Source organism: Rhinopithecus roxellana, chromosome 21, assembly GCF_007565055.1.
Source record: "Rhinopithecus roxellana isolate Shanxi Qingling chromosome 21, ASM756505v1, whole genome shotgun sequence".
Taxonomy (NCBI): Eukaryota; Metazoa; Chordata; class Mammalia; order Primates; family Cercopithecidae; genus Rhinopithecus; species Rhinopithecus roxellana.
Genome location: NC_044569.1, coordinates 70196605 through 70268693, shown reverse-complemented (window position 1 = coordinate 70268693; position 72089 = coordinate 70196605).

The window sequence follows — 72089 nt, the reverse complement described above, 5'->3', positions numbered from 1 at the left end:
AACCGCATATCTGCTTTTGGCACCATAGATCGGTTGGCATTTTCTAAAGTTTTATGGAAATCACATAATATATTATGTATTCCTTTTTCTTTGCTGGCTTCTTTCATTCAGCATAATTACTTTGAGATACGTCCAGTTTGTATATATTGATAGTTTGTTTTTATTGCAGGTAAGTATTACACAGCTATACCAAAATGTGTTATTTCATTTACCTCTTGAAAGACAACTGAGTTGTTTCCAGTTGGGGGGCTCTTAGAAATAAAGCTTCTGTGAACGTTCTTTTACAAGTTATTGATGATCATATAATTTTTTTCTTTTCGTTAAACATCTAGAGATACAATGGCTGAATCATATGGTATGTATATGTTGAACTTTTTAAGAAACTGTCAAAGTATTTTCACTGGCAATGTATGAAAATCCCAGTTTCGGCCGGGCGCGGTGGCTCAAGCCTGTAATCCCAGCACTTTGGGAGGCCGAGACGGGCGGATCACGAGGTCAGGAGATCGAGCCCATCCTGGCTAATACGGTGAAACCCTGTCTCTACTTAAAAATACAAAAAACTAGCCGGGCGACGAGGCGGGTGCCTGTAGTCCCAGCTACTCGGGAGGCTGAGGCAGGAGAATGGCGTAAACCCGGGAGGCGGGGCTTGCAGTGAGCTGAGATCCGGCCACTGCACTCCAGCCTGGGTGGCAGAGCAAGACTCCGTCTCAAAAAAAAAAAAAAAAAAAGAAAATCCCAGTTTCTTCACATTCTCACCAAACTGGATATACCTCAGCCTTTAAAATGTTTGCCAATCTCACTATTCACAATAGCAAGGACTTGGAATCAACCCAAATGTCCATCAGTGACAGACTGGATTAAGAAAATGTGGCACATATACACCATGGAATACTATGCAGCCATAAAAAAGAATGAGTTTGTGTCCTTTGTAGGGACATGGATGCAGCTGGAAACCATCATTCTCAGCGAAACTTGGTTTTGCAAGAACAGAAAACCAAACACCGCATGTTCTCACTCATAGGTGGGAATTGAACAATGAAATCACTTGGACTCTGGAAGGGGAACATCACACATCGAGTCCTATTATGGGGAGGGGGCCGGGGGATGGATGACACTGGGAGTTATACCTGATGCAAATGACGAGTTGATGGGTGTTGACGAGTTGATGGATGCAGCACACCAATATGGCACAAGTATACATATGTAACAAACCCGCACACTGTGCATATGTACCCTAGAACTTAAAGTATAAAAAAAAAAAAAAAAAAGTTTGCCAATCTGACAGGTAAGTAGTAGTAAACTTTTATGGTTTCGATTTTGCATTTCTCTAATGACTAATGATGTTAAGAGTCTTTTCCTATGGGTATTTGCTTTTTATACACAGTCTTTAGTGAAATACCTGCTGAAATATTTATTTTTTAAGCTAGGATGTTTGGTTTATTATGGAGTTTCAAGAATTATTAATATAGATGTAAGTCAGACATTGTACATATGTCTTGTAGATATTTTTACTGAGGCCATAGATGGCCTTTTCATTTTCTTAATAGTAGCTTTTGAAAAACAGAAGTTAATTTTTGTGTGTAATATGAGACATGTATTATTATTTTTATTATTATTATGCATATAACTATTCAATTGTTCCAGCATCCTTTATTGACCTTCTTCGGTTTCCAAAAAGATAAAATGCAAGTCTCAATTTCATCAAATAAATTTCCAAGTTGCATTACCATTATATATATATATATATATATATACTTTTATTATATCAAATACTCTTTACAACTGTCTTCTGAAGCACTCAATTGAAATAGAAATGTATTACAGGATTTTGGCATGGTTTTATAAGGCAATATATAACTTATCTTTGAGAGTATTATTCTGAAATTAATAAACATTAAAAACACTATGTGTGTCTTTTTTCTTTCATATTATTATTTTTATTCTTTTTTATTTTTAATTTTTTTAAATCACCTTTTATATTCAGAGGGTACATATGCAAGTTTGTGATCTGGCTGTGTTATGTAATGCGGAGGTTTGTGCTTCTAATGAACTCATCATTGAAACAGTGAACGTTATAATAAAAAGGTAGTTTTTCAACCCTATTTCCTCTCCCAGCCTTCCCTCTTGCGAAGTTTGCAAAGTCCATTTTTAAAATCTTTATATGTATCCATTTTTAGCTCCCATTTATGAGTGAGAACATACAGTATTTGGTTGTCTGCTTCTGAGTTATTTCATTTAAGATAATGGCCTACAGCTCCATCCATGTTGCTGCAAAAGACATGGTTTTATTCCTTTTATGGCGGCATGGTATTCCATGGGTATATGTATATTCATACTATATATATTCATACTTTATATATGATATAGATATATCTATGTCATACTTTCTTTACCCAATACACTGTTGATGGGCACCTAGGTTGATTCCATGACTTTGTTATTGTGAACAGTGCTGCAGTAAACACAAAACTGCAGGTACGGGTGTCTTTTTTGAAACAATTACTTTTCCTTTGGCTGTATACCTAGTAGTAGGATTGTTGGATTGAATAGTAGTTCTATTTTTAGTTCTTTGAAAATCCCCATACTGTTTTCCATTGGAGTTGAACTAATTTACATTCTCACTAACAGTGTATAAGTGTTGCGACCTTGGCAACATCAGGTATTTTCTGAGTTTTTAATGATAGGCACTCTGACTGGTGCAAGATGATATCTCATTGTGGCTTTAATTTGCATTTCTCCGATGAGTAGCGATGTTGAGCATTTTTTCATATTTTTGTTGGCCGCTGTATGTCTTCTTTAGAGAAGTGTCTGTTCATGTTCTTTGCCTGCTTTTTAATGGAGCTATTTGTTTTTTCTGCTATGTATGTTTAGTGTACTAAAAAATCAGTAACATACTGTTATCCACAAGAGTATGCCCACAGTAAATGCTTTTAGACTGTTGAAATGCCATGGTTTTTATGCATGAACTGAGTGTTCTATCTCTTCTTCATGGTCAGAGTGTCAGTCACAATTCTAAAATGCCTCAGTGTTCCTGTGCTTAGCAGAGTTAACTGAATTTTATTTCTTTATTTGGGATTTCAGATCCTCAATAGTTAAATAGTAAACATCATATGTAAAATTTAAGTGAAGTTTTTAAGAAACAATATACAGGTTTAATGCAGAGATTGCATGATAGCCTTAATGGGAACTTTTGTTTTTTTCTACTTTTCTAGTAGAATTTAAGCTGGCTATCTACCCAAATCTTGACTTGATCAAATCTGAGGAAAAGAAGGGGTATTTTCTTACTTGTAGATGGCACTTTGTATTTTACAAAATAATTACACATATTAACCCATTCAATAAACATTACACACAACAAATATTGTCTATATTGTCTTACTTAATTTCCCTACTGCCATACAAGTGGGACATAAACAAATCATATAACTACAATAAATATACACATTATGTATATACTATATACATCTTCATATTCACAAGTCTTGAACTGACATTTGGCATTTCATTTAATTATGAAGGAAGGCAACAAAACACAGTTCTGTTAACAATATCTTGACTTTTTCACCAACAGAAGTCACGTTTATTTTCAAATCACATCTAACTTGTTGCAGACATCCCAAAACATAGCATCTGCTAATCATTTTAATATAATAATTGTGGTTATTAAACTGCCTTCTAGCTTGCATTTTTAAATGTGTTAAATATATATATATATATATAAATATACTGCTATGCCACACATATATTGTTTTAGTTGTAGTTGTTTTTTGTTTTTCTTTTTCTCAACAGAGTCTTGCTCTGTCACCCAGGATGGAGTGCAGTGGTACAATCCCGGCTCACTGCAACCTCCACCTCCCAGCTTCAAGCGATTCCCCTGCCTCAGCCTCCCGAGTAGCTGGGACAACAGGTGCACATCACCACACTCAGCTAATTTTTTGTATTTTAGCAGAGACAGGGTTTCGCCATGTTGGCCAGGCTGGTCTTGAACTCCTAACCTTGTGATCCACCCGCCTCGGTCTCCCAAAGTGCTGGGATTACAGGCGTGAGCCACGGCGCCCGGCCGGTTTAGTATTTCAGTAACTGTATTTCAGTATAATTGGTTTATTTTGAAATCCTATATATTGAGTTATAGCCACTACAAGTTTTAAATGCATTTATTTCATAACATTTAATACAATTTTATACTGAAAAGAAACCCAAACTGCCAAAGGGGTCTACAGAGTAAGAATGCTTAAGAATTCCTAAAATAGAGTTATATACAGGATCAAGTAAAGACATTAAAAACATAGTGTTGAGTGTTGAAAGAACAAACTTGGTTGAAATCTAAAGTGCAATACCATTTAAGTCCATTGAAAAATCAAAGTCACACCACATTAAAAATACATACAAACAAGCAAGCATACATATATTAAAGAGAGGAAAGTGACGAGTAAATGCACATGTGGGAGTGGGCCTTAGGTCAGGTATATAAGATAAAAGTGATGAAATAAAGATCATGTAAAAATCTATGATGCTAGGTATCTGCATAGGAAGGTCAAAAAGGAAAAATAAAATAAAGATATTTATGTTGGTTCGAGACCCATCACCTCTAGTAAGCCACTCAATATCCAAAAAAATCCTTAAGAGAGAGTAGTCCTTTATCTCTGGATTTACAACAGTCAGACTCTACTTATGTAGGATAGGAAGTATTTCTCTCTCTCTCTCTCTTTCTCTCTCTCTCTAAATAGCAAGGGGTCTAACATAGGGATGCTCTTGGAGTTTCCTTTATCTGCTCTTATCAACGGAGCCAAGAATTTTTTTTTTCTTTCCATCACCACTTTTCACTTCATCAACATTTAAAGCAACCCTGCTTTTCTAAAATATGTGGGGCTTGTCTTCTCAGCACAAATGGCCTTTGAATGGCATCTTAAACAAACCAAAACAGTGTTGATCCATGCGTGTGCCTGTACATTGAGGCAAAGTGTAAGTATATACTATTTGTGTACCACAGATCACATTCTGTATTCCATATGTATTCCCCACAGCTCTTCATTTCAATCCTGACCACATAATGCATTGCTTCACAATATTTGTCAACTGAAAATACATTAGAATTGTTTGACAGCAAATAAGACATAATTTTCTTTGTATAAATTATGGATTTACATCTTTGACCATGGGAAAGCCATATAAATACTTCCATACGTGTCAAAATTTATTTTAGTAGATTTGAATTAGTATCCTATATTCTCATTATTTATCAGAAATATGCCCTTTTCTCATGAATTTCATGAATTTGACCCATGGCAGTTTATCTTAGGACATTTTATTGGCATACTAGTTTGTTGGCCACACTTTTCCCTTGACAAAGCTGGTTACTCTGCATTCAAATGTTTGTCTTGGAAGCTGATCAATGAAAACACTTGGAAATATGGTGGGGAACACACACTGGGGCCTGTCTGGGGTGTGGGGAGGGGGAGCATCAGGAAAAATAGCTAATGGATGCCGGGCATAATACCTAGGGGAAGGGGTGATCTGTGCAGCAAACCACCATGGCAGACATTTACCTATGTAACAAAACTGCACATCCTGCACATAAGCCATGGAAATTAAAAACTTGGGGAAAAAAAAGAGTGTTTCATCTTTCTCTATATGAAATTTACTACTTTTAATTCACCAGAATATAAGTGCAATGAGGACAGGGTTTTTATTACTCTTAATTCTCTTACATATCCCCACTGAGTTATTCCTCAATAAATATTTGTCGAAGCAATTATATGAGCAATAAAAGAAAATATAATGTAAATTACATTTATTTTTTAAAATTTCCTTGTAGTTTATATTTCTGTTAAGTTTCCCATAATGTGTAAGGTTTCCCATATAATTTTCTAATAAAATATTTTAAAATATCAGTTCATTTTTTTCAGTGGTTTCCTTGCTTACAGCCTAGCAATTCTTGACAAACTATGGTGATTATTTTTAAAACTTATTTAGGAGCTGATAAAAGCAGAATAACATTACCATCCCTAATTTGTTCTAATTATTTAGAAAAGAAAACTTATCACAATTTACTGGTTTAAATCACATACTGTATGCTGCTCGTTTAAAAAATACATTAATTCCAGTGAGTAAATAAGCAAATTTTCAATATATTCTGTCAATCATTACTTAATATTTAAACTCATGCGGAGATATCTCTATATTGTACTTTTATAATATTTTATTCTAAAAATGTTTTCCTATCTGTTGAAATTAAGAATAGATATTTTATGACTAATTTCCATCATATATTGAATTCCCAATCCAGACCTTTTAATACCTGTATTACTTACACACAAGTCTTCTGTCATATAAACTAATCACATTGCCTACTATTAAAAGTTCTTCCCAAAAAGTGATTTTGGCAGACTATATAGCTAACCAACTATTAAAATCAAAGCTATATGAATTATATACATTCTTTAAAAAATAACGGATTAAGAATATTAAAGGAAACAAATCTACGTGCATTTCAGGGTAACCAATGTATGTGATTTATTAGGATTTTTAAAGAGTGTGGGACAATGTTAAATCCAGTTATTCAAAAAGGATGAGAAAATGAGAATAGAAAACAAAAGTGTATGAGCTCCTAGAGAAAGTGGATAATTTAATTAGAAATGACTGGACAGAAAAGTTCCATTGTGGGAGGGACAAGAACAGTGGCAAGAGATCAGTTTTATCAGGTCAGCTCATTGCTTGCCAATCTTATTTAAACTTCATCACTTTCCAGATTGGAAGGGTGAGTTTCTAATTAGCTCCTTTTTCATCAGTCAAGGCTCAATCTCTCTAAACAATCTTTGGGTAATGATCATATCCCCACTTTGATCAACTTTGGGGAAATTGCAGAGCCAAATATTAAACAGGTGCTTATGAAATTTTGCTCAACCACCTGTTCTCTAGACCCCTGGCTGACCCAGTTAACAAAGATCAGTGTACTTCAATTAGTCCAAGTGATACCAAATATAACCAACCCTTAATTAACAGTGGGCATTTTTCTCTCAACCTTGCAATCTGATTTTCTCAAATTAATCTTGAATACATTTTATATCTCAATGAAAGAATCAAAAAGAACCTGTACCTTGAACCTAAAATAATATATGTATAATCTTGGCTACAATAACAAGGCCTATAATCCTCCCCCACTTAATTTACTATTCATTTAATTTGTTCATATTTTATTTGCCTTGGGGCTAAAACAACTGTTTGTGTAGAACTCTTAAAGCATTTTCCTTATGCTAAAAATAAATGTCTCAAACTTTGCTGTCCATAAGAATCATCTGGGGAATCAGTAAACAAGCAGAATCCCAGATTCTAGGTCTCACTTCAGAATTACAGAATAAACCTAGGTCGGATGTAGCCTAGGGATTGGTAGGTTCAACAAATTTTCTAGGTAACTCAAGTGTAGACCAACACCTGACCTGAGGATCATGACAACAAACTTTGATTTAGAAAAACCAGCTTTGAATGAAGCTTCTCAATTTTTCGTTGAATATTTATTTCATTGTTTAATTGTAAAATAATACTTTAATGTAGGGTAACGGGACTACTTCCAGCAAAGAAAAATCCCGTAAGAGGTAGATGAAAAATGTCTGGGACTTATAAACAAAGAGATAAGAGTAAGTCTTTAATTTTTCTCCATGCTCATCTCCAATTTGTTAATCCTTTTATTAATTGTAAAAAAAAAAAATCAGTTTCTATCATTTTCCATGAATATATATATGCATTTATTTATATACATACATGCATATAAATGTATATATAATGTGTGTGTGTGTATATATGCGTGTGTATATATATATGTATATGTTTTCCTGGAGAGTGTGTGTGTGCGTGTATGTGTGTATATACACACACACATGCTTAGTATATATAAGCACATTTGGAGACAAGATAAATGCCCTCTCTACATGATGGAGTTAAAATGTTGCAGTGGTTAAAGGTTTGTGGTCAGGAGTCTAATAGCCTGCATTTGAAACCTGGCTCTACTGTGTACCAAGCGGGCCAAGTTCTCTATCCTGTCTACACCAGCTGCTGCTTTTTCACCTGGAAAATAGGGTTAATGGTACATATTTATTAAGATTAGTGTAAAAATTGGCCAGGTGCGGTGGCTCACACCTGTAATCCCAGCACTTTGGGAGGCCGAGGCGGGTGGAACACGAGGTCAGGAGTTCGAGACCAGCCTGGCCAATATGGTGAAACCCCGTCTCCACTAAAAATACAAAAATTAGCTGGGCATAGTGGCGCACGGGCAGAGGTTGCAGTGAGCTGGGATTGTGCCACTGCACTCCAGCCTGGGTGACAGAGCACACTCCGCCTGAAAAAAAAAAGATTAGTGTAAAAATTAAATGTTTGGCTCATAGATATTGCTTCACATATGATTGTTTACTGACAGATAAGTGTTCTCTCACTTCTTTTTACTGTTTATGCCACTATGTATTTAAAATTTCTCTATTAAACTTGAAGTTTTATTTTTTATTACCTAGTATTGTAAGGGTATCATATGCATAAAAATTTCCATTTCTTAAAAAGGAATGTTTCTTCTTTAAGGGCAGGCAATATTTATCACTACCTTTACGGTAGCCAGTAGAAAGGCAAATGCTTAATGAAACGTGCTCATTAAATATGCACTGAGGTGAATTACAATACTAACCAAGTAAATTATATATGTGTGTATGATGTGTGTGTGTCTGTATATATTATCTACCATTCTACAACAAATTGTCTACAATTTAGCAGCTTAAAACAGCACACATCTATGACACATATTGATTATCTCAACATTTCTGTGAGGCAGGAATCTTGACACAGATTAACTGGGTTCCCTGTTTCAGGGTCTATAACAAGGTTGCAATCAAGCTTTGGGCCAGGGCTTCAGACTCCTCCAAATGCCTGACTTGGGAAAGATTCACTTCAAAGCTCACTTACATGGTTGTAGGCAGAATTCAGTTGCTCCCAGACTGTTGGACTGAGGACCTACCTCTGTTCCTTGCTGGTAATTGTGCAGAGGCTGCCCACAGTTCCTCACATGTGACTCTCCAGCTTACTTCATCAGAACAAGCAGGAAAGAAATTCCAGGAGGAGACTGCTGAAAGCAAGATGGAAATCAGTCTTTTGTACCCTAATTATGACTATACTTTATTCTAGGCAAGTCTCTAGGTCCAGTCTATGCTCAAGGGGAGAGAATTACTCAAAGGCATGAATACAGAAAGCAATGATAATTGGAAGCCTTGTGAGCTTATGTTAAAAATACCACTATAGGCCGGGCGCGGTGGCTCAAGCCTGTAATCCCAGCACTTTGGGAGGCCGAGACCGGCGGATCACGAGGTCAGGAGATCGAGACCATCCTGGCTAACACGGTGAAACCCCGTCTCTACTAAAAAAAATACAAAAAAAAACTAGCCGGGCGAGGTGGCGGGCGCCTGTAGTCCCAGCTACTCGGGAGGCTGAGGCAGGAGAATGGCGTAAACCCGGGAGGCGGAGCTTGCAGTGAGCTGAGATCCGGCCACTGCACTCCAGCCTGGGCGACAGAGCGAGACTCTGTCTCAAAAAAAAAAAAAAAAAAAAATACCACTATACATGTATGTGTGTATGGTAAGGCATACTTAACACTTTAAGTAGCCAGGAGGTGATTAATAGGAACTTTTTTTTTTTTTTAAAGTTCCAGGATACATGTGCAGAATGTACAGGTTCTTTTACATAGGTATACATGTGCCATGGCGGTTTGCTGCATCTATTGATCCATCCTCTAAATTCCCTCCCCTAGCCTCCCACCCACCAGCAGGCCCTGGTGTGTGTCATTTCTCTCCCTATGTCCATGTGTTCTCATTGTTCAACTCCCACTTAGGAGTGAGAACATGCAGTGTTTGGTTTTCTGTTCCTGTGTTAGTTTGCTGAGGATGATGGCTTTCAAGCTTCATCCATTTCCCTGCAAAAACATGATCTCATTCCTTTTTGGGTATGTACCACATTTTCTATCACTGATGGGCATTTGGGTTGGTTCCATGACTTTGCTATTGTTGCAATAAACATATGTGTGCATGTGTCTTTATAGTAGAATGATGTATATTCCTTTGGGTATATACCCAGTAATGGGATTGCTGGGTCAAATAGTATTTCTGGTTCTAGATCACTGAGTAATTATCATACTGTCTTCCACAATGGTTGAACTAATTTTCATTCCCACCAACAGTGTAAAAACATTCCTAATTCTCCAGCACCTCACCAGCATCTATTGTTTCTTGACTTTTCAATAATCGCCATTCTGACTGGCATGAGATGGTATCTCATTGTGGTTTTGATTTGCATTTCTCTAATGATTAGTGATGTTGAGCTTTTTTCATGTTTGTTGGCCATTTAAATGTCTTCTTTTGAAAAGTGTCTGTTCATATCCTTTGCCTACTTTTCGATTTTTTTTTCTTGTAAATTTAAGTTCCTAGTAAATTCTGGATATTACACCTTTGTCACACGGGTCGATTGCAAAAATTTTCTCCAATTCTGTAGGTTGTCTATTCAATCTGATGACAGTTTATTTTGCTCTGCAGAAGCTCTTTAATTACATCCCATTTGTCAATGTTGGCTTTTGTTGCAACTGTTTTTGGCATTTTTGTCATGAAGTCTTTGCCCCTGCCTATGTTCTGAATGGTATTGCCTAAGTTTTCTTCTAGAGTTTTTATGATTTTGGGCTTTATATTTAAGTCTTTAATCCATCTTGAGTTAATTTTTGTATAAAGTGTAAGGAAGGGGTCCAGCTTCAGTTTTCTGCATATGGCTACACAGTTTTCCCAGTATTTATTAAATAAGGGATCCTTTCCCCATTGCTTATTTTTGTCAGGTTTGTCAAAGATCAGATGGTTGTCGATGTGTGGTGTTATTTAAGAGGCCTCTGTTCTGTTCCATTAGTCTATATATATCTGTTTTGGTACCAGTACCATGCTGTTCTGCTTACTGTAGACTTACAGTATAGTTTGAAGTCAGGTAGCATGATACCTTCAGCTTTGTTCTTTTTGCTTAGGATTGTCTTGGCTATATGGGTTCTTTGATTCTATATGAAATTTAAAGTAGTCTTTTCTAATTCTGTGAAGAATGTCAATGATAGTTTGCTGGGAATAACACTGAATCTAGAAGTTACTTTGTGCAGTATGGCCATTTTCATGGTATTGACTCTTCCTATTCATAAGGATGGAATGTTTTTCCATTTGTTTGTGTCCTCTTTAATTTCCTTGAGCAGTGACTTGTAGTTCTCTTTGAAGAGGTCCCTCACTTCCCTTGTCAGCTGTATTCCTTAGTATTTTATTCTCTTTATAGCAATTGTGATATGGAGTTCACTCATGATTTGGCTCTCTGCTTGTCTATTTTTGGTGTAAAGGAATGCTTGTGATTTTTGCACATTGATTTTGTATCCTGAGACTTTGCTGAGGTTGCTTATCAGCTTTAGGCGTTTTTGGGCCGAGATGACAGGGTTTGCTAAATATAACATCATGTCATTTGAAAACAGAAACAATTTGATTTTCTCTCTTGCTATTTGAATACCCTTTATTTCTTTCTCTTGCCTGATTATCCTGGCCAGATCATCCAATACTATGTTGAATAGGGGTAGTGAGAAAGGGTATCCTTGTTCCTTACTGGTTTTCAAAGGGAATGCTTCCAGCTTTTGCCCATTCAGTATGATATTTGCTATGGGTTTGTCTTAAATAGCTCTTATTATTTTGATATATATTCTATCAATACCTAATTTATTGAGAGTTTTTAACATGAATGGATGAATTTTATTGAAGGCCTTTCTGCATCTGTTGAGGTAATCACGTAGTTTTTGTCTTTGGTTCTGTTTATGTGATGGATTACATTTTTTGATTTGCATATGTTGAATCAGCCTTGCATCCCAGGGATGAAGCTGACTTGACCATGGTGGATGAGTTTTTTGACGTGCTCCTGGATTCAGTTTGCCAGTGTTTCATTGAGGATATTCACGTAGATGTTCATCAGGGATATTGGCCTGAAGTTTTCCGTTTTTGTTGTGTCTCTGCCAGGTCTTGGTATCAGGAAAATGCTCGCTTCATAAAATGTGTTAGGGAGGAGTCCCTTGTTTTCAATTGTTTGGAATAGTTTTAGAAGGTACCAGCTCCTCTTCGTATCTCTGGTAGAATTTGGCTGTGAATCAGACTTGGTCCTGGGATTTTTTGGTTGGTGGGCTATAAATTACTGCCTTAATTTCAAAACTTGTTGATATATTCAGGGATTTGACTTCATCCTGGTTTAGTCTTGGGAGTATGTGTCCAGAAATTTATCCATTTTTTCTGGATATTCTAGTTTATTTGCATAGATGTGTTTATAGCATTCTCTGATGGTAGTTTGTATTTCTGTGGAGTCAGTGGTGATATCCCGTCTGTCATTTTTGTTGTATCTATTCAACTCTTCTCTCTTTTCTCATTTATTAGTATTGCTAGTGGTCTATTTTATAATTCTTTTCAAAAAACCAGCTCCTGAAGTCACTGATTTTTTTGAAAGGTTTTTCGTGTCTCTATCTCCTTCATTTCTGCTTTAATCTTAGTTATTTCTTGTCTTCTACTATCTTTTGGATTAGTTTCCTCTTGCCTCTCTAGCTCTTTTAAATATGATGTTAGGGTATTGATTTGAGATCTCTCTAGCTTTCTGATGTGGGCATTTAGGGCTATAAATTTCCCTGTTAACACTGCTTTAGCTGTGTCCCAGAGACTATGATACATGTCGATTTGTTCTCATTGGTTTCAAATAACTTCTTGATTTCTGCCTTAATTTCATTATTTACCCAGGAGTCATTCAGGAGCAGGTTGTTCAATTTTGATGTAATTGTGTGATTTTGAGGGAGTTTCTTAATCCTGAGTTCTAATTTGATTGCACTGTGATCTGAGAGACTGTTATGATTTCCATTCTTTTGCATTTGCTGACGAGTGTTTTACTTCCAATTATGTGGTCGATTTTAGAATAAGTGCTATGCGGTGCTGAGAAGAATGTTTATTCTGTTGATTTGGGGTGGAGAGGTCTGTAGATAACTATTAGGTCGACTTGGTCCAGAGTTGAGTTCAAGTCCTAAATATCCTTGTTAATTTTCCATCTTGTTGATCTGTCTGATATTGACAGTGGGGTGTTAAAGTCTCCCACTATTATTCTGTGGGAGCCTAACCCTCTTTGTAGGTCTCTAAGAACTTGTTTTATAAGTTTGAGTGCTCCTGTATTGGGTGCATATATATTTAGGATAATTAGCTCTTCCTGTTTAATTGATCCCTTTACCATTACGTAATGCCCTTCTTCATCTTTTTTGATCTTTATAAGTTTAAAGTCTGTTTTGTCAGAGACTAGGTGTGTAACCCCTGCTTTTTTTTTTATTTTTATTATTATTATTATTATTTTTTTGCTTTCATTTGCTTGGTAAATTTTTCTCAATCCCTCTATTTTGAGCCTACGTGTGTCTTGGAATGTGAGATGGGTCTCCTGAATATGGCACACCTATGGGTCTTGACTCTTCATCCAATTTGCCAGTCTGTGTCTTTTAAATGGAGCATTTAGCCCATTTATATTCAAAGTTAGCATTGTTAGGTGTAAATCTGTTCCTGTCATCATGATGCTATATGTTTTTTTGTTTGTTTGTTTGTTTGTTTTCACACTCGTTGATGGAGTTTCTTCATAGTGTCATTGGTCTTTATATTCTGGTGCATTTTTGTAGTGGCTGGTACCAGCTTTTCCTTTGCATATTTAGCATTTCTTCCAGGAGCTCTTTCAAGGCAGGCCTGGTAGTAATGAAATCCCTCAGCATTTGCTTGTCTGGAAAGGATTTTATTTCTCCTTTGCTTATGAAGCTTAGTTTGGCTGGATGTGAAATTCTAGGATGAAAATTCTTTCCTTTAAGAACATTGAATATTGGCCCCCAATCTCTTCTGCTTGCAGATGTTCACTGTTAGTCTGTTGGGCTTCTCTTTATAGGTGAAGCCCATTTTTCTCTCTGGTTGCCCCCAACATGTTTTTTTCCTTCATTTTGATCTTAGAGAATCTGACGATTATGTGTCTCAGGGTTGATCTTCTTGTGGAGTATCTTAGCAGTGTTCTCTGTATTTCCTGAATTTGTATGTTGGCCTGTCTTGCTAGGTTGGGTAACTTCTCCTGGATGATATCCCGAAGTATGTTTTTCACTTTGTTTCCATTCTCCCCGTCTCCTCCAGGTACTCCAATCAATCGTCAGTTTGGTATTTTTACTAAGTTCCATATTTCTTGGAGGCTTTGTTCATTCCTTTTCATTCTTTTTTCTCTAATCTTGTCTGCATGCCTTATTTCAGCAAGGTGATCTTCAAACTCTGATATTCTTTCTTCTGCTTGGTTGATTCAGCTATTGATATTTGTGTATGTTTCACAAAATTCTCCTGCTGTGTTTTTCAGCTTCTTCAGGTTATTTATGTTCCTCTCTAAACTGGTTGTTCTAGTTAGCAGCTCCTCTAACATTTTATCAAGGTTCTTAGCTTCTTTGCATTGGATTAGAACATGCTCCTTTATCTCAGCATAGTTTTTAATTACCCATCTTCTGAAGCCTACTTCTGTCAATTCATCCATCTCATCCTCCACCCACTTCTGAGCCCTTGCTGGACAGATGTTGCGATCATCTGGAAAAGCAGCACTCTGGCCTCTTGGATGTTCAGTGTTTCTTCATTTATTCCTTCTTATCTTCGTGAGTTTGTCTAGTTTCGATCTTTGAGGCTGCTGACCCTTGGATGGGGTTGTTGTGGGGACTTTTTGTTGTTGTCAATGCTGTTGTTGTTGCTTTCTGTTTGTTTGTTTTTCTTTCAATAGTCATGTCCCTCTTCTGTAAGACTATTGCAGTTTGCTAGGAATTCACTTCAGGCCCTATTCATCTGGTTAGCTTCCATGCCTGGAGATGTCACTCAAGGAGGATGGAGAAAATCAAAGATCTGTGCCTGTTCCTCCTTCTGGGATCTCTGACCTCGAGTGGCACAAACCTGATGCCAGTAGGATCGCTCCTGTATAGGGTGTCTGACAACTACTGTGAGATAGTCTCACCCAGTTGAATAGCACAGGGAAGAGGACCCGTTTAATGAAGCACTTTGTCCTTTGGAGGTGTGGTTCACTGGCGGGAAACCCACTTGTCTGGGCTGCCTAGATTCCTCAGAATTACCAGGAAGAAAGGCTAAGGCTGCTGGTTCACAGATATCTGGTACACAGATAAGGAGAGATACTGTGGCCTCTCCTCCCTCTAGGGGCTTAGGCCCAGGGAGATCTGGGTTCTGTCCCTGAGCCTCTGGCTGGAGTTGTTGCAGTTCCTGCAGGGAAGTCCCTCCAGTGAGGAAGGATGAGTCAGGGTCAGGCCTGAAGAGGCGCTCTGGCTGCAGTCTGCCACAGCCAGTGTGTTGAGTTGTGAGGGACACTTTTTGGTACCAAGCCATCCTGCCTCCCCAGCTCCAGCAGGGGAAAAGTGTGGCCTGGAGCTATAAAGATGGATGCCACCCTTCCCCTGCCCAGTGAGCTTAGCGTGTTAGGCAGTTGTGAGTCCCAGTGCTGGCTGCTGCCCCTCCCCCAAGGATCTCAACTGACTTAGACAGCAGGCAGTCACAGCTGTGTTGCTGATCGCCCTCCCCTTGGGAGCTCTGCAGGCTTAAGCAGATTCCAGCTGAGAGGCTGATGAGAATGTGCACAGCTCCGAGGTGGGAGCCCTAGGCCCCAGTGATGTGGGATTACCAGTGGGATCTCCTGCTCTGTGGGTTGCACAGTTCCATGAAAAAGCATGATTTCCCTGGCTGGGTAGCATGCTCAGTCTCCACCTCTCCTGCCCCATATCGCTCTCAGGTGAGTCGCTGCACCACTCTGCTCTTTCTTCCTCTCCGTGGATCACACCAGCCGCCTAGTCAGTTCCAATGAAAGAACCTGGATAGCTTGGTTGCTGGTGAAGAATTCACACCCTAATGATGGTTCTTTGATCGCTGCTGTTTCTAGTCAGCTATCTTGACCCCAACCCAATAGGTCGTCCATTCTTCTAAAGCATTTATTCTCAAATTCTAGTCTATCTTCAGAATCACCTAGAACCATCTACAGAGTTTCTGATTCAGTAGATCTGGTGTGGGGACTGATAATTTTACGTGTATAACAAGTTTTCAGGTGATGCTCTTGCTGCTGGTTTGTGACAAAACTTCGAGTAACCCATGTTTGGAGCATATACCAGGTCTTACTGTACAAAGATAACCAGGACTCACCTCCTATCTGTAGTGTGAGCTCATTTTTCAGTCAATCTGGCAGACTTCCTTCTGTCTGCTGAAAGAACTACCTATATATGCCAACTAGGTCTATTTCTGAAAGAGACATTAAGGCTTCATTGGGTAGAGGGGTTTTCTTTATTAGCCATATTCCTGATGAGTAAATTAATGGAGTGTAGAAAAAGTATAAGTAACCTAACCCTTGCCCGAGTTTTAAAAAAATAGTTAAATTTAGGATGAACACTAAAGAATAGAAGAATTCTGAGAGACAGAAATGAAGATAAAGTGAGTGACCTAGTAAGATCACTCTTTTGTTGTCTATTGCAGAACATTCTTGACCTCCAGATTAAAAAGGAGAAAGAGAAGGAGAACAAGGAGGAGCAGGAGGAGGAGGAGGAAGAGGAGGAGAAGGAGAAGGATAGGAGGAGGAGGAGGAGGAGGAGGAGGAGGAGGAGGAGGAGAAACCTAAAAGACCAATTAACACCATGGAAAGCACTTTGGAATTGCTTTCTAAACTTGCTATAATGAAAACAAATGAACATTTTGATTAAATAGATATCATTAGGATGGCATGTTATGATCTCAACCCCTGGTTTAATGATCTTATTAAGACCAAGAAAAATTCATTATGGACTCTCAGTTAAAATAATTCACTTTACAGAGCTAAGGAAAAAAGACTACCTGTTTGCTCAGGAGAGAAAGACTGTCTTGAATGTAAGAAAAAAAAAAAAAAAAAGAAATTCAGCACTGAATAGTGTATATAACTATATTTCGAAGTGGGGAAAAGTGTAGTCAAAGACAACAACAGTGAAAAGCACAGACCGGGGTGGAAAAAATGTAGGTCATGGAGGAGCCTTTGCTTTCAATCATTATTTGCCATATTTTGCCTCAGCCCATCCACCCCAAAAGGAGGAACTGTGTGATGATGTGATAGGGTAGATAAACTGGGATAATTACAACCTCATCACTTTTACTTGGATTAAGGAAGAGGATTAAGACAAAATTGTCAAGGAGTGTAACGAAGGCACATTACAGACAGGAAATCAGGAGAAGCAGTGATGAGTGACTGGAAGAGAATAGCCTGAGAACCAAAATAGGAGAAGGAAGTGGAAATGGAATGGATCAAAATTAAATCAGGGAGCATCCATGAGATTCATAAAGAATGCTACATGTCAGCAGGAGACAGTGTTTGCCCCCAAAATGCTATCATTGAGACCTGTACTATAAGGACTAGTTACATTGAGAAAGATGATGGAATGTCTTTTGGCTGAAGTCTTCACCTAAATATTTGAAGGAAAAAAAATAACCTATTAGACTACTGAGGAACTCCCACTTGAAAGTGTTTAAGATCAATTCACTTAAAACCTTAAGGACAAAAATTTAACAACACTGCCTGTGGCCTTGCCAATGGCAATCTATTTTCTGTGTCTTGTCAGGGGACACTGAAGGGAGGTTATAGCTAACTGCTGGCAGTCTTCTTTCATGTCTCTCTCGAACACAATACTTCAACCCAAACCATTTTGACATTGCTTTATCTGTTCAGACTTGACTACATACAACATTAAGACCTCAGCCACATGAACAGAGAAGGGAAAAGATAGAGGTTGAATCAGGCAAGATGGATAGAAAAATTAGACTAACTGTAAAGCAGCCCCTTTAGAGTAGTCAACTACTGTGCCAACTTTGTAAATTCTGCTTGATTAAAGAATTAACATCTGAGAATGTTCAATGTAGAGTGAGGTCCAACCAGGAAATTATGCTCAAACTCAAACCAATGGGATGCTACACGTTTTTATTATGAGTGGAAACAATGGCTTAGGTTAGAAAGCAGAGGATGATAAAATACAACTAGAGGATATAAAATGAGCACAATGTCAAAACTCTACCCTTTGAATAGAGCAATAAATGAGGATAATAGCTCAATCAAAATAACTGGGCCACATGACAGAAGAGTATATAAAGTTTGTGACCTTACATACTGACAGATGCTAAGGTTTTCCCCTCTGGCACAATGGAATGGTGATAGGTTTGCTGTCTAGAAAACTGAGCCTGTTGATATATTTTTGCCCATTTCCCACCTAGTTGAGATGGAAAAAGCATTCATGGGTAAAACCAGCCGGATGGGAAAGGCAGTAGTTGACAGAACACACTACCACATTTGATATAGGTCATTGCCTCTGCTTCTTTCTGCTGATGGGACTTCTCCTCTGCTAAACTAGACAGTCCCATGTGTTGTGTAATTATTTCTTCCAGTCACTTGTAGATTACCTTGTTACCATTTCCTTCACAGCCAGGTTGCAGAGGGATCTTCTGTCTTTCCTGAAGACTGAATTTCATAACAATCTTCCCAGGAGACCTTGTGGTACAGTAGAGAAAGCACAAGTTTTAGAGTCCAGCAGAAATTGTATTTAAATTACATAAATGCTATTTGGGTTCTGTGTTTAACCTAAGGCTCAGCTCCCCATCTGTGAATGGATATAGTATTGTCTATCTTAGCGTGTTATTGAGATAATTAAATGAGAAATAAAACATTTAAAATCTCTAGCTCACTGGCTGACACTCAACAAGTGTGAATTTCCTCCACTCCACCCTATATCATCTTTACCCTTCTCTTACATAGGGTTTCATGGGACTAACCTTCTGCCGGTTAATGTACTCCATCTTTGTGGTCCTCCATGGCATCTTACCTTCAAGCACAACACGTGCCATTGGGCACTGTTTTACTCAAGGATGGCCAGGTGTGTGCCTCTAATGGCTCATGGGGAAAAACAATCTCTCTGTTTAATCAAGGGTGTCATTACCAACCAGATGGTTGAATATCTAGAATTAATCAGTTATTGGGTACCTGTAGAATTTAAAAAACACAAGGCTGCTAAGTTAAGACAGCCTTGACAACTTGTATATACCTTGAAATTTTGTATACACATTGGCAGACGTAATATAAACTTTACATCATTTTCATCTTATTATAGAGTTGATACTAATTGGATCTCACTAAGCCTTGACTCTTGCTAAATGATGCAAATATAACCTATTTTCTTTCCCTTGCCAAGGTTTTTTTCTTTTTTTTTTTCTGTTGTTGTTTGTTTTGAGGTGTTTTATATTATTTTGTATTATTTGATTTTGCCATATGACGGTTACAAAGAGAAGAGGCTAAAATATTCTTGAAAATGAATCAATAAATAATTTCTGTTGTCTCTTAATCAAATAACATGAGTCAGGATGTTTGCATTTAGAATGTTACTGTGGCATTGTTAAAAATAATATAAATTTGCTGACTGGTAGCTGTGTCTCAGGGAATATGCCAAGTCTGAGAAGAAGTAACTTTTAAACATTTAGGACTATGTAAAAACCTGAGTAATGCTTGAGAAGTAGTCACAGAGCTGGGCTAGTCAATTTAAATCAAAATATATAAAGGAGGTCCCAGAACTTCTTTTGATAGGAGAGATAAAAAGTTTACCTACAGAAGTAGGCGTGTTCAGTTTCAATGGAAATATGGTAAGAAGCATTCAGAGACTCTAAATCCCTACTAGAAGAAAAACTAGAAAATAATTATATTATGAGATAATAGTAAGACATATGGGCATCTAATGAGGAAGCCTATTGAACTGCATACCAAAGAAACCAGCCTCTCCTGGTGATAGGGCCCTCAGAATAAAATGAAGAGGAAGCTCCTAGGTAGGAATATCATCAAGTTGGAGAAATCAGCATGGAGCCCTAGTTGTCTTATAAGCAGGGCTTGAGCTTTCAGAGAGTATTATTTTGTTGTTTTTCCCGTTGAAAGTTTAATGCAGTATCTCCGGAGTTTCATATTGACTCAGAGAACCCGCAAAACCTCCTGGACTCCTGGGTGGGGCCAGGATAAGACTTTTCAGCAGGAGTGAGCCCCTGAAATTGAAAGGGTATCAGGGGACTATGTAGGAGTTTAGGTGTAAAGCTACTGGGATAATTTCAGGGTTCCTCTTTCTCTAGAAGCTTTAGGAGAAATGCAAGCGAAAAAATATTTCTTGAGTTATTGACATAACACCTAAGGACAAACAGTGTCACAGTACCCTCTGAACATAATATTTATGAAATTCCCCTTCACATTGTATAGTGATCCATTGATAAGGAGGAAAATTATTATATGTCTCTTCATAAAGTGGCCTGAGTGGTAAAGAATAAAAACATGAGTATCTTATTTCTACAAAATATATGGGCTATTTCTGGATGTAAAAAATCTAATTTTTTTAAGGTAGCACTATCTCATAGAAATGTAACACATGGCCCATATGAAATTTTAAATTTTCTAGTAGTAACATCAAAAATGAAAAAAGAAACAGGTACAAATTTTAGTTAATATTTGACTTAGAGATAATAGCAAATTCATATGCAGTTGTAAGAAATAATATATTAAGATCCCTGTACCCTATATCCAGTTTCCCCCACAGATATCTTAGTACAATATCACAACCAGGATATTAATATTGATACAATCCATGAATTTTATTCTCATTTCCTCAGTTTTACTTGTACTCATTTATGTGTGTGTGTGTGTGAATTAGTTTTATGCAGTTTTATCACATTGGTTCATGAGTCCACCACTGCAGTCAATACACAACAGTTCCTTCACCAGAAGCATCCTTCCTGCTATACTATTGTAACCACAACCACATCTCACTACCTCTCCTGTCTCATATTTCTAACCTCTGGCAATTACTAGCCAGTACTTCATGCCTATAACTTTGCCTGGTACAGTTAATTAATTTTAATAACACAATTAATTTAACCTAGTATATCCAAACTATTACCATTTTAACATGTATCAGTATAGAAATATTAAGATATTTTATAACCTTTATATAATACCAAGTCTTTAAAACTGAGCTGTATTTTTATAGTACATATCAATTTAGATTAGTGATAATTTGAGTGCTCAATGGCTACATGTGTCTTATGGCTACTGTATTTAGCTCAGATCTAGGAGATGGATTTTTGCCCTAAATCTACCATGTCATCCAATTTAGAGGTGTAAAATCTAGGGAAATGTAGAAACCAGGGAATGTTGGAGAGCTGAAAACAATCTTAATGTTTAGCATTAGGAATCTTATGTAAAAGGTGGTACAATACCCTAAAAACATTAAAATTATGTTTACAAAGAAGACAAAATAACCTGATATAGGGTGACTACATATTTCAGTTTGCCTGGGACTAAGGAGTTCCTTGAGACATGAGCTTTTCACCGCTATATAACACCATGGGAACCCTAACGCTAACTTGATGGGAAAATCCTTGTAATGGTTAATATACATATGTACATATGTAATACATATCAATATATGCATATAGATATGAATGATTTGTATATGTTCCATACACAAGAGATCAGCAAAAATATTCATAGAAAAGTATTTTAGAAACCAATGTAGTAAATAGGGAATCATTTTTAAAAGTAAAGCTGAGGTATCACATTAAAATAATTGGCCTATGCAAAGCAGGCATAGAACAATAGGGACTTGGGAGGGCTCTCAATTTTTTCATTGTAGAATGACAAATGGGACTAGAAAATCTTAACATCTCCTCCACTTCTAAAATTCTGCAATAATAATTCCAAATAAGCCTTTGTACAGCCCATAATTACTACCAAAATCAGGAAGCAATTTCAATATTCATGAAAATGTTCATAGACTATCTGTGAAGCAAATATGACTTTGAAAGACAGGTGAATTTGGTCTATGCAAATGGAAGAAGGGAGGTAATTCCCAGAAAATGAACAATAAGGAACTCAGAAATGAAACAACTGAGCTAAAGTCTTTCTAGGAAACACTTCAAGCATGAAAAAAATTATTCTAAAAGAATTTTATTGATCACCCTTAAATAATTTCTCTCTGTATTAATAACTGAAGTTTACATTTGCCAAATATTTTATAAACACAAGTTATGAGTTTAAGGGAAATGGTCACTTGTTTTAAAACTTATTTTGGTTTAGATCACATATCATTCAAAGTCTTTATCTATGCAGATAATAAATAATAAATAGCTTTTGATGCTGGTGGGAGATGTGGGAAAGGGAAACTTGCCTTTCATTATTACGTCAGTTCCAAAAAGTTAATTCTTCTAGTACACTATTGTTCAAGTTAATGTTTTTATCTAAAAAGACTTTGATAACAGTCATAACAAAAGTTTCACTGGTACCCGGACAAGTCATTCCTTCACTGTTTCTGTGAAATAATGGTACCCAGTTACTTTTTCAAAACATATAAAGATATTGAATCTTCCTATCCATGATCACGGAATGTTTTTCCACTTACACGTGTCCTCTCTTATTTCTCTGAGCAGTGGTTTGTAGTTCTCCTTGAAGAGGTCCTTCAGAAGCAATGTGGAAAGGATTCTCTATTTAATAAATTGTGTTGAGAAAACTAGCCATATGCAGAAAACTGAAACTGGACCCCTTCCTTATGCCTTATTTAAAAATAAACTCAAGGTGGATTAAAGACTTAAACATAAGACCTAAAACCATAAAAACCCTAGAAGAAAACATAGGCAATACCACTCAAGACATAGGCATGGGCAAAGACTTCATGACTAAAACACGAAAACCAATGGCAACAAAAGCCAAAATTGACAAATGGAATCTAATTAAACTGAAGAGCTTCTGCACAGCAAAAGAGACTATCATCATAGTGAACAGGCAACCTAGAGAATGGGAGAAAATTTTTGCAATCTATCTGTTTGACAAAGGGCTAATAATCAGAATCTCCAAGGAACTTAAACAAATTTACAAAAAAAAAAAAAAAAAAAAACCCTATCAAAAAGTAGCTAGAGGATATGAGCAGACACTTCTCTAAAGAAGACATTTATGGAGCCAACAAACATATGAAAAAAACGCTCATCATCACTGGTCATTAGAGAAATGTAAATCAAAACCACAATGAGATACCATCTCATGCTAGTTAGAATGGCGATCATTAAAAAGTCAGGAAACAACAGATGCTGGAGAGGATACGGAGAAACAGGAACGCTTTTACACTGTTTTGGGGAGTGTAAATAAGTTCAACCATTGTGAAAGACAGTGTGGCAATTCCTCAAGGATCTAGAACCAGAAATACCATCTGACCCAGCAATCCCATTACTGGGTATATATCCAAAGGATTATAAATCATTTTACTATAAAGACACATGCACACGTATGTGTATTGTGATACTGTTCACAATAGCAAAGACTTGGAGCCAACCCAAATGCCCATCAATGAAAGACTGGATAAAGAAAATGTGTTACATATACACCATGGAATACTATGCAGCTATAACAAAGGATGAGTTCATGTCCTTTGCAGGACACAGATGAAGCTGGAAACCATCATTCTCAGCAAACTAACACAAGAAGAGAAAACCAAACAGTGCATATTCTCACTCATAAGTGGGAGCTGAACAATGAAAACATATGAGCAGAGGGAGGGGAACATCACACACTGTGACCTGTCCGGGGGTGGGGGGCTAGGGGAGGGATAGCAATAAGAGGAATACCTAATGTAGATGATGGGTGCAGCAAACCACCATGACACGTATACACCTATGTAACAAACCTGCACGTTCTACACACGTACTCCAGAACTTAGAGTATAATAAAAAAAGAGGAACAAAAAAAAAGTATAAAGAGAAACAGACAGAGACAGAGACCTAAACAGAGACAGAGATAGGAAGGGCAAACCTTGAAATGAAGCAATTTAGTTAGGTTCTAAATCGTGAGCAAGAGAGGAAAAGAAAGATGAGGAGTGATGATCAAGGTCCTAAATTTGGAATGAGATTCATATGTGGGAAGTGAAAAGACTGGCTTCTCTAAGTAAAAGATTCTTTACAAAGTTGGAATGACAGAATAGGACCAGATTGAGGAAGGTCACATCAATCTGAATGGTTTGGAATTTATCTTCTAGGTAGTAAGAAAGTACATGAATTGTACATGAAGTGACATCATGGGAGTGGCATTTACTCTCAGGCTGGTTTAATGCACTGCTTATTTCTCAAATCAGAAAAATTCTTCTCATTGACATTCTTTAAAATTATTTAAGAAGAGCCAATGCTGATAAAACAAATTCCTTTGGCCATCATTTTATCCTTGGATGAGAGTTTTTTACTCAATACATGCCTCAGTTTTAGAAAAATGGCTCCATTCATGGTAAGACATTTTCACTTCATTAATTTTGTTGCAATATTTTGGCAAATTTGAACACCTTAAATCATTAGAGTATATTTTGGTATATCACAGGAAACAATGTATTCTTAACGTTGGATAGTATAATACATAGCAGACACCACAGAGCCAAGTCATAATCCTTTACAGAACAAGCACGTTCAAACACGTTTGAAATTTCAATTAAATACCCCCACTGAAGCCCAGATCACCAGTTACCATTAGAAGGCAACAAGTCAAGCTTGAACTTTAGAAACGATTATAGTAGTAAAAATAACAGAACTCAAATAAAATTACATCTCCACCTATTCAACATGTGAATGAAAATTTAAGGTAAAAATCTGTAATTCTATTTATCCAGATGTGTGGATGATGCTTCTTTTAACATCCCAAATTCAAAAAGTAAAAATAACACATACTTTCTTATAAAATAAAAGTAAATTGTGATTAAGAGGAGACAAAGTAAAAAATACATGATTATTGCTTGACAAAATAACAGCAACAAAAAATTGTCTCCAATGAACTCTTTGGAAGAGAATTTCTTCCAGTTTTCTAGAATATTATGGCTCAACGCCTATATAAACACATTCGAGAATGTGTGCAAAATTCATTCAAAAACTTCATTAATTCCTTTATTCAAATATTCATTAAACATTCATTACATGTCAGGCATTGTACAAAGTGTGGGGATACAAGGATATAATACCATTTATCTGAACTTTGACAAGTGTGAAAACTCTGAATAATTAAATCCTATAGGAAGAAGTGTCTAGATTTTGAAATTAATGAAATGAAGTATGAATATACTGGATACATGAATAATACTGACACTTTTGTCATTAATTTAGAGAAATAAGCATTTGCAATATTATTTTCTGCTTATCTTCTGCTTACTGATCTAGCTTGAGAAGGGAGTAGCTGACAATGACATCTTACCCAATCCTCCCATTTTTTTCTTTGTAAATTACTCATTTCAACCCATGAAATAGGCTCCTATAGCCGTATTGTAAATACGACTCTACCCTTTCTTGACCACTCTTATTGGAGTGAAGGAGGTCACCTGATGTAGGAAAAGCAACTCCATTACATAGTCTTAGCCAATTAGATTTTCTCTTCTGGAAATTTCTATTGGGCCCCAAAACATAGCTCAGTAGCTATAGACAATAAACTTGAAAGAACATGTAATGTTGGAGATAGAGTGGTTGTGTTTGGGTTATGCTGAAATATAAGAGTAAGTAATCTGCAGGAACAGAGAACCCTGACATGGAAGAGATTGGGGAGGCATGTTTCCAGAAGTCATACCTCTGCTAGTCAAAATGGAAAATGGTCCATGGCCACTAAGGCATTGGTCGGCTGAGGCATGTAACGAGATAGTGAAATCTGCAGTCAGTAGGAAAAACAAACAAACTAGCAATTGGAAGTTTTATTATAGTGTCGCTATCATCCATGATCTTTAAATGGACTAAAGTGGACTATGGAAATATGCTCTCTGGGTTTTTTTCACTAAGTCAAGAATTGCCAACAATATCTCTTTAGAACTGAATCTCTTCATTCACAAGGTCACTTCTTCTAGGTGACATGGTTGTCTTTGACAGGCAGAATGACAGAGGTCAAGCATATGGTGTGTGTCAAACAGGTTTTGTAGGATGCAGAGGGAATAAAAACTTACTCATAAGTCAGTGTTACCTCTAGATGTGGAATACTTCTAGAAAGAAAAATTGGGTCTTCATTTTCTGTAGAAGAAATTTGCTCTTAAGCAACTCTGATATTAAAAAATCCAGGTGTGTTGGGTTTCCTTTACAAGAAGACGTGTTGCAGCATCTGCCTCAGGGCCAAATAATTTCATCTCAAGCAATTTATTTTCCAACTAAGAATGAATGAATATGTGGTGGTAAAAGTATGCTGGGTAATATGACAATAGGCTGGGCATTGAATTCAGTTCTTTCTGTGCCTGTATGCAAGAGGTTGGTGTTCATGAGCTTGCCAAAGGACATAGACACTCCTCCTCTTCTAAACATCTGTGGGTGATCCATTCCCCCCAAATGACAGTAACTGTCTTCCTGCTAGCTGGTTGGAGAGCTAGTGTGCCAGACTCTCACAGCTGTGGGGGCACAGCTGACTATCCATCTTCAAAATGCACCACATGCCAGTGGTTTGAAATAGCTTGGAAAAGTCACTTCATACAAAGAAAAGTTTATCTGAGAGCTGATCTTCTCATAGGACTATGTTTCACTTTCCCTTCCACTTCGGCTCAACAAGAGGGCAGCCCAGGTAGGAAGTACCTTTTATCAGATAATGACCTTGCCTCTGGGGACTCTTTCCATCAGATTTCAACAGCATGACTGAGTCACCTGGGCTGCATGCTTTGAGAAACATTCACCACCCAGAACAAAAGTCATCCTCATTTTCCAAACATGATGGCAGCTAGACATTTTAAAAATTACAGTTATGTCCCATAAAAACTTCCCCTATTTTTGCTCACAGGAAGAATATGAATTTATAGCAATTCGCATTTTGATATGAATGAATCGATTCTAGGTATTCATTTGTTTAACTTATTTGCTGCTATTTCAAATTCTATGTTATATTTTGAGGAGAACTCCTTATATTTATGTTTTAAATATTAATGTACATAGAATCTAATCATTTAGCAAAATGTGCCCCAAGGCATCCAAACAAGTAATAGGAGATATATATACACACACACACACATATATGTATATGTGTGTGTATATATACATATATATGTGTGTGTATATATATATAGGGGAAAAATAGGGGAAGGTTTTATGGGACATAACTGTAATTTTAAAAACGTCTAGCTGCGAGGGGTGGAGCAAGATGGCTGAATAGGAACAGCTCCAGTCTCCAACTCCCAGCGCGAGCCACACAGAAGACCGGTGATTTCTGCATTTTCAACTGAGGTACTGGGGTCATCTCACTAGGGAGTGCCGGACAATCGGTGCTGGTCAGCTGCTGCGGCCCGACCAGCGAGAGTTGAAGCAGGGCGAGGCATCGCCTCACCTGGGAAGCGCAAGGGGGAAGGGAATCCCTTTTCCTGGACAGGGGAACTGAGACACACAACACCTGGAAAGTCGGGTAACTCCCACCCCAATACGGAGCGTTAAGCAGGCGGGCACACCAGGAGATTGTATCCCGCACCTGGCCGGGAGGGTCCCACGGCCATGAGCCTCCCTCATTGCTAGCACAGCAGTCTGCGATCTAGCCGCAAGGCAGTAGCGAGGCTGAGGGAGGGGCGCCCACCATTGCTGAGGCTTAAGTAGGTAAACAAAGCCGCTGGGAAGCTCGAACTGGGTGGAGCTCACAGCAGCTCAAGGAAACCTGCCTGTCTCTGTAGACTCCACCTCTGGGGACAGGGCACAGTTAAACAACAACAACAAAAAAAAAAGCAGCAGAAACTTCTGCAGACCCAAACGACTCTGTCTGACAGCTTTGAAGAGAGCAGTGGATCTCACAACACGGAGGTTGAGATCTGAGAAGGGACAGACTACCTGCTCAAGTGGGTCCCTGACCTCTGAGTAGCCTAATGGGAAGACATCACTCACTAAGGGCAGTCTGACACCCCACACCTCACAGGGTGGAGTACACCCCTGAGAGGAAGCTTCCAAAGTAAGAATCAGACAGGTACACTCGCTGTTCAGCAATATTCTATCTTCTGCAACCTCTGCTGCTGATACCCAGGCAAACAGGGTCTGGAGAGGACCTCAAGCAATCTCTAACAGACCTACAGCTGAGGGTCCTGACTAGTTAGAAGGAAAACTATCAAACAGGAAGGACACCTATACCAAAACCACATCAGTACGTCACCATCATCAAAGACCAGAGGCAGATAAAACCACAAAGATGGGGAAAAAGCAGGGCAGAAAAGCTGGAAATTCAAAAAATAAGAGCGCATCTCCCCCTGCAAAGAATCACAGCTCATTGCCAGCAACGGATCAAAGCTGGTCAGAGAATGACTTTGACGAGATGAGAGAAGAAGGCTTCAGTCCATCAAACTTCTCAGAGCTAAAGGAAGAATTAGGTACCCAGCACAAAGAAACTAAAAATCTTGAAAAAAGAGTGGAAGAATTGACAGCTAGAATAATTAATGCAGAGAAGGTCATAAACGAAATGACAGAGATGAAAACCATGACACGAGAAATACGTGACAAATGCACAAGCTTCAGTAACCAACTCGATCAACTGGAAGAAAGAGTATCAGCGATTGAGGATCAAATGAATGAAATGAAGCGAGAAGAGAAACCAAAAGAAAAAAGAAGAAAAAGAAATGAACAAAGCCTGCAAGAAGTATGGGTATATGTAAAAAGACCAAATCTATGTCTGATTGGGGTGCCTGAAAGTGAGGGGGAAAATGGAACCAAGTTGGAAAACACTCTTCAGGATATCATCCAGGAGAATTTCCCCAACCTAGTAGGGCAGGCCAACATTCAAATTCAGGAAATACAGAGAACGCCACAAAGATACTCCTCCAGAAGAGCAACTCCAAGACACATAATTGCCAGATTCACCAAAGTTGAAATGAAGGAAAAAATCTTAAGGGCAGCCAGAGAGAAAGGTCGGGATACCCACAAAGGGAAGACCATCAGACTAACAGCAGATCTCTCGGCAGAAACTCTACAAGCCAGAAGAGAGTGGGGGCCAATATTCAACATTCTTAAAGAAAAGAATTTTCAACCCAGAATTTCATATACAACCAAACTAAGTTTCATAAGTGAAGGAGAAATAAAATCCTTTATAGATAAGCAAATGCTTAGAGATTTTGTCACCACCAGGCCTGCCTTACAAGAGACCCTGAAGGAAGCCCTAAACATGGAAAGGAACAACCAGTACCAACCATTGCAAAAACATGCCAAAATGTAAAGACCATCGAGGCTAGGAAGAAACTGCATCAAATAACGAGCAAAATAACCAGTTAATATCATCATGACAGGATCAAGTTCACACATAACAATATTAACCTTAAATGTTAATGGACTAAATGCTCCAACTAAAAGACATAGACTGGCAAACTAGATAAAGAGTCAAGATCCATCAGTCTGCTGTATTCAGGAGACCCATCTCACATGCAGAGAGACACACATAAGCTCAAAATAAAGGGATGGAGGAAGATCTACCAAGCAAATGGAGAACAAAAAAAAAAAGCAGGGGTTGCAATCCTAGTCTCTGATAAAACAGATTTTAAACTATCAAAGATCAAAAGAGACAAAGAAGGCCATTACATAATGGTAAAGGAATCAATTCAACAGGAAGAGCTAACTATCCTAAATATATATGCACCCAATACAGGAGCACCTAGATTCATAAAGCAAGTCCTTGGAAACTTACAAAGAGACTTAGACTCCCATACAATAATAATGGGAGACTTCAACACTCCACTGTCAACATTAGACAGATCAACGAGACAGAAAGTTAACAAGGATATCCAGGAATTGAACTCATCTCTGCACCAAGTGGACCTAATAGACATCTATAGAACTCTCCACCCCAAATCAACAGAATATACATTCTTCTCAGCACCACATCGCACTTATTCCAAAATTGACCACATAATTGGAAGTAAAGCACTCCTCAGCAAATGTACAAGAACAGAAATTATAACAAACTGTCTCTCAGACCACAGTGCAATCAAACTAGAACCCAGGACTAAGAAACTCAATCAAAACCACTCAAATACATGGAAACTGAACAACCTGCTCCTGAATGACTACTGGGTACATAACGAAATGAAGGCAGAAATAAAGATGTTCTTTGAAACCAATGAGAACAAAGATACAACATACCAGAATCTCTGGGACACATTTAAAGCAGTGTGTGGAGGGAAATTTATAGCAATAAATGCCCACAAGAGAAAGCTGGAAAGATCTAAAATTGACACTCTAACATCACAATTAAAAGAACTAGAGAGGCAAGAGCAAACACATTCAAAAGCTAGCAGAAGGCAAGAAATAACTAAGATCAGAGCAGAACTGAAGGAGATAGAGACACAAAAAACCCTCCAAAAAAATCAATGAATCCAGGAGTTTGTTTTTTGAAAAGATTAACCAAATTGACAGACCACTAGCAAGACTAATAAAGAAGAAAAGAGAGAAGAATCAAATAGATGCAATAAAAAATGATAACAGGGATATCACCACCGACCCCACAGAAATACAAACTACCATCAGAGAATACTATAAACTCCTCTACGCAAATCAACTAGAAAATCTAGAAGAAATAGATAATTTGCTGGACACTTACACTCTTCCAAAACTAAACCAGGAAGAAGTTGAATCCCTAAATAGACCAATAGCAGGCTCTGAAATTGAGGCAATAATTAATAGCCTACCCACCAAAAAAAGTCCAGGACCAGATGGATTCATAGCTGAATTCCATGAGAGGTACAAGGAGGAGCTGCTACCATCCCTTCTGAAACAATTCCAATCAATAGAAAAAGAGGGAATCCTCCCTAACTCATTTTATGAGGCCAACATCATCCTGATACCAAAGCCTGGCAGAGACACAACAAAAAAAGAGAATTTCAGACCAATATCCCTGATGAACATCGATGCAAAAATCCTCAATAAAATACTGGCAAACCGGATTCAGCAGCACATCAAAAAGCTTATCCACCATGATCAAGTGGGCTTCATCCCTGGGATGTAAGGCTGGTTCAACATTCGCAAATCAATAAGCGTAATCCAGCATATCAACAGAACCAAAGACAAGAACCACATGATTATCTCAATAGATGCAGAAAAGGCTTTTGACAAAATTCAACAGCCCTTCATGCTAAAAACGCTCAATAAATTCGGTATTGATGGAATGTACCTCAAAATAATAAGAGCTATTTATGACAAACCCACAGCCAATATCATACTGAATGGGCAAAAACTGGAAAAATTCCCTTTGAAAACTGGCACAAGACAGGCATGCTCTCTCTCACCGCTCCTATTCAACATAGTGTTGGAAGTTCTGGCTAGGGCAATCAGGCAAGAGAAAGAAATCAAGGGTATTCAGTTAGGAAAAGAAGAAGTCAAATTGTCCCTGTTTGCAGATGACATGATTGTATATTTAGAAAACCCCATTGTCTCAGCCCAAAATCTCCTTAAGCTGATAAGCAACTTCAGCAAAGTCTCAGGATACAAAATTAATGTGCAAAAATCACAAGCATTCTTATACACCAGTAACAGACAGAGAGCCAAATCAGGAATGAACTTCCATTCACCATTGCTTCAAAGAGAATAAAATACCTAGGAATCCAACTTACAAGGGATGTAAGGGACCTCTTCAAGGAGAACTACAAACCACTGCTCAGTGAAATCAAAGAGGACACAAACAAATGGAAGAACATACCATGCTCATGGATAGGAAGAATCAATATCGTGAAAATGGCCATACTGCCCAAGGTTATTTATAGATTCAATGCCATCTCCATCAAGCTACCAATGAGTTTCTTCACAGAATTGGAAAAAACTGCTTTAAAGTTCATATGGAACCAAAAAAGACCCCGCATTGCCAAGACAATCCTAAGTCAAAAGAACAAAGCTGGAGGCATCATGCTACCTGACTTCAAACTATACTGCAAGGCTACAGTAACCAAAACAGCATGGTACTGGTACCAAAACAGAGATATAGACCAATGGAACAGAACAGAGTCCTCAGAAATAATACCACACATCTACAGCCATCTGATCTTTGACAAACCTGAGAGAAACAAGAAATGGGGAAAGGATTCCCTATTTAATAAATGGTGCTGGGAAAATTGGCTAGCCATAAGTACAAAGCTGAAACTGGATCCTTTCCTTACTCCTTATACGAAAATTAATTCAAGATGGATTAGAGACTTAAATGTTAGACCTAATACCATAAAAACCCTAGAAGAAAACCTAGGTAGTACCATTCAGGATATAGGCATGGGCAAGGACTTCATGTCTAAAACAGCAAAAGCAACGGCAGCAAAAGCCAAAATTGACAAATGGGATCTAATTAAACTAAAGAGCTTCTGCACAGCAAAAGAAACTACCATCAAAGTGAACAGGCAACCTACAGAATGGGAGAAAATTTTTGCAATCTACTCATCTGACAAAGGGCTAATATCTGGAATCTACAAAGAACTCAAACAAATATACAAGAAAAAAACAACCCCATCAAAAAGTGGGCAAAGGATATGAACAGACATTTCTCAAAAGAAGACATTCATACAGCCAACAGACACATGAAAAAATGCTCATCATCACTGGCCATCAGAGAAATGCAAATCAAAACCACAATGAGATACCATCTCACACCAGTTAGAATGGCAATCATTAAAAAGTCAGGAAACAACAGGTGTTGGAGAGGATGTGGAGAAATAGGAACACTTTTACACTGTTGGTGGGACTGTAAACTAGTTCAACCATTGTGGAAAACAGTATGGCAATTCCTCAAGGATCTAGAACTAGATGTACCATATGACCCAGCCATCCCACTACTGGGTATATACCCAAAGGATTATAAATCATGCTGCTATAAAGACACATGCACACGTATGTTTATTGCGGCACTATTCACAATAGCAAAGACTTGGAATCAACCCAAATGTCCATCTGTGACAGACTGGATTAAGAAAATGTGGCACATATACACCATGGAATACTATGCAGCCATAAAAAATGATGAGTTTGCATCCTTTGTAGGGACATGGATGTAGCAGGGAACCATCATTCTTAGCAAACTATCACAAGAACAGAAAACCAAACACTGCATGTTCTCACTCATAGGTGGGAACTGAACAATGAGATCACTTGGACTCGGGAAGGGGAACATCACATACCGGGGCCTATCATGGGGAGGGGGGAGAGGGGAGGGATTGCCTTGGGAGTTATACCTGATATAAATGATGAATTGATGGGTGCTGACGAGTTGATGGGTGCAGCACACCAACATGGCACAAGTATACACATGTAACAAACCTGCACGTTATGCACATGTACCCTAGAACTTAAAGTATAATAATAAAAAAAAGAAAAAAAAGAAAAAGAAATCAAAAAAAAAAATGTCTAGCTGCCATCATGTTTGGAAAATGAGGATGACCTTTATTCACACACATGTATTTATATATTTACGTATGTATATATACATATATATGTAAAAACACACATGTATTCATATAGTGTGTGTATTCAGGCATATAAAGATACATATGTACTCTGTAACCTATACAAAAATACTGTTTTATTAAGTAGTATGACATTTAATGCCCTAATTATATGATTCATCTGGAGGTTTTACATAGATCTCCATGGCAATATCTCCCTACCTTTTTTTAAAGTGCAAATTAATCAATGCAAAGTGTGCAAATAACAAGGAATCGATGTAATTTCTAGTACCTTAAATTATGGCTAGGTTCATAAGATTGACAAATGCATTGATTGACAGTTCCCTAAGTTAACTGGTTCTTTGAAAAAATTGATGAATCTTGCCCAATAACAGATAGCTACTTCTTCACCCAACAAATGGCTCTTCTTATAGGCAAGAATGTTTTTTGATTTACCTAGTGAATATGATTTCTCAGTTCATATCTCAGATTATTTACAAATGCATCTTAATGTCTAGGGCTCATTTATTAATAGAATAGGAAAAGCAAAAAGGTTTATAATAAATAAGCATTTATATTTTGATTCAGATTTTTTTTTTTGGTAAAATTAAAAGTTCCATTATATGTAAATTATTTGGCATAGTGGCATAGTTTGTTTTGTTTTGTTTTGTTGAGACAGAGTCTCGCTCTTGTTGCCCAGGCTGGAGTGCAATGGTGTGATCTCAGCTCACTGCAACTCCACCTCCTGGGCTCAAGTGATTCTCCTGCCTTAGACTTCCTAGTAGCTGGGATTACAGGCTCACATCACCATGCCCAGCTAATTTTTGTATTTTTAGTAGGGACAGAGTTTCATCATGTTGACTAGGATGGTCTTGAACTCCTGACCTCACGTGATCCGCCTGCCTCCGCCTCCCAAAATGCTGGAATAACAGGCGTGAGCCACCGTGCCCAATTAGCATAGTGTTTTGCACAGAGAAAGCGCCAGTGAATGTTTGTTATTTTGTTTCATTAAAATGATGAGGTACCATGATAGCCATGTCAGAAAGGCCAAATGTCATGTTCTGCTTTCTCTGCGTTAGGGGAAATGATGAGCAGAGGGACTGAGAAAGAACTGAATATGCTTCACATATGGATCCATCAAATGGGTCCATGTATATCCCAAAAGACTCATGCTGGAGTGCAACAGAGGTAAAAGATCAACTTCCGGAGAGCAGAGAATCAGGCAAATAAATTGTTGATTTTAGGTAGATATGTCTGGAAATTATTTAAGAGATGGGATAAAAAACATGAACTGATTTAAAACTCTTGTAGTTGTTATCCCCATCTAAGTAATATTGTCTCTTCAGTGGTTGAATCTTTAAAGAAAAATGCCATGTTTTAATACATAAAATCTATTTTTGGTAATGAGATTACCGTTTTATTTACGTGTCTTACTTTTTGAAGTTTTACATTAGATATTTGAAAAATTAAAAGAAAAACATTTGTTTCAGTTAAAATATTAAAAAACCAGTTTTTCATACCAGTATATATAATATACTAGTCTAGTCTAAACACTAGTAATTATCTTATTTTATTCATAATAATTACTGTACTAAAAGTAAATGCACAGAGTATGTAACATTAAAAAAAGGCAAGACAGAGAGTTTTGCATAGTTTAAATAAAAAATTAGAGAATATCTACCTCTCTTTTTACACACATCAGGTTGACCAAATGTGAATTGAGAGAGATTATCAAAAGTATTTTATATATGAAAAATACGCTATTTATAAGTATCTTGTTTTAAAAACAATTGGAAGTGTGGGGCTGCTTAGGATAGTACTTTGGTGTCTAGTTCTATTAATTTCCTAAGGACAATAATTGCTTATATTTGTGTATTCATAATATTTCAAAATACTTGCACATATCTTATATTTTTCTGTTTCTCAAAAGAGTCATACAATATGGAGAATATTTATAATTAAACTAATTTTGAATGAGTAAGTGGAACCATAGGAAATGGACATAGTTTACAAGAGCTTACAGAGCAAATTACTTTCTAGAGATGTCCTAGGGACCTGGAAAGGGACAGACACCCCCAGGGGCATCTTCCCATCAGAAATGGAAAATTCTGCTTTGCCCCAACCTGCATCTGAAATACTGATTAATGTACTAGTTTTCTCTCTCCAGACACTTTTTCAGATAGCATCTGTCAAAAGCTGCCTTGGACAAAGCTCAGAAGGAAACTTGTGTATGCAAATCCTTTTCTTTGGAGAAGAGAGAGAGGGAGGGGATCTGTAGGACATGGGTGTCTCTTCTTTCTCAGACTGATATCTCTATCTCCATTTGAGTTCTCCTCTGAACAATGACGGATACTATCTCAAAACCAGCTTTTCCCTCCTCAGCTGACCTACAGAAACAATAACCACAACAAACTCCCAGTGAAAGGAGTGTGTCCTTTTCCTTTTGACTGATAAGGAGAGTTCACAGCATTTTCAGAATAAGCGGCAATTTTGTATTGTCTGTGTTAGGTGTATGCTGAATGTGTATGGGGCAATAAAGACGGGGATAAACAGAGGAGATGGGCCAAGGGACTTGCTTAGGAGAGAATTGGGCTGTCGTTTGAGGAAGAGGATAAAACAGATGGTAACAAAGGGTCTTCTCTTCTGAAAATCATCCTTCTTTAGTATGTTGAAAAACTTCAAAATAAGAAGAGCAGCTTTGCCTCTTTAGCACTTTAATTTTCTGTAATTATCTTTGATGGAACAGCTGATCCACATAGTCACCTCAGGTATTATCTAAGTGGAGACTGAATTACTTTTATACTACCACCAAATGTAAAAAAAAAAAAAAAAGAATTAAAAAATAAAAATTCATAAACTTTATTTTCACCACCATTTTTTTCCTTATGCTTGTTTGGAATAGTAACTACTTATTCTAATCCTGTTGAAACTGCCTTTCCACAAATATACTAAATATAAAATTTAAACACTTAGACAGAATTAGAAGATGCCATTGAGCAAAGCTGTGTTCATTATCTAACAAAAGAAAAGAAGTTGAGAAGAAAAAAAAAAGCCACAAATGGCAAGACTTTGAAGATTCTACTTGTTATCTTTTCCACTCCGGTGATTTTAGACTTTCCCAACAAATTGAAACACTGTTTTCTAAACAATAATGTAATGTCTTTTTGACATCACAAAAGAATGCTTTTAAGGCATAAAAAGTGCATTTCCCTTATGTAATCAAAAACAAAAACCCTATAAATTATAATGCAATGAACAGTTCAATTCCTCTATTGAATATATTTAAAGGTTATGTGCTGATTAAGCTCTTTGTCATTTGTGTTAACTGTCTAGTGAAAGCTTTCTGAATCTGGTTTAACCCATATTAAAATGCCCTAGTGGTAGCCCTGAAATAAAAACGTGGAAAAGTAATCTTAGCTTTTGTTCCCTTATATATTTTAATAAATGTTGTTGCATGTTTCTAATAACATTTACGTCTTACACAGAATGCCAAATGGTTGAGTCTTTCAAGTGAAATCCCAAGAACAAATTTACACATTAAAACGTAAAGCAAGTTGACAATGAGAGCAATGTTTTCCAGAGGAAGATGATGTGATTTTTCTGTTTCATAATAACTCTTCATAGTCATTTCAGTTTTACCTATAGGTAGGCTTTGCTAAGAGTTTGCAGAGTATCTTTATTTTCTCTTTGTTATCCTCTGCATGACTGAGAGTCTTAAAACTATCTTGTGCTTTCACAGATGAATAGATTCCACTTCTTTAACATAATCATTTGCAAGTTGATAGAAACATTTGCTAGATAAAACAGATGGAATGTGATTCAATCACCTTTGCATGAAACTTCTGCACAGAGAGAAAAACCCATCAATCAATCAATTAATAAAAATAAAGAGAAGACCCCGAAGTATTATTAGTGGGGATGCATTTACATAACATAAGATACCAGAGCACATTGCTGCAGTTTGTGAGGTGGCCGTATTTGAGACATCGTTAAATGAGGATAAAATAAAGGCATCTGACAACCAAAGGATGCCCGTTGACAGTACAACATCCAGCTTTCTAGTTGCCAACACTTTGATTTCAGGAAAAGGAACAGGGGACAACCATAATGTAGATTTAGTTTTCATACTTAAAAATGTAACTGTCTTTGGGAAACAAAAATGCAGCAAGCTCAGTTGATTATAGTTTAATAAGTCTAAAATAGAAAATTAAGCAAGAGGCTCCTTTCCATGATAAATGTCTGCTGCCCAGTTAAGTGGTAAAAGTGGAAACAAAAGAACATCCAATAAACATGGATATGTATAGAGAAGGATGAGTACATGGGGACAACTATCAATCAAGTTCATGGACTCTGTAAATTCGGACAGGTTCTTTAAATGATCTAGGTCTCACACTGTAGGTGTTTTGAAATACAATGAACCTGAAGATCTCTTCCAGCACTAAGATTTTTATTTCTGAGACTATCCCACCTGTTGTTGGGATGTCAAGTAAAATCTGAAGGTCTTCCTTGAACTGTGCCTCAGTCCCACAGCAGGGACAGAATTTTGGGCTGGAGAACCAGAGTTCCAACCATATGAAATATTTTTTTTTTTTTTTTTTTTTTTTTTGAGACGGAGTCTCGCTCTGTCGCCCAGGCTGGAGTGCAGTGGCCGGATCTCTGCTCACTGCAAGCTCCGCCTCCCGGGTTCACGCCATTCTCCTGCCTCAGCCTCCCGAGTAGCTGGGACTACAGGCGCCCGCCAGGTCGCCCGGCTAGTTTTTTGTATTTTTAGTAGAGACGGGGTTTCACCATGTTAGCCAGGATGGTCTTGATCTCCTGACCTCGTGATCCGCCCGTCTCGGCCTCCCAAAGTGCTGGGATTACAGGCTTGAGCCACCGCGCCCGGCCTCCAACCATATGAAATATTAAGGATGTTTTCCAACCCGGAAACTGTGCTACAGCCCTTCTTTCTCCACCCTAGAAATAACTTGCCATCTATGGTGTCTTCAGGCTAGGGATCTGTCTGGTTTTTAGACTGGATAAGTGAAATAAGCCTACCTATTTCAACAATGTAGATGACTCTGGAGCAAGTAAAACTTTCTTATTCCCCCTGAATACTCATTCTTTTGTGCTTATAACTTTTCTTCTACATTGTTTCTTTTTCCAGTTCCTCAATTCTTTCCATTCTTAATATCCAAATTTATAGAATATGTATGGTAGGTATTTCAGAGAAAATATCATATCAAGTAAGTCATCAACTCCTGTTTTTGTGTGAAAACAGATCTGATTTTAGTAGTAGTATAAGAAAGCTGACTGTTCTTCTGAGAAGACTAATAAAAATAAAATGAGCATTTAAAAAAATAAGAACTAGAGAAGTAAAAGAAATCAATTGATATTTAGCACATGGAAATGTTTTCTATGCTATTTCTCCTTTAAATTAATGCCTTGCTGATATGATAATGCACAAAGCACCATTGACTCTCATTTACTGAACATTTACTGTATGTTAAGGGCATGAGCTCTGAAGCCAGAGCACTTTTTTGGAATCCTCACTCTGCCACGTAGTGGCCTTCAGTTATTCATCTTCTCTGTGTCTTACATTCCATTTACAGTGTGGAAAGAAAGGAGTAAAAATAATATAGACCTCACAGGATTACTGAGAATGTCAACTAAAGTGATATTTATGAAACAGTTAGCATTGTTCCTGAAACAAAGGTAATATGAAAATATAATTAACAATTATCAATACTATTACTGTTATAATTATTTGCACACAGTATGTATTACTGACTTTAGTATTATCCTAGTTAATTCTCCTCTGAACTCTATGAGTTAAATACCATTAAAACCTTCATTTTAGATATGAGAAAAATAAAGCATAAAGGAAATAAGTATATTGTGGAAGGTTGGAAAATAAATGGTAAATCTCAGACCTGCTCAGAAATTCTCCTCTGTCCTGTCCCTCTTTGAGTTCTCTCTGGTTGGCCTACTCTTCACAATCCACACCTCTCATTTGGTCTCTGCCTAGGACTGTGGATTATACCAGTGAACCTGTCTGATTTTCAGAACTGTGTCTCTTTACATATGACCTGTTTAGTTTTGAGGACCATCAATCTAAAAGCGTAAGAAAAGAATTGCTAGTATTTCCTAGACTTCTTGAAAACATTTAAGTAACTCTTAAATATAATATCCTAGAATTCTTGAAAACATTTAAGTAACTCTTAAATATAATATCCTAGAATTCTTGAAAACATTTAAGTAATTCTTTTTCACTCTCAGAAATTTAATGTTTATCACTTGCCATTGTCCATAAATAATCAGATTATAGTTTGTCATTTTAGAAGATAATTCTACATGCATGTGCATGCACACACTCACACACACATTAAATTCTAATGGTGGATTTTTAGTTTGTGTATTAGGGTAGAAATTTGTGGTTAATTTTTATTTCTGAAATATCATTTGTTTCATTCCTGAAAATACTAGATAGGCTTCAATGCATATCAGAAATACTGAAATTATGTAATGTAACCATGAAACCCCTTGAAACACAGAAAGCTTTAAAATAGTTTCTTTTACCTGTTCTTGTTCAATATCCGAATGAAAATAAACAGTGATAATTCCCCTGCTCTTCCCAATTTTATGATTTGTCTCCTAGGGGTTGGTTGACAACTGCAGATCTGACCACCTCTTCCCCTACTGCTGTTTTGCAAAATGAGGGAGTGCTGGTATGTCTGAAGCATGATCACCCAGGCCTCCTCCATGGGCTAATAACCACTATGCTGTAGTAAAGAATTTGCACTACTTGTAGTCAAAGTCTACTCTGTCTTTTGATCTCTCTTTTTATTCACCAAGCCTCCTGCAATACAGTTCTTCAAAGTGTTTATAATTCAACCCTGTCTCTACTAAAAAAAATACAAAAAACTAGCTGGGCGTGGTGGCGGGTGCCTCTAGTCCCAGCTACTCGGGAGACTGAGGCAGGAGAATGGCGTGAACCTGGGAGGCGGAGCTTGCAGTGAGCTGAGATCCGGTCATGGCACTCCAGCCTGGGCGACAGAGCGAGATTCTGTCTCAAAAAAAAAAAGTGTTTACAATTCAATGCAACTCCCTTTCTTTTACTTTTTGTTCAATTTTTTAATGTTAGTAAAATACACTTACCATAAAATTTACCATTTAGACATCTTTAAGTTTACCATTCAGTGGCCTTAAGTACATTCATATTGTTACATAACCATCACCACCCTCTATCTCCACAACTTTTTAAACTTCCCGAACTCAGACTCCACAATAATTAGACAACTCCTTATTGCCTCCTCCTCCTAGCCATGTGAAACTGGCATTCTACTTACTGTCTATGAACTGGACTACTTCAAGTTATGTCCTACACATGGAATCATAGTTTGCCCTTTTGTCACTGGCTTATTTCACTTAGCACAATGTCCTCAGGTTTCACCCGTGTTGTTGCACGTTCTAAGGCTGAATATCATTTTATGTAGACAGTCATGTGCCTTATAACAACTTTTCAGTCAATGTCAGACTACATATACAAAGGTGGTCCCGTAAAATTATAATGGAGCTGAAGAATTCCTATCACCTAGTGACAAGGTAGCTGTCATAATATGGTAACACAATGTGTTACTCATGTGTTTGTGGTGATGCTGATGTTAACACATCTATCACGTTGCCGGTTGTATAAAAGCCTAGGACATACAATCATGTAAAATACAGAATACCTGATAAAGATTGTAAGTGACTATGTCATTGGTTTATGTTTTTACTACACTATATTTTTAATCATTATTTTGAAGTATAATCCTTCTATGTATGTGCGTGTGTGTGTGTGTGTGTGTGTGTGTATGTATATATATATATATATACATATTTAAAAAGTTAACTGTAAAACAGCCTTAGACAGGTCCTTTAGGAGGTATTCTAGAAGAAAGAATTGCTGTCATAGGAGATGACAGCTCCATGCATGCTAATTGTCCCTGAAGACCTTCCAAGTGGGACAAGATATGGAGGTGGAAGACAGTCATATTGATGATCCTGACCCTGTATAGGCCGTGGCCAAATGTTCGTTTGCATGCTAGTTTTTAACTAAATAGTCCAAAAATTTTGAAAAAATTAGAAGCTTTTTGAATAACTATTTAAAGAAAGAAAATATTTTTGTACAACTTCACAAGGTATTTGTATTTTAAGCTAAGTGTTATTATAAAAGAGTCAAAAAGTTTTAAAAGTTTTTAAAGTAAAAAAAAAAATGTAATAAGCCAAGCTTAATTGCCTATTGAGGAAACATAAATATTTAAAATTAATGTAGCCTAAGCGTACAATGTACTGTGTTTATAAAGTCTACTGTGTAGAGTATGCCATATTTTACTATTTTAATATCAAATGTTAATATATAATATATTTTAATATTTCCTCAGCTATTTCATGCTTATATTAACTATATTTTCATTGCTTATACAAGATTCTTATGGTGCCTCAAGAAGACCTCATGAAAAGTAATCAAGATGGAATTTAATGATCTGACTCATGATTTTTAATAGCACCTTCATCCTGGATAATTTAATAGTTTAACTGTAGACTTTCTGTGTATTTCTTCAATTGCTACATTAAAAATGTAGGGCACTCAAGTTAAAGATATAAGCAATTGCAAATATGTATACCAGTATTTGAGGTATGCTTTCTCTTTTCTCTAGTTACAACACAGGTGACCCTCAAAGGTGTTCTGGCTCCCTGAGAATTCATCTTCTCCATCTTAGAAATCTATTCCATGTCTGAAATCCAATCAAGAAGAAAAAGCCATACCTTTGAAGAGTACCCCATGTGAGTCAGCTGTAGTGAGAATATGACACAACTCAGAAAATAAGGAAGTTGGAGCTATACATGTGTGTTAATTACTCATTAGAACCATGGACTCATCTGGAATTTCCAGTGTGAATCATATTGACCGAAGAATAGGCCATCCACCAAAAGCTATTTGTTTGCTTGCTTTTTATTTTGTATGCAGTTTACAAGAATCAGGGGGGAAAATGAAATAAATATTAATGACAATAAAAATCAAGATTCTGCCAGACCGTTTACGGGGAAAAGCAACTGTAAATATGTAAATTGGAAAGGGCCACCAAAGAACTTCAGTGTGTCTGTTCCTCTCTGTCTCTGTCTTTCTCTCTCTCTCTCTGCTTTTAAGAATGCTCCTCCCAACTTCAGCAATCAAGGCAAAAGTAATCCCTCAGGGAATTCATAACTCTCTATCAAACAAGGTAGTTTTCACTTTAAAAGGGAACATTGGTTTTTCAAATTGGTAGACAGACAGACATATAATGAAAGTAAAATGGTCCATACAGTTACAGCCCCATCTCACCACTCACTCACACACTTGTGATTCACCCTGGGTAAATAGGATGTTTCCTCAGTGGTAATTTAAACATTTGCTGCTCCCACTTCCGAACTTGCTATATGTCTTCAATCACATTTTGACTATGAATGGTTTGGAGCATCTGAACTTACTGGTTTCCATTGTTAGCTTTAAAAGTTGTTGTATAAATCTCATATATGTAACAGCATTCAAATGATGGCAAAAAAATAGTAACACAAAATCGCTTATTAATATACCAGAATTTTGGATTAGGAAAAAATAAACATAATGCTACCTTCAGTGCCTCATCTGGAAGAGTTTCTACTTCTGGAAAAAGATGTTAGGGAAAGTACTTCAGTTGACTGCCAATCTAAACAGTCAAGTTAGATAGCAAGGACCCTACATAGTGGCATTTCACTCTGTCTCTGTCACTCAGAGGCAATCACTGCATCATAAGCTAATAGTTCTGACAGTTTCTTCTTTAAAAAAAAAATAGTAATAATGGCTACCAACCTTCAACTGTTCACTATTTTTCTGAGAAAGACAATGCAGCTTAATAATCTCTGAAGTCTTCTTGAATGATACAATATTGAGAATAATCACCATTGAAATGTGGACATTACCAATAGTAATATTATAATAGTAATATTAAAGCAGCATAGATACTACCTGAGGAGATGTAACACAATTAAAAACCAATGTATATTTTTTCTTTTTTCTTTTTTTTTTTTTTTTGAGATAGAGTCTCGCTCTACCGCCCGGGCTGGAGTGCAGTGGCCGGATCTCAGCTCACTTCAGCTCACTGCAAGCTCCACCTCCCGGGTTCGCGCCATTCTCCTGCCTCAGCCTCCCGAGTAGCTGGGACTACAGGCGCCCGCCACCACGCCCGGCTAGTTTTTTGTATTTTTTAGTAGAGACGGGGTTTCACCGTGTTAGCCAGGATAGTCTCGATCTCCTGACCTGGTGATCCACCCGTCTCGGCCTCCCAAAGTGCTGGGATTACAGGCTTGAGCCACCGCGCCCGGCCTATTTTTTATTTCTAAGTCTATATCCATCCATATGAATTCTACATCTTGTGTTCATTTTGTTAAACTAATCCAACAAACATTATTTATCCCTAATAATGCTTCTTTCATATGTGCATGTCTACTCATAAAATGCTACAAATAAGTATTTAAGCATCAGATTTAAGAGTATGATTAAGGAGCTGGAAATATGTTTAAAAATTCCTCAATATTCTAGAAGTTTACATCTATATCACTTAAAATCCTGTCAAAACTTTGAAAACAAAATGTAAAAATTTCTTGAACCTATCCTTAATGTTCTTATTTTACTTGTTCATGTAAATTTTGTTTAACATTTTAATTGAAAAGTAATATATGCCTTCTCTGGATAAAAAGGAATATATTATTTATTGTAGAAAATGTAGACCATCAAAAAGGCAGAGAAAAACAAATCAGTACTGTGTTAGTCAGTATTCTCTAGAAAACAGAGCCAATATGTAAGAAGAGATTTACTATGAAAAATTGGCTCGTATGATTATGGAAACTGAAACATTCTGTGATTTTCCTGCAAGCTGAAAACTCAGGAAAGCCAGTGGTACCATTCAGTCCGAGTTTAAAGGCCTGATTTGGGTGATGCCCACTCAGAACCACATCTGGAAGGGTAATCTACTAAGTCTATGCAAGATTTAAATGCTAATCTCATGTGGAAACAACCTCACAAATACACCCAGATATAACTTTGAACTCATTTTGACATCTCTAGTGGCTGTTAGGCTGTTGATTTTTACCATAATTGCAGGCTGATTTTCAAGACTACCATCAGTTCAATGCGGGTGGGTGGTGTGGAAACAGGGATCATAAGATGCTATTAATCTCACTGTCCTTTTTCATTATTATTATACTTTAAGTTCTGGGATACATGTGCACATCGTGCAGTTTTGTTATATAGGTATACAAGTGCCTTGGTGGTCGCTTTTACACTGTTGGTGGGGGGTGTAAATTAGTTCAACCATTGTGGGGGTATAAATTAGTTCAATCATTGTGGAAGACAGTGTGGCGAATCTCACTGTTCGTAAAATAATCAACTGTTTTTCTTGAATTACTGCTTCTTCAATTGTTGTAAGCCTCTTGTTCATTTCCAGAGTTCTGAAAAAGTTGATTTGTATAATCTTGCCAGTTTTCTTGTTTTAATGGATAAGAAAATTTTGGGGGGTCTTTAATTGATCATTCTTGCTGACCACACATTTTGCTTTATTATTTTTATTTAATTTTTCCTAGTTTTAAGTATGTGACAAACATTTTATGTATTCACATCATACAATGTGATGATTTATTTGTACATGTTGAAATGATTACTATAATCAAATCATTTAACACATCTATCACCACACATAATTAGCTGTGTGTGTGTGTATGTGTCTATGATGAGGAAACTTGAGATCTCTTAGCAAGTTTCAAGAAAGCAATAGACCATCATTAACTATAGTCACTAAGCTGTGGATTAGATCCCTAGAATTTATTCATCTTGTAACTGGAAGTTTTCACCCCTTGACCAACATCTCCCCAATTTCACCCACTCCTGGGCCCTAGCAACCACCACTTTATTCTCTGCTTCTATGAGTTTGAGTTTTTTACATTCCACATGTAAATGAGACCATTTGTTTTTCTGTTTGACTTATTTCATTTAGCATAATGTCCATGGTTATCCATGTTGTTGCAAATGGCAAGATTATTTTCTTTTTTATGGCTGAATAATATTCGTGTGTGTGTGTGTGTATGTATGTATGTATCACTGTTTCTTTATCTATTTATCCACAGACAAACACTTAGATTGTTTCCATATCTTGACTATTATAAATAATGTGGCAATGAACATGGGAGCAAAGATGTATCTACAATATATCCTTTAGATATACAAGAGATATATACCCAAAGGAAAGGAGATCAGGACTTTCTTTCCTTTGGATATATATCCAGAAGCAAGATTGTCGAATTATATGTCAGTTCCATTTTTAACGTTTGAGGAATCTCCATAGTGTTTTCATAATGGCTCTATCAATTTATATTACTACCAGCACCGTGCAAGTGTTCTCTTTTCTCCATACCCCAGTCAACATTTGTTGTCTCTTGTCTTATTGATAATAGTCATCTTAACAGATGTAAAGGATTATTTCATAGTGGTTTTGATTTGCACCTCCCTGAAGATTACTGACACTGAGGGCCTTTTCCTAAAGCTATTAACCATTTTTTATGTATTCTTTGGAAAAAATGTCTATTCAAGTCCTTTGCCCGTTTTATAACCAAATTATTACTTTTTGTATTATTTAGTTGTATTTTTAAATATAATTTAGATATATTAAAACCTTTTATCAGATATATGGTTTGCAGATATTTTCTTCTATTCCGTAGATTGAATTTTCATTTTGTTGATTGTTTGCTGTTCAGAAGCTTTTTCGTTTGATGTAGTCCCACTGCTAAATTTTTCTTTTGTTGCCAGAGATTTGGTATCATATCCAAAAAAATGACTGCTGAGACCTCTTGCTGTATTTTTAATAAACACTCATTTTAACTTCAATATTAATTGATGACTGTTTTGTATGTAAAAATTGGCATTATAAAAACATTTCTTTTCAAAATGTATCTGGGAAAGGTTGTTGATTTTATTTCTGTAATTAAAAATCAAAAACATAAACTTTCCAAAATGTAATTTTTTAGATATCTTTAATGCATGGTCCTCCTTGTTGGTTAAATTGTCTTAGTTTCTGTTGTTTTTTTGGTGGTAATTATTAGATGGCAATAACCACCCACTGATATTCTCACAGACTTTCTCAGAGCCAAAGAGATGTCCCCCTTCTCAAACAAGATATAAGCAAATTACTTGTATAAAAAGCCATAGCACAGAATGAGCAACCTGCTTTAACTAAGGAAGGGGCAAGGCTGATAACCAGTGGAAACCACAAATCAAACCTGCATTCACAGACAGAACCTCATAGAATCACCGAAGTAGAGAGTAACCAGACTCCAAGAAAGAAATCGTATGTGCACATAGGATTAGGTAAGTTTTATTGTTTTTCTTTTTAATAAATAAAGAAAAGGAAATAACTGTATTCTTTGGTGGGCACTTTATAGCTCCACTTTGGTTAGGGGTTGCTTCCCCTTTTCATCTTTTTTGTTCAAAAATATGAACTTAGGAAAAGCCAATTTCATGTGCTGTTAATGTAATTCTCAACAATAAAACCTTACTTCTACTCATGCAAAATGAAATTACCCTTTCTACACCCTTCTTATCTGTCAAATAAACAATTTTTACCCCAAAATAAACTCTGAAGATTTTTCCTATATCCTCATTTTGCAGCAAAATTAAAAATAGACAAGAAGTAATATATTGTGATGAATCTAGCCAGTCCTGCCACTTAAAGATGTTAGTACAATGACCCTGAAAGCCACCTTCTCAAGATTCACACCTCCAGTGAGATGATAGCTTTTTATGGGGATATGTGGTGTTAACTCTGCATTTAATGGAGTATGTAGAAGCATGGTAATTTTGGGGGGCAATTATGTAAAGTAAAATTACCTACAATGTTTTAATCCGGCTTTGAGAGGTTTTATGTACCTCTGTCTCATTTTCTTCAGCGTTCTTGACAGAAAAAAGTCAGGAAGATGAGTTTATGAAATATGAAAATTTGTCAGATATTCGCTTCTATATAGTATTTTACATAAAATACTGTATATATTGATTAATATTAAATATATTTAACATATAAATATACAGTATTTTATATAAATATATTATATAATACATGTTATATTTAATTATATAATACATATTATATTAATATATAATATAATATTTAATATTAATATTTAACATATAAATATACAGTATTTTATATAAATATATTATATAATGCATATATTTAATTATATAATACATATTATATTTACTATATAAATATACAGTATTTTATATAGAAATACTATATACTTGTACATATTAAATATTATATATTACATAATATATAAAATACTATATAGTTATAATACTATATATAATACTATACCACATAGTTATAATACTATATATAATATATACTATATAGAAACTATAAACTATTATATAATTATATATTATATTAATAGTATATAATATACTATATATTATATATGCAGTATACATTATAGTATAGTATATTTCTATATATTATATACGATATACTATAATATTATACTATATAGAAACGGATTCTTTCCCATTCAATTAAATGTTGTCCACATGCTTTCAAAGTATTTTAACTAAGAATGCACACCAAATATGTACAAACAAGTAAACATTAATATGAAATATTCAAACTTCTAAAGGTCCAAAGTTCTTGTTCTCCCTATAGCCTTCAGATGTGGGGACAGTAGAGAAATCTATACCTACAAGTGTGTATATGTGAGTGTGTGCATACATTTTAAATACAGGGCTTTGAAAAGAGCTGTTCAATAGATACTCCTTTGCTAACCTATATTGGGGCAAAAAGAGGGAAAAATACTCAAAGTATAATTTTAATTAAATGTAAAAGAACATAAAAACACAGATATAAAATAAGATACATAAAATTATATGGCAATAATTCTGAAAATTTAGAAAAGGTCAATAATTTTCTGAAAACATCATAATTAGCAAAATTAAGTTCAGAAAAACAGGTAACTTGTATAAACCAGTTGCCTTATGGAGACTGGAATGGCAATTAAAGTCTGCCAATTACACGCCCACCAACAGTGTAAAAGCGTTCCTATTTCTCCACATCCTCTCCAGCATCTGCTATTTCCTGACTTTTTAATGATCACCATTCTAACTGGAGTGAGATGGTATCTCATTGTGGTTTTGATTTGCATTTCTCTAATGACCAGTGATGATGAGATTTTTTTTCATATGTTTGTTGGCCGCATAAATGTCTTCTTTTGAGAAGTGTCTGTTCATATACTTCGCCCACTTTTTGATGGGGTTGTTTGTTTTTTTCTTGTAAATTTGTTTTAAGTTCCTTGTAGATTCTGGATATTAGACCTTTGTCAGATGGATAGAGAGCAAAAATTTTCTCCCATTCTGTAGGTTGCCTGTTCACTCTGATGATAGTTTCTTTGGCTGTGCAGAAGCTCTTTAGTTTATTAGATCCTATTTGTCAATTTTGGCTTTTGTTGTCATTGCTTTTGGTGTTTTAGTCACGAAATATTTTCTCATGCCTATGTCCTGAATGGTAATGCTTAGGTTTTATTCTAGGGTTTTTATGGTTTTAGGTCTTAAGTTTAAGTCTTTAATTTATCTTGAGTTAATTTTTGTATAAGGTGTAAGGAAGCAGTCCAGTTTCAGTTTTCTGCATATGGTTAGCCAGTTTTCCCAACACCATTTACTAAATAGTGAACCCTGTACCCATTGCTTGCTTTTCTCAGGGTTGTCAAAGATCAGATGGCTGTAAACGTGTAGTGTTATTTCTGAGGACTCTGTTCTGTTCCATTGGTCTATATATCTGTTTTGGTACCAGTACCATGCTGTTTTGGTTACTGTAGCCTTGCAGTATAGTTTGAAGTCATGTAGTGTGATGCCTCCAGCTTTGTTCTTTTTGCTTACGATTGTCTTGTCTATATGGACTCTTTTTTGGTGCTATATGAAACTTAAAGTAGATTTTTCTAATTCTGTGAAGAAAGTCAATGGTAGCTTGATGGGGATAGCATTGAATCTGTAAATTACTTTGGGCAGCATGTCCATTTTCATGATATTGATTCTTCCTATCCATGAGCAAGGATTGTTTTTCCATATTTGTGTCCTCTCTTATTTCCTTGAGCAGTGGTTTGTAGTTCTCCTTGAGGAGGTCCTTCACATCCCTTGATATTCCTAGGTATTTTATTCTCTTTGTAGCAGTTGTGAATGGGAGTTTACTCATGATTTGGCTATTTGTCTATTATTGATGTATAGGAACGCTTGTGAATTTTGCACATTGATTTTGTATGCTGAGACTTTGCTGAAGTTGCTTATAAGCTTAAGGAGATTTGGGGCTAAGATGTTGGGATTTTCTAAATATACAATCATGTCACCTGCAAACAGAGACAATTTGACTTCCTCTCTTCCTATTTGAATATCCTTTATTTCTTTCTATTGCCTGATTGCCCAGCCTGAAATTCCAATACGATGTTGAATAGGAGTGGTGAGAGAGGGCATCCTTGTCTTGTGCCAGTTTTCAAAGGGAATGCTTCCAGCTTTTGTCCATTCAGTATGATATTGGCTCGACCACTGTGGAAGGCAGTGTGGTGATTCCTTAAGGTTCTAGAACCAGAAATACCATTTGACTCAGCAATCCCATTAGTGGGTATATACCCAAAGGATTATAAATCATTCTACTATAAAGACACATGCACATGTGTGTTTATTTCAGCACTATTCACAAGAGCAAAGACTTGGAACCAACCCAAATGTCCATCAATGACAGACTGGATGAAGAAAATGTGGCACATATACACCATGGAATACTATGCAGCCATAAAAAAGGACAGGTTCATGTCCTTTGAAGGGACACCGATGAAGTTGGAAACCATCATTCTCAGCAAACTAACACAAGAACAGAAGGGATAGCATTAGGAGAAATACCTAATGTAGATGACAGGTTGATGAGTGCAGCAAACCACCATGTCAGTGTATACCTATGTAACAAACTCATATGTTCTGCACATGTATCCCGAAACTTAAAGTATAATTGAAAAAAAACTCTGCCAGCTAAAACAGCCAAAGAACGGGTGGTTTTACTATGAATTTTAAGTTTTAATGATTATACAATTTTAACAACACTTTAACGGTCACAGGTGTTATAACACAATAGATATTTTGTGAAGTCATTTTCTGAAGGCAGTGTAATTTCAATTAAAAAAACTAACAAAAATAAAACTAAAAAACAAAAATAATCTTTTAGCAACACAATCTTAATTATAATTTTATATGGAATTATTTGTCATGTAATATTAACAGATATAATGTAATGGTATATAAAAATGCTATGCCAAAATATTTATTCCAGAAACACAAGAATGATTGATTCAATATTAAGAAATCAAACACGGTGAGATGGCTGATGCCTATAATCCCAAAACTTTGGGATACTGAGGCCAAGAGGATTGCTTGAGACCAGGAGTTGGAAACTGGCCTGGTCAAACTAGTGAGACAACCATCTCTACAATAAATAAAGGCCAGGTGCGGTGGCTCACACCTGTAATCCCAGCACTTTGGGAGGCCAAGGCGGGCAGATCACGAGGTCAGGACATCAAGACTATCCTGGCTAACACGGTGAAACCTTGTCTTTACTAAAAATACAAAAAAATTAGCCGGGCGTGGTGGTGGGCGCCTGTGGTCCCAGCTACTCAGGAGGCTGAGGCAGGAGAATGTTGTGAACCTAGGAGACGGAGCTTGCAGTGAGCCGAGATCAGGCCACTGTACTCCAGCCTGGGCGACAGCACGAGACTTGTTCTCAAAAAGTAATAAATAAATAAATAAATAAATAAATAAAATTAGCCAGGTGTGGTAGTGTAAGCATGTAGTCCCTGCTGTTGTGCTATTTGGGAGGCTGAGGCAGGAAAGTCACTTGAACCCAAGAGTTACAAGCACACTGAGCTATGATCACATCATTTAACTGCAGTGTAGGAGACAGAGTAAGACCCCGTCCCAAGGAAAAGGAAAAAGGAAAAAGGAAAGTAAAGGAAGAAAGAAGGAAGGAAGAAAGAAAGGAAGAAGGGAAGAAAGGAAGCCAAACACTGCATGTCTTCACTCATAAGTGGGAGTTGAACAATGAGAACACATGGACACAGAGACGGGAACATCACATGCCGGGGCCTGTCGGGGGTCAGGGGCCAGGGGACTGATAGGAGAAATACCTAATGTAGATGACGGGTTGATGGGTGTAGCAAACCACCATGGCATGTGTATACCTATGTAACAAATCTGTCGTTCTGCACATGTACCCCAGAACTTAAAGTCTAATTAAGACAGACAGACAGACAGAAAGAAAGAAAAAGAAGGAAGGAAGGAAGGAAGGAAGGAAGGAAGGAAGGAAGGAAGGAAGGAAGGAAGGAAGGAAGGAAGGAAGGAAGGAAGGAGGGAAGGAAATACATAAGGAAATTGGAGGTGAAAAAGATAATTAAATAGCAAATACTGAAAAGCAATTATTCATGGCATCTATCACTGAACAAAAGCCCACAAAATAAAACACATGCACACACACACACAGGCACACAAAACAAAGCAAAAGTCTCCAGGTAAACAGAAATGTAAGTGCGGCATGTTAATTTTTATAAATACTTTTTGTTGTATGATTAAATATTCTTTTTCATGGAGGAATGATGCAATTTTCATTAAATCAGCAATAAAAAGGAGAAGCTTTCCATTAACTATGATATTTAATCATCATGGTTTTAGCAATTCTAAACCAATCATTTATTCATTCAACAAATACCAATTGCAGACTTGGTATGTACCAGACACTGAGAATACTGCAGTGAGTAAATGATCCTATCTTGAGTTCTTATAAAACTATTTCTTCTAGTGAGAAAAACAGAAAATAAAGAAAGAACAGAAGATATAAGACAAGTGCTATGGTGAAAACCAAAACAAGAAAACCAATCTTGCAAATGTTTCTTAAAATTAATATATAGATATTCTTCAACCTATTAATAGATATCCACTCCTGGAAATCTATTTCCCACAAACAAAAAGTTCCATTAATGACAAAATAGCAAACACAATTAATGTCTACACAAAAAATATAAAGACTGAAGAAATTGTGGCAAGTTTTTTCCAAGGAGTATTATTCAATCATTTAAGTGAATGAATTGGATTTCTACCTTTTGACTTGAAAAAAAAAAATTCACCTTTTCTAATTAAGAAAAGGAATAAAGACACAGATAGAATATTCTATTCTTTTGATGGAACAAATAGTCAAGGCAGGCAGATAACTTGAGGTTAGAAGTTCGAGAACAGCCTGTCCAACATGGTGAAAATCCGTTTCTACTAAAAATATAAAACTTAGCTGAGGGTGGGGTCTCACTCCTGTAATCCTAGCTACTCATTCAGGAGGCAGACGCAGGATAATTGCTTAAACCTGTGGGCAGAGGTTGCAGTGAGCCGCCACGACTGCACCACTGCACTCAAGCCTAGGCAATGGAGAGAGGTCCTGTCTTAAAAAAAAAAAAAAAAAAAAAGCAATAACAAATAAACAACTATGTTGTCAATGTGTGTGGTTTATAGATGTATCTATATACATAGATAGATGCCTATTTAAGATTATATGAGGGTTAGGAGAACATCTAATAGATAGTAAACAATGGTAACCTGGTGGATGAAGTTAATGATTGTGAAAGTAAGCAAAACAACAAAGCCAAAAAATCCAGATAATAGCAGTATGGTTTAGTATTTGTCCTTTTACGGAGTTTATGAGGATGTGTGAGAAGATTGTTATGAAATGTTCATAGTGGTAGTCTCGGGATGGTATGATTTTAAGTTGTTTTCCCATGTATCTTGTTTGCTATATTATTAAATAATAATAATTGAAATTAAATACAATCCCACTAATTTGCTGATGTGGTACAAATGAGTTTCTGATTTTAGTGCAATATTTCCTGTAATGTAACGTGTTACTTAAGAAGTTCTTGCTCTGAAGAGTGAATAAAAATAAAAATCTATGCTGCCTGTATTAGTCCATTTTCACACTGCTGATAAAGATGTACCCGTGACTGGGCAATTTACAAAAGAAAGAGGTTTAATGGACTTATAGTTCCACGTGGCTGGGGAGGGAGACTTCACAATCATGGCGGAAGGGAAGGCAGAGCAAGTTACATTTTACATGGATAGCAGCAGGCAAACAGAGAGAGTTTGTGTAGGGAAACTGACATTTTTAAAACCAACAGATCTTCTGAGATGTATTTACTATCATGAGAAAAGTATGGAGAAGATCCACCCCATGATTCAATTACCTCCCACTGGGTTCCTCTCAGAACACATGGAAATTGTGGGAGTTAAAATTCAAGATGAGATTTGTGTGGAAACACAGTCAAACCATATCACTACCCAAGAGAATACTTCAAGAAATATGTATTTTTCACATACCTTTAACCTACAATGAGATTCCAATCTGGAAGCTCAAACAGAGAGAGGAGATATTTTGTCCACCCTTGATGTCCCACCTTCCCTTCAGCCTTAACAAGACCAAATTAAGCAGAATAGCTTTATAAGTTGAAAAATCAACTTGCCTTTGCATCCCTTTAAGACATTCCAAGCATGAATTTCAGTTACAGAATCTGTTACTCCAGAAATGGCTAGAGTAAATCATGCTGTTTAAGGTGAAAAATATAGCCTGCACACCACCATTGCTCTCTTGCTGCAACCTCAGTTCAGGTTTTTTTCTTCCTCATCAAAATGCAAAATACTGTTTGAAAAATTAAGCTAGGCTCTGAGTGTTTATCACGAAGTATATTTGTATTGTCAGCTCTCAGATGCATTAGGCAGTTGGCCTAGTCTGAGCAGATTCCTCAGTGTTTACAGATCACCCACCACCTTGAGAGTTAACAAGAGTGTGCCAGCAGTCTACCCACAGGGGAAGCTCCATGAATACACATCACTCTCTCCCACTCATGACTAATACTTTAGTTGGTTTCAAATCGTAAGTATAATAACAACCCCACATTAAAAGTCTGCACATCAGACAAGCTGGTGGTTATTTCAGGCTCCCAATTCACCTACCATGTTTCAGAGAAGAGAGACCACGAAGCAGATAAGTCCCATGTCAGACACAGTCCTGGGATATGTATTCATCTGTAACTTTAATGAGAACCTCTCATGATAAAATCCAATATGGTACCATGCAATGTAATACAATACAAAGCAGCACAATACAATACAATACATTTTCCCTTGGTTGTGAAAAAAAGTGTTTAATAAGAAATCTATTTCTTTAAATCTTACATTTCTATAATGTAAATGTTTCTTAGGGTAGTGAACTGTGAGTAAAGTATCTAAGTAGTGTAAGTAAACAATAGTCATATCCTGAGAATAGTCAAAATCAAACAGTTTTTTCTGAGCAGGGATTTTTCAATCTCCACATGGGTTCTGCACACAACTCTGAAGCAGGCTGCATTTGTTTCTAGCTTCCATTTCATCCAGTTCCCTTGTGATGTTAGTTTAGGTGTTTTCAGTGTCCTCATAATAATAATAGTAGTGTAGAAGTCCTGTCACTATGTGATTGTTTGTCAGCTAATTATAAAAGACAATTATAGCTCGAAATCTATTTTAAATATACACAATCATGTATTTATAACTTTTTAAAGATTTTAGGGATGTTGCTACCAATTCCACATTTTTTTATTCTCTAAATTTGATCGAATTCTTCTAAAGATCCTGCTCAGAGATTATTTTCAAAGACATATTACATCACATTTAATTAAATTAATGCTGACATAAACACTTTTGGGATCCAGCCCAATTTAATCTTGGTAAGTATAGAATTTACCTGGTAGAAGCAGAGAAGCACATGGTTTAGAGAGAAACCCACCGGTCTCAGCCATTGTGTGAGCATTAGTCCACAGGTTGATGGGGAATGAGAAACATCAGTTAATTTAGAAGGTAGAAGTCACTTCTGAAAGAGCCTAGTACAGTAAAAGGGTAAAAATCATAATAATAATAAAGAGCATATATTATGTATTAAGTGCTGTGCTAAACCTTTTACACATCCAAAGCCTTTTTATATTAATGGAGCTAACTCTTCGCAGTTTGATATCCACATTGCATTCCCAATAACTGCTCTTGGTCTAGACACCATTCACTAAAACCCACATAAACTTATTCACATCCACTTGCAAACATTTTTTTTCTGGTTAATAGTGAAAAATCTTATTTTTGTTTGCTTTACATTTCTTTTATAATTTCAGTGGACAAGACACTGAAGAATTCGAAATTGCATCTCACTTCCCAATCAACACATTGAAGAACAATCTACATCAGAAAGCTTGTGCTGGCATTTGGAATAAGAAAAGATAGAACACATTTCTGAAATCTGTTGGATGAAGAAGAACCAGGCAAAGACTCAAGTCAAGGGCAAGGGATTTTTTCAGTGGGGTTAAATTAACTGTAAACCTCATTCTCTTCAAATAGGATCTCGCACATATTCTTTATTTTTCTTATATAAACGTAAAATGCAAAAATATAATTGTTCTATTTTGTGTAGAGCTCACCAAGAAAAATGAGCTTCTAGAAAAGAAAAAGCAATTTTGGCAGAGGGCAGAGAAGGTCCCCTCCCTCCGGTGGAAAGAAAGGCCATCCTTGGAATCGTCCTACAAATGAACTATGTGTCTTAGATGGCACCAACATCCTTCCCAGTATAGCATCCATATACAGAGCTTTCACTCAAGAATATTTTGAGTGGCATCTACAATGTCACTGCAAGTAATGGTATGATTAAAAGAATTAAAACCAACTCAAGATAAATCAGACATTGTAACGATATCCCCTATGACTCATCACTGCAAAGTTAAGAAGGCTGGACAGGATTCAGGGAAGAGAAGGGAGAAAATTCTTGATGTCTCAGGGAAGAGAAGGGAGAAAATTCTTGAGGTAAAGGATGATTAGGACCCTAGGAAGTGTATCAGGGCTTTGAGGCACAACTGATAGAGGAGGAGGCCAAGATTGTGGTGATTAACCCCATTTATCTGCTGCTTTTAGGAGAGCCATTCCAGTTTTCTTATATTTTAAGTATAGATAAGAATTTCTTTTATGTCTACATTAAAAAAGAAAGAAAAATGAAACCACTATTACTTAAATAAAAAATCAACACTCTTATCCTCACCTCTCATCTAAGAATTACTTTAGAAACTTGTTAAAAATGCAAAGACCACACTTCTAGAGATTCTAGTTCACAGATCTGAAGTGGGCGTCCAAAAACTTGTTTTGTTGTTTTCTTTGGTTCTTTAGTTTAAATAAATCCTTTGGTTGATATTGATAAAGGTGGTCCCAGACCACACTCGGAGAAATACCTCTCATGAAGCTCTATGTTTTCAAATTAAGACTAATACTCATCTCCCAACACTTCCAACACATGTTACATCCTGAAGCTCCCCTTTATCTGATGCAGATCTTTTTGCCTTCTCTGGACATAAAAGAAACCTTATTTATTGGCTACAAACAAAATCAACTCCCACCATTTTACCAATAAGAGAAATCTATCTTCATGAAGATTTGTTATTTGTTTGTGTATCTTTTATATAATAGAGGCTTTGCTTATGAATACTTATATAATTCTGTATCTCTGTAATTGAGATTGTGCCTACGTCATTTCCAAATAAATTCTAATATATTTTATACTGTTTCTGTCTACATATCCATATTGCTATGATGATATTGAGAAAAATCAATGTTTTTTGTTTAGGTTTCTGGTTACCTATTTATCTAACACACATTAGCGGTTTTAAAACCTTTGTATAGCATGATAATTTTCATATAAAATTGCAATAGGGATCTCAATATTGGAAAAAACACATAAATTCCCTAGAGATATTAATTTTCAGTTGTTGAAAAGGCCCATCTCCATGGGCATGCTCAAACATCCCCATGGAACCGTAAGTTTCTTCATAGAACAATTGGAAATTATTGCCTACGATTTTACAGCTTCTGTATTTCTATCTGAAAAATGGGCTTTGCCAGCATGCTGCTTCTACACAGGCTTTTCCAAGGACATTCAGTTAAGCTGTACATAATGCCAAGGATTTCCAGTGAGTCTGGAAATAGCAACACATGAGAATTTCTTTTTTAGTCAATGTAAATCATAAACTTAAATTCTCTCTTGCTCGTCCTCTGCCCACCCTCTTTTGCTTTACGTCCACATGTGTGAGTTGGGAGAAACACATAAAGTGGACTGTTCATTAGGAAAAGAAAACTACAGCCCTTAAATCATGAATTTATGCAATTTTTAACTGTTTTTAACAAGCACAAAATGGTTCACGGGAATTATGCAAGTATAGATCATTTTAATTTGAATCGTGGAATCATAAAAGACTCAGTTCTTTCATTTTGTGCCTTCAAGTCAGCTACTTTGATTAAAAAATAATAAAGCATGAGAGCCGTAGGGTCCTCACAGGTTCTCGGCACTATCATGGCTCCCTGATCTTCCGTGCTAATTCTCCTCATTAATATTAATAAAAGGCTGATAGGCCATTGCAAAGCATGATACGAAAAGCCAGCAATTAATTGCTTGTAGTAGTTTTATGCTTATTTTGCACAATGAAAATAATGCCTGTGGACTGACTATCAGCAAATCAATAATATCAACGGTGTTGAAAATGAACACCTTTGGTTTATTTTTTATACATGTCCCTTAAATCTGAGAAACATAAACATCCAGTGATTTTTTTTTTTTAATTTACAGACTGAAAAATAAAGTATTTTATTTTATCTGGCATTCTTCTACTTGGGGAGATGAAATGCCATGCATATACACATGTATATTTCAGATTGTCCAATCAGTTCAATTAGTACATTCTAGGTTGTTGTGCCCTTATTTAGAAGCAGTTGAAAATTAGAAGACTGAACACATGGTGAGCTGGATAAGCCATTTTGGAGACTGTAGATCAATCTTTTCAATTGATTTGATACATTAACCAGTTTTACTGATTTTTAAAATCATTTTATTAATCAATCACCTGATATTTTAAGGTCAAATTCCCTTCTTGTCAGATGAGTTTTAAAAGTTCTATTCAGGTTTAAAATGTCCTAGATTTAGAAGCAATAAGCATCCCTTCTTCTTACCAGAGACTGGAGAAGAATACTTCTGCTTCTGGTTTCTTACTTATGAAAATTGCATAAGGTCTGCTATAACTTTATCACTAACAAATTTGTGTTAAATATATAAGTTTACTTAGACTTTTTCCATGTTGGGGCCCTATTCCTTTCCTCTGACATTCTACTTTGGTGTCATGACACTGATTCCTTTGCTGTACCTCATAAATCTAATCATAGGTGTCTAATCAATAAATCAAGTTGTCTACATATGTGCATACATATTGTTTAGAAGAAAACACATCGAATAAATGATTTTCATGGAAACATTTTCTAAGAAATGTAGCTTTAAAAATATGCATTTTTAATAAAATAATCAACATAACAACTATGCACAGACAACATAGTTCGTTTAAATATCATGGTACTCAAAATAACTTGACCCAAAATTCTGACACGAAATCAATAGGGTAATAAAATGAAAATTTTAATTCAGCAAAAATAATGTTCTTCACGTGGGATCGCTTCATGTCAGTATATGTCAATGAGGGTAACCATTTCTAAGTACAAGAATAGTTACTGAGTAGAAGTCTGTATCAGTTGCAAGCCAAACTGCCAAATTAAAAATGATACAACTCCAATATAAGAACTGGCAATACAGGCTTTCCGTCACTTGTTCACGTGTTACTTCAATTCACAACCAAACAGAGCCACAGAGTAAGGAACATTGTAGGATGCAGAGAAGAGTTATTTGCAAAGAGGGAGGACTGAGGCAAATACCAAATTTTCTCAGCATCTAAATGGTGTAGATTTATAAAATGGTCATCTAAAGATTGTTTGTCTTTTATATTAAAGTTCGACACTTCCAAGAGGTTACCATCAGGTGATTCACGGCATTGCAGATTTAGAGCTTTGACTCACTCATTGTGTCTTAGAGATAAATAGTTATGAATCAAACACTAGATTTAAAGTCCTTTAAAAAAACATAACTTTATTAATGCATTAAGCAACTCATCACAATGAAAAATGTTAAAATACAGAAAAGTTATAGAAAGCACCACTAGCAATGTGACCACTTTTTTCTATTCTTCTATAATAGAAAATAAATCACTAATTCTTCACTTATTTATCTACATTTCTGCACTTTCCATAAACATTGAGATATTTTTGATATAATCAATAGAAAAAATTGTGTACATATGTTTATATACACAATCTGTGTATATATATATAGTGTGTGTATATATTTATATTTATACACTGTGTATGTATATTTATATATATACACTGTGCATGTGTATAAATATATGTATATAGATATACATAAACCATAGAAAAAACTGTGTATGTGTATGAATACATATATACACATAGAGTTTATATACATATACACACACAGTTTTTTCTATTGTTTATTCCCACAAACACACACACACACACCCCACACACACTTGAAAATCTAAAATCCCATCTCCAATAGCAGAAGGTCCCTGTGAAGTGCTTCCTAGTGTTATTGAAAGCTGCATTTTAGTCTAAGTTTCCTAAAATCTAATTTAATTTCTAAGTGTTTTAGAAATTAAGGTAAAAAGGAAAACATTTTATGGTGTATAACTTTCATTTTCTTATAAAGTATAATTTGAAAATTAGTCTCCAGAAATAATTTTTCCTCCCAGAAACTAAACTCAACTAAATCCATTAATCCATAATCTTAGATTGCACTATTTCTCAGAATGAATTTTTAGAGGGTGTGAAAAATTTTTTGGATTTGTTAGAGATTCAAACATTTTTAAAGCTGAAACTAATTTCGAAGGCCATCTATTTCTACCTATGTTTTATGAACAGGTGAACTGAGTCTATGAAAAATAGATAGTTTTTTTTCTAAGAACATTCATCTGATCAGTAGTAGAAGCTCACCTGGAAGTCCCTGGTCCCCGATCTTCATTATATCCCTGTTTTATCCTCCCTTATTTAGTCTTAGATCTTGACAGTGCATCTCAGTGTCCCCGTCTACTCAGCTTGTTCTTCTGTCTTCCACTTGTCTTAAGTTATGGCTAGTAAGTCACTGCAGGTGCTTTTATGTAACTGCTCCCCTTATTAGATTGCGGCATAACTCTCCTCTCTCTCTAGCTAAGCAATCTCAACTCATCTTCCCACAAAAGCATTTTTTTCTTTTACTTTTAGATTCTAAGTCTTGCCTCTTTCTGTCTTCTTTCAGCTGCATTAAAACATACTGGCTTCCCCCTCCTAGACAGCCCACCTGCCCTGGGCCCAGATTTTTCCATTTACTATGATCATTACTGTATTTTTACCCAAATGGGTGGAAGCCTTTACTAGTAAGCCTATGTATAGATTGCCTATGGAATGGCTTAGTATTGTTCAGGACAAATATTAATACATATCTGAGACATACTAGAACTCAAAGTGAATTGTATTAGCTTCTCTTATATCTACGCTTCACTTTGCCATGAGAAGACCAAGTTAATATTTCAGCATTCAGTAAGTGTGATGATGTGTAGCTTACGTTTAAGGATATCCACAGTGGAGAATAATACAAGCAGTAAAAGACCTACATTATCAAATAGAAAACTAACTCAACAAGGTAAGATTTAGATATATGCCACGAAAAAGTTGGCAACTAAATATTATGCAGGAAGAGAGGAGGGGTCTGTTACTTTTGCTGAAGGTAAAGAGAATATTTACAGGTTGCATAATTTTTTCACAGTACTATTTTCAGTGATTAAAATGACAGTTACGTAAGATTGAGTTGAAGTGCCATTTCTTCCTATCTTCCAATGGAAGCAACTTTTTATGCCTCTCTTTCCCATGAAATGTTGAGATAACTGTGATGATACTAGCAGGCTTTTTGTTTATCGTCTAATATTCTCTTTGGATTTTTCCATTCTATTGTTATCTGAAGATGTTTGTAAGTACTTAATGCATACAACACGGCTCCGATATGGACTGAATGTGCTGCCAGTGGATAACATGTAAGGGACAGCCTAGATCAGGGGTGTCACATCTCTGTGGGCCAAATAATATCACATTTTCACTCTTTTTAAAAATGTCACTAAATGAAGCTTTCAAGATCCTGAAACAATAATGACTGATCAAAATGTGGTCATCATCTTTTATTCTTTCTCAAATGTGGCACCAAATAACACCTCGTTAATACCTATATTGCTCCAGCTTTTGTCGTAACAGTAGTATGTTTTAATTGCCTTAGCAAACTTGGCCCCAAGGTTAACACATAACCAAGGAGTTATCTTGATGTAATAGTGTCTGCAGGGACCAATAGAGGAACCAGCCAGAGTTAGAGCAGGAGATGGAGACTGGAAGAGGGTTCTTGGCTTTTTATTATTTCCAACGGAAATATCTAATGAAGCAGTCTTTGTTGGTCTGTTTAACCTATTTTTCAGATCTTAAAGATGATTTTTATTCCTAATGTATTTATAAAATATGATAGACAAAATAATTTAAGCTACGGAATTTGCAACAGATGGTTTGCAAATATGTGTTCCATTTGTTTCTCACAGATAAGCCCTTCTAAACATGTCTTTCGTGAGCCTCACTGAGGCAAAGTCAGGGTCAGTGTCAGTCAACTTCACCTTCCTAACAAAATAGGGAGATCATGGAGAAAGTGGTTATGGCTTTAGATAACTTAGAAATTTTCTGAAAGTTTTTCCTTGCACACACGCACACACAGTACTTCCAGAGAAAGTTTTACTTTTCAAATGCACAGTGATAACAATTCTCCTATGCAGGTATATCCAATTTAACTCTTGCTTTTGCTGGACTCTTTTATTAAACGCAATGGGTTGTTTAGGAGGGGACATTTTATAGTTTTGGTTTCCTATAACTTTGACAGGTCATCTCAACAATGTCAAGAATGCATAAATGAGGGAAATCAAAGGGTAGAGAGAACACAGAGATGAGGGGAAAAACTTCAACACTGTTACAGTCTGCCCATTTCCACTTTAAGCTAGCCTTACCTACTCAATAAAGTGTTCTGTATATAAAGCAAAAAAAAAGTTTCATTCAATTGTGAATAGAATGAATCAATATTTGTGCATGTTGCTGGTGGGCAGATCACCTAAGGTCAGGAGTTCGAGACCAGCCTGGCCAACATGGTGAAACCCCGTCTCTACTAAAAATACAAAAATTACCAGGGCATGGTGGTGCATACATGCAACCCCAGCTACTAGGGAGGCTGAGGCAGAATTGCATGAACGTGGGAGGCTGACGTTGCAGTAGGCTGAGATTGAACCACTGCACTCCAGCCTGGGCAACAGAGTGAGATCCTGTCTCAAAAAAAAAAAAAAAAAGAAAAGGAAAAAGAAAAGGAAAGAAAGAGATATATCAGTAGACAAATGGTGCCTAAGGTACCTAGGAGGGAGCATGCAAAATGTTGTCTGGGAGTCAGTTTCCTGGGCAGATCTTTCTGTAGATTATAAAAATAGTCTTCAGTTTTTTGCACGAGTACATGTTTGTCCATGTACCACTCACAGCACAAAAATGAGTTTTAACTTTCTTATGAAGTGGGGAGCAGAATTTTGTCTCTGCAAATGGTTAAGTAGTAATCGCAATAAATTCTAACAGCTAACTCCTAAAGGCCCCCTTTGACATTTCCTACTCTAAACACAGGTCCAGTTCAGTACACAAAATTGGTGACTGTCCTCTTGTTATGATATTACTTCTTCGAAATTCTTCTCCTACTAGGTTGTCTCATTATGTGAAGTATCATTGGATGCCCTGGTGAAGAGAGTTACGTTAGGATAAATTTCCTCCTTTAATTAATGCTTTACCTGCACTCCTGCCCTCTTTCCTCCTCAGCATACTGGTTGCATCAGATGCGCCCATTCTTTCATAACAAATTTTTATCCTAAGCATTTACATTTCCTCAGGTCTCACATTTGAAAAACACTGCAAAACAGAATTCCTCCCTTGACTCACACATTTCTCCATAAAGCTTTATTTTTTATCTCCCCTTTAAAGTCAGAATTTTCCAGGTGTCAGAAAATGTCACCTCTACTTTCTCATCTTCCATTGCATAATCACCTATCCCACTGAAATTCCATTCTGTTCCCACTCTACCAATAAATCTACCCTTTTGAAGAATGCCAGGTACCTCCTTGTTGCTGAATCAAATGGGTATTGATCTCAGTTCTAGCATTACTTGATTTCTAGGTTACATTTGGCATTGTTGGCATGTCTCCTCCTTTTTCCAATACTTTCTTCCTGTAGCTCTTGTAACATTTCTGATTTATTTTCTTTTACTACATGTGACTGGTCCATCCCAATCTCATTTGCAGGCTCCTCTTCCTCTGGGCATTCATAAAACTCTTAACGTTCTTCAAGGTTAAATCCTAGACCCACCTTTCTTTTCACTCTTTACATTTTCCTTTGTCACATTCAGCAATCCATAAAGACAGGGAAAACAATAGGAGCAGTTGGAAGACAGCAAGACAGCAGTGCAGGTGAAGAGATTTGGAGACTTAGAGGGAGTTATGTTATTTGCTGTATCTCTTCTATTTATTGAGATAGAAAATATGATAGGAGGACTGGATACAATGGTTCACGCCTGTAATCCCAGCACTTTGGGAGGCCGAGGAGGCCACCTGAGCTCACGAGTTTGAGACTAGTCTGGGGAACATAGTGAGACACAGTTTCCAAAAAGAATAAATTTCTGTTTTTTAAAAATTAGCCAGGTGCAGCCCTGGGGTTATGGTTGCTACTTCAGAGTCAGTCACCCCGAAGCTCTATATCACATGAATGGTATAAAGAACACAGTAGGCACTCACTCAATTTTGCTTAAAGAATGAATAGATGAAATTGTGTTGTTTTTATCATTGCTGCTGTTGTGGCATATATAATACTTAATATGACCTTGATTACTCTGAATTCTCATCCTGACTCCTTGAAATAATGAAAGCTGCAGAAAGTTCACTGTTCGGAGAACGAGTAATGTTGTTCTTAACCTCCTGCCCACTCCCCAAAAAGTCATCCTTGATTCTGCTGGGTATTTTGTTATCACAAAGAAATGCATTTAATCAAATACTTTCTGCACATGGGACACAGATAGTCAATATGTGGTAAACAAGTTTGTTTCAATATAAAGCGGGGACACTGTGTTTCGGAGAAATGCATTGATCTCAAATGGCAGAGTTAGTCTTCTTTTGTGAGAAGAATCTTTCAAATAAAGCTAGTTAAACGTTTGAAGGTGTCAACACTTTGATGTTTCAAAGCCTCAATTATTCAGGTACCACAGAGCTGAGCATTGTATGTCTGCCAATGTCACATTTAAAAAGCTCAGATGGCTAAGATGCCATGTTCTGTTCAAGTCTTCTGATATTTGAAATTAAGAGAAGAGCCCTTTCATTTCAGCAACTCCTAAGGCTTTCCCACTCTTCATGCTGTCGCTCTGAAACTCAGCATTCATTAAATGCTTGCTTGTAATTTGAATACATTGTTAATAGAGTGGACAACTTCCGAGGTTGGAAGTTCAACATATACTCTAGGGCAGAGGAAAACTTTTGATAGTTCTGACTGAGATTGGTTGTTGAATCAAGGGTCTGATTTGGAGCCAGAGTTGTATTAGACAAGTTATCCAAGAGGAGTACATAGAATGCTTTTATCCTTTGCAGCGTCTGCCCAAGCTACAACCATGCTTCAGCATATGGCGTTCAAAAAATATGCTGCCCTCCTCCCAGATGGGCTTGATAATCTTTCTCAAGAAATTAGTGCAAATACTGTGATTTTCTAATAACATTAAAAAGCATTGCTTTATAGCATTCATGTGATGTAAAGCTTCGGGGCCACTGGCTCTGAAGTAACAACCATAAATCCCAGGGCTGCACCACCTTTCGTATGCCAAATACTTTTATATAAATTCCTAGTGTAATTTGTTTCAAAGGTAGACTTCCCTAGCCTCAAAGCATCTGTCATTTGCATTGGTCTGAAGTTGCTGAAAATGACATTTGGATTGAATAGACCTTGTGGTAAAAATTAATTTTAAGTATTTTGGGGGAAATAATACAAGAAGCATATTAGATGTGTGTTCAGTCATACTGACGAATGAAGTTGTGATCTCCACCTTTTACATTCAGTCCCCTGAAAACTCCAGGTTTTAATAGGTACTGAATAGGAAATTGCTTGATCAGGAAATTTAAAAAGTATCTACACTAAACATTAGTGTAAGATGATTTCTCCCAGACACAATTTTCAAAAATGCTTAAAAGTAAACATTCAAATTATCTATCTATACTACCATTATTTTTTGATGCCATACTTATGTCTTTTCCAGTCCGAGATGCATTTTCCTACCTTTGAGGCTCTGCTCACCATAATGCTCAGACCCACATCAGCTTCTCTGCTGTGACAGACCTCACCTACTCTTTGGGAATATGCTAGAATGAGTCTTCTATAAAGGATTTTCTTACTATCCAAACCAGAATAATCTCTCCTGCCTCACATTTATATTACTTACCATCCGCTGCATTTATTTGGTATTAAGGCATCCATTGCCTTGTGACATCTGTTCTATTTTTGGCTGATATTGCTGTTGACCTTTCTATGTACGTATCTTGTCTCTCTAACTGGATGGAATGCTCCTTGAGGACAGGGTCATGAATTGAATCATAGATTCTTACACCTTGAAGAAACTTTAAAGATCAAACAGTTCAACACCTCATTTTATAAATGAGAAAAAAAGAGTCTGCTAGAAGTTAAATAACTGATTTAAGGTCAAACGATCATTTAGTTAGAGGGCCGGAAATAGAGTTCCTGGCTTAAAATATCTTGCTGTCCACAGTGTGCTCCACTATAACTTTCACAATGTATTAGAGTTGAAATGGGCATTTGTAATCCAACCTCCTCAATTTATAGAGTGGGAAACCGAAACCCAGAGAGGCTGTGAAATATTTGCCTATGCCATATATTGAGTTAATTCTAGCAGTCCTGGGGCTACAATTCAGATTTTCTGACTGTTAGCACAATGCTTTGCCCACTGACCTAAACTCCCTTCATCTTCTGTATTTCTCAAAGTTCTGTATACAGAGTAAATACCTATTAAGCATCTACTAAAATTTATACATAAATGATGTAATTGTTTTTTATACACAACTTGAATCTCCTGAGACAAAATAGAGTGAAAAACAGAGAATGACTAGCTGTATGTAAAAATGGATAAATTCAGGGATACCAGTGTTTGCTGAAAAAAATATGCCGTCTTTCCTGTAGCTTTTTCTGGAGTCAGATCCTCACCTTTGTTTATGCCAGCAGGTCTATTTTTTCACAGAACCCTCAATCTGTTTAGGATTCAGGTGGGGTTATCTGTTTTTTTCAACTTATCTTCACCCAGTGGTTTTTGCTTAAGTATGAAGAATTCTTACTTTCCGAATCTCATATGCAGAAAAAGTCTATACCAGGAGTACATAATCTTTTGCCAGGTAAAGTGCATAAGAGGGCGCCAATTGTCATCACCATGACAATGCACTTAGCTGCCAGAAACACCTAAAGTTTTCAGAGTTTTTTTATATTAACATCATAAAATGAAAACCCCATCTTTTCAACTCCCAAAAATCCATCACTCTTTCCACTTAAACTTGATTTATAAATTGTGTTTTGTTAATCCCTTATGTTTAATAAAACTGAATACTGGATTCAGAAATTTACTGTGATCCTGAGAAGGAACTGCATCTTATAAAAAGAAGCAGCTCTGTCACTGATTAACTGGGCAATTTTAACCAAGTCATAAATATCTCTGGGCTTATTCCTTCATATGGCTAAAACAAACAAAAACGGACAAACACAAATGCAAATGTTTGACGAATGGATCTCTGTTCCTTCTCTCTTGATAGGTGGATCAAAATGGTAGACTGAAGATTTAAATCTACCTTCCCACTTGACAAAAACATTGAAAATGGTAGAAAAGTTATTTTATACATTTCAATCCAAGGAGTTCTAGTAATAATGAAAGTTATATTTGGAATGCCAGAGGATATTAAGAGATCTTGGAAGATAGCAGCTAACATTTGTGGAGGACTTACAGTTGCTTTATCTAATTAATCTAGCACAGCAATTGCATGAGGCAGTAGCTGTTATTCTCATTTACAGGTGAAAAACTGTAACCCCTGGGTTTGAAATAATATGTCCCAGAGTGTACAGTGAGTTAGTCACAAGCTATGCTTTGCAGTCAGATTCAGGTATCAGAGCCTGTACTCTCAACCCTTGTTTCCAATTGTCTCTCAGGGACAATCTTTGGACAGTCCATGTGTTCAGGCTGCTGTAGAAAGGAGATCAGAATGACCTAAAGCTTCCCTCCTCAAAAAAGAAAACAACTTCAACGTAAGAAAGTGTCCAGACTCACACTATAAAGAACTAGAAGGCAGGTAGGAGGGTGGACTGCTGTGGATACAAAGTGGTTAAAACCGACGTAATCATTAACAATTCTACTTGAAACCTCAGGATGCTAGATCTAAGCCTGATGTTTATCTTCAGTGAGCATATTCATTTTCTTTATTCCGTTCTCAGTTGACATTCTGTTTTCTGTGCATTACATCCTGCCACCATTTTCACCCATCTCTTAGTGTCCTCTACCTTCCTTTGAATAATTTACTGAAGAATAATTGAGAATTCCAGTGTATGCCCATCATTACACTAGCTTCCAGCTACAAGAAATGCAAAATAAATATGAGACAAATACAGAATTCACAAATGTTATGATTTTATCTGGAGTAAGAAAGCCTTTGCTAGAGGACAGTTGCACTGTGGCATGAAAACTTGAGTGAGACCTTATGTTTTGATTGGTGGTGGTGGTGTTGTTTTTGAGATGTCACTCAGGCTGGAGTGCAGTGGCACAATCTTGGCTCACTGCAGCCTCCACCTCCCAAGCTCAAGAGATTCTCCTCCCTCAGCCTTTCAAACTAGCTGGGAGTTAAGATACGTGTCACCATGTCCAGTTAATTTTTTGTACGTTTTAGTAGAGACAGGGTTTTGCCACGTTCTCCAGGCTGGTCTCAAACTACTGATCTCAGATGATCCACCCTCCTCAGCCTCCCAAGGTGCTGGGATTACAGGCGTGAGCCACGGCACCTGGCCTGTTATGCTGTAAATTCCATGATTGGAATATTGATCCAAATGACATATAATCATGTCTCTGATATTGAGAATCACCTAACTGGCTGAGGCTTAGTTACTTTATTTGTGAAATGGGGAAACTGGACTGGTTTATCTCTAAAATTTATCCCTTCAAGTTTTTGTTACATCTTGAAGGCACCATTTTTATTGTCTCTATTTAGTTGCATTACATATAAAGTTTATAGTAGATAATGTTCAAAGTTTTTGGTAAAGTATTTGGGGTTCCTCAAATAAATTGCAATTTGCAGAGGCTGAGCTCTTCAGGAAATGCCTTGCCATTCTGTAGCTAAAATTAATTTTTTCTAATGACTTACTTAGGAGAAGAGGGTTTTGCTTGACTCTTTCAAGTGTTCTTTGCCCAGTGAGGGGAACCTATAATTTTTAGAATAGCTTAGTAGATGTTGAGAGCTTGTTTTCCTTAAAGTAAATGACAGAGTTGATGGATGCATCCTCTAAGGTCTATGCTGCTTATTGATTACTTCGTCTTTAAATGCCCAGTATATTCATGTTTATATCCATTTCATTTTGGCTTCAAATGTCTTAGTCCTTCGTTCCTTTATCTTGATTTGTTCTCCCTTTCTCTCCCACATCATATTTAGTCTCGGAGCATTCTTAAGTCTTAGCTATTGTTTTGGCACTACTCAAAAGAAGTTGAGTGGAAATTTGCTCTTTTCTATTGTAATTATCCTTGCTCAAAATCTTTGATGCCAGATCCTCATATATTTCATTTGTTTATATGTATTATTATGTATAATGAATAATTTTGGATTCATAGCATTCACATTATAGGTTTTCATTTTGAGGTTCACCTGTATCAAGTGCTTACCTTCTATTACTTTGGATTTAGACACAGGAGCATGACACATGTTTGCTATAGCTGTACATGTACTTCAAGGTTTGAAGTCTTGCTGAAGATAATTTTGTTAAATTGAGTTTATTCTTTATTTATTGTTAATGGGAGCCATCAGAATAAAAGGGTTTATTTGGAATGACAAGAAAGAGTATTTGACAAAATTTCCAGCTTAAGACTATAAAATAAATCCCAGGGAATCATAATTATTAAGTATTAATATATTTCTTCAAAACTGATTAGTTCAACCAGGCAGTGAATTCCACACAACCACTAAGAGATCCCTTAATACTCTGTGGCTAGTAATACAAAACCATGACTTGGCATTTCCAAAAATAATTCAACACCAAGATTTCAATTGCTAATCAGAAAAATGGTGAGGATTAAGATAAATTATAAACTCATTTTTTCAAATCTCTTGCATTTCTATTTATTGAATCCATGCTTCTGTGTACTAACAGGCTTAATTTGTCTAAACTAGAGTCCATCTACAAATTTACCCTAAAAGAACTATTTAAATAGAGAATAGAGATATTTGTGATTTATTACATCCTCTCTCAAAAAAAAAAAAAGCTTAGTTAATTAAAAAAGCTCCGGGTCACTATAAGTTTTAATTAAGTTTTAGCCATAATTTTAGATTGTTAAAAAGGCCAGGGGAAGGTGGAAAACAAATATAGCCAGCAAGCTAGAGCCACTTTAATACTCCTGGTTTATTAAAATCTATTCAAGTCTTTGATGGTCTATGAAATCATAGAGTTCTATCAGTTATGATCTCAAAAGATTTCTGAAACATTTTTTAAGCAAGAAGTAAGCAAATTATGGGCTTGTCTTTTAAAATGTGTTTTATTATGTCATTACTTCAAATAATGTCAGTAACTCAGTACCAGTTTGAATGGTTATGGAACATTTGTAATTCAAGGGGGTGTGATTATCATTGTATATTCTGGTATAAAAAAAGACTTTAGCCAGATTACTTTTTATCGGCTCATGAATTTAGATGCAGTTCTTTTAGTTCCATAATGCAGCTGTCTAGGGGTAGATATATGCAACTCTCCAGATTGGCTGCCATTGAAAAGTTGTAGTCTGAAATTTGATAGTTCAGGGTGGGGAGGCATTGCAGGCTCTCATGGGGAAAACATTTTGAAACAAATAGCTACAACAATGACAAAAAAATGAGATTTGAGTCAGCTGTTTCCCAGGTGATATTTTTGTTCTCCATCTATACATATAATACAGCGGAAAAAAGCAGCCCTCTTTGTGTTTATTTCTACTGCCAGTCTGTATATGATAAATGTCAATTTCTCCAAACATCCAACAGAATAAGGCCTCCTTGACACTAAGAATCATTCACTTAACTGACAAATTCATGCTCTCCATTTAATGTGGCTTTATTAGCATTAGCAGTCAGCAATTCTGAGTCCATTGGCTGATAAAGATGGACTTTCACTAATGCTCACTTAAGAAAATAAAACCTTATCTTCAAAGGCTGAACAAGCACACTGTATACTCTTTTTTAAAAAAGGCGTACAACAAGTAAAAACAGACAAAGAAACAGATTTGATTACACCCTCTGAATCAGGAGTCCCCAGCCTCTCAGGCTGCAGACTGATACTGGTCTGTGGCCTGTTAGGAACTGGGCCGCACAGCAGGAGGCGAGTGGTGGGCAAGCTAGCATTACCACCTGAGCTTCGCCTCCCATCAGATCTGCACTGCCATTAGATTCTCATAAAAGTGTGAACCCTACTGTGAACTGTGCATGTGAGGGATCTAGGTTGTGCACTCCTTTTGAGAATCTAATGCCTGATGATCTGAGATAGAACAGTTTCCTCCCAAAATCATTACCCTCTCCCCTATCCATGGAAAAACCGTCTTCTATGAAACCAATCCCTGCTGCCAAAAAGGGTAGGGACCATTGCTCTGAATGATGACAGAGCACTGGTACAATGGAGGAGGACTGAGGTTCACAATTCGTTCAGCTATGGTATCTTTTCAATTTAAAAGTTTTCATGCAGTATTCTCAATCATGACTAACCACAGGTGTGCCAACTAGAAAGTAAAACTATTGGAATTATTGATACTATAAACTGTTAAACAAACAAACAAAAAATCACTGATACTCACTAAAGCATAGTAAAGAAGATTTTATTCATGACCATAGTGATAGGTATAGGGACCACTGCAATAGGATTTTGCAGAGAAATTGGTCTCAACACCAAATACAGCATGGGGAGGTAGGAACTGATAGTCAAGGCGCAGCGTAGGGGTCAGTGGATAGAAAATTACTAAGAGGAAACATCGGGGGTAAATGGGATTCTGGCTAAACTGACCTTCAACAATCTTGCTAAAGACAAGTGAGGATAATCCTCCATATTTATATCAACCTGTACAGTATAGTCTGCTACACCCCTAGCCTATTGACCCTCCTCCATTACTGAAAACCTATATGGAAACCTTTACAGGCACAAACCTATACAGCATGTTACTAT